At 42.5% G+C, this 72,089-nt stretch overlaps 1 protein-coding gene across 2 annotated transcripts; it reads right to left on the bottom strand.

Annotated features, from left to right (window-relative positions):
• Nucleotides 1-21,104: 21,104 nt before the first annotated feature.
• On the bottom strand, nt 21,105-57,683 carry LOC106604909 (glutamine--fructose-6-phosphate aminotransferase [isomerizing] 2). 2 transcript variants are annotated; one of them, XM_045718248.1, is made up of 19 exons: nt 57,448-57,683; nt 55,374-55,481; nt 51,217-51,330; nt 50,669-50,794; nt 46,551-46,609; nt 43,825-43,959; nt 42,028-42,089; nt 35,134-35,213; nt 33,636-33,647; nt 32,755-32,872; nt 32,472-32,635; nt 31,948-32,043; nt 26,272-26,369; nt 26,053-26,173; nt 25,556-25,828; nt 25,228-25,355; nt 24,823-24,990; nt 22,851-23,012; nt 21,105-22,599 (listed from the first exon to the last, which is right to left on the bottom strand). In XM_045718248.1, the coding sequence occupies exons 1-19, from the start codon at nt 57,452-57,454 to the stop codon at nt 22,555-22,557; spliced, it is 2,076 nt and encodes a 691-aa protein (XP_045574204.1). In that variant the 5' UTR covers nt 57,455-57,683; the 3' UTR covers nt 21,105-22,554. The 2 variants fall into 2 exon arrangements, with proteins under 2 accessions (XP_045574204.1, XP_014055505.1); XM_014200030.2 differs by lacking the exon at nt 33,636-33,647.
• Nucleotides 57,684-72,089: the final 14,406 nt, after the last annotated feature.

Genomic DNA, 72,089 nt, shown 5'->3' with positions numbered 1-72,089 from the left:
CCTCCCATGGTAACAGGTGGAGGCACTCAGAAGAGCGGAGGCAGGAGGACAGAAGAACCAACGGCAGCGGTATGAGGGAACACGGCTGGGTAGGAAGCCCGAGAGGCACCCCCAATAATTTTTTTGGGGGGGGCACACGGGTAGTTTGGCTAGGCCAAGGAGGAGCCGCAAGCCAGCTACCCGTGATTACATGGAGGAGCGTATGAGGTGGAGGGCGCCATGTTTCGCTGAGGTGCGCACTATCTCGTCGATACGCACGCACAGACAAAGAGAACTTACAGTTGTCTGTAGAGGGGCCTGCGCTGAGGTGCGCACTATCTCGTCGATACGCACGCACAGCCCAGTCCGCCCTGTACCAGTGCCCCGCAGGTGCCAGGGTGAAGTGAGCATCGAGCCTGAAGGGGTGATGCCAACCCTGCGCTCAAGACCGCCAGTGCGCCTCTACGGTCCGGTGTTTCCTGCTATACGCACTAGCATTGAGGTGCGTGTCTCCAGGCTGGCACGTCCAGTACCAGCCCCACGCATCAGGCATCTAGTGCGTCAGCCCTGCCTCGCCAGTCAGGAGCTGCCAGAGCTGCCCGCCAGTCAAGAATCGCCAGAGCTGCCCGCCAGTCAAGAGTCGCCAGAGCCGCCCGCCAGTCAAGAGTCGCCAGAGCTGCCCGCCAGTCAAGAGTCGCCAGAGCCGCCCGCCAGTCAGGAGTCGCCAGAGCCGCCCGCCAGTCAGGAGTCGCCAGAGCCGCCCGCCAGTCAGGAGTCGCCAGAGCCACCCGCCAGTCAGGAGTCGCCAGAGCCGCCCGCCAGTCAGGAGTCGCCAGAGCCGCCCGCCAGTCAGGAGTCGCCAGAGCCGCCCGCCAGTCAGGAGTCGCCAAAGCCCGCCAGTCAGGAGCCGCCAGAGCGGCCCGACTGCCCGGAGCCGCCAGAGCGGCCCGACTGCCCGGAGCCGCCAGAGCGGCCCGCCTGTCCTCCGGCCCAGCCCGAGTGGCCCGCCTGTCCTCCGGCCCAGCCCGAGTGGCCCGCCTGTCCTCCGGCCCAGCCCGAGTGGCCCGTCTGCCCGGCGCAGCTATCGGCATCACCGAAGTGGACGACGCCGAAGGTGGAGCGAGGTTCCCGTCCCGCACCTGAGCCACCTCCAGGATAGGTGGGTTGGGGGAGGGAGGGTGTAGCACAGTGCGGTCGTTGACGGCAGCCACCCTCCCTTCCCTCCCTTATTGTTTAGGGGGTATTGTTTATTGGTTTTGTTGGGGTATTGGGGATTTTTGTGTTTTCTTTTTTTAAGGTGCATTCCGGGGTACTGTCACGTCCTGACCAGCAGAGGGCGTAATTGTATTAGTTTTGGTCAGGACGTGGCAGAAGTTTTGTGTTATGTGTTAGTTAATTGGGGTTGGACTCCCAATTGAAGGCAGGTGTGTTGAGTTGCCTTTGATTGGGAGTCCTATATAGTGGTGTGTGTTTTTCCTTGGGGTTGTGGGTAAATGTATTTCTGTTTAGTGTTTTTGCACCTGACAGGACTGCTTGGCTGTCGGTTTTTTCTCAGTTGGTTTTGTATAGTGTTCTCTTTTCATTAAATATCTAATGATGAACACATCCTCCGCTGCACCTTGGTCTTCTTCCAGAGACGGCCCTTACATGTTGTGACAAGGTAGGGTTGGTATACAGAAGATAGCCCTATTTGGCAAATGACCAAGTCCATATTATGGCAATAACAGCTCAAATAAGCAACGAGAAATGACAGTCCATCATTACTTAAAGACATGAAGGTCAGTCAATCCAGAAAATTTCAATTTTGCAGTCGCAAAAACCATCAAGCGCTTTGATGAAACTAGACCCAGAGTTACCTCTGCCGCAGAGGATAAGTTCATTAGAGTTACCAGCCTCAGAAATCGGCAATTAACTGCACCTCAGATTGCAGCCCAAATAAATGCTAAATGCTTCACAGAGTTCAAGTAACAGACACCTCTCAACATCAACTGTTCAGAGGAGATTGTGTGAATCAGGCCTTCATGGTCTAATTGCTGCAAAGAAACCAATACTAAAGTAAACCAATAATAAGAAGAGACTTGCTTGGGCCAAGAAACATGAGCAATGGGCATTAGATTGGTGGAAATCTGTCCTTTGGTCTGATGAGACCAAATTTGAGATTGTTGGTTCCAACCACTGTGTTTTTGTGAGACGCAGGGTAGCTGAACGGATGATCTCCGCATGTGTGGTTCCCACCGTGAAGCATGGAGGAGGAGGTGTGATGGTGTGGGGGTGCTTTGCTAGTGACACTGTCAGTGATTTATTTAGAATTCAAGGCACACTTATCCAGCATGGCTACCACAGCATTTTGCAGCGACACGGCATCCCATTCGGTTTGCGGTTATTGGGACTGTCATTTGTTTTTCAACAGGACAATGAACCAAAACACCTCCAGGCTGTGTAAGGTTTATTTGTGACTCACCACCTGGATTCGGTCTTATGTAGCAAGATGTGAAATGTTGTTTTTTACATTGGATAAAAGTAGAGACTCAGAGCTACAAAATGGTATATCATACACTGTATTTGAGGAACAATGGGAAAGTAATTCTGCTTTGAAAGTTGATCAACTTGTAAACTCACTTTTGAGAAAATCGCCTTCTAGTGAAGTTCTCTTTGTCTATACTCATTCAGCATCGTTCACACCCTCTTAAGCTTTAGCCCCACCCATCTCATTTCGCCCTCAAAGCGAGCACTTGACGCTCTGACCGATGATTTGTTTACCTCTGGATAACATGAAAACAATCTAACCAGCTCTGCTGGCAACAATTTCATTACACTTGTTTGTAGATGTTTACTGACACCGGCCATACTCAACGGGTGTTGTACACACGTCACATAATGTTAGCTAACGAGTCAGCCAGCTAGCGTTAGCTAGTTAAACAACAAGGAAAAAAGTGCCAACAATGCCATAGTGCTGGGAGCTAACCAACCACGTCAAATGTTAGCTAGCTAACATTTGGCTCTAACTAGAAAAGAAAACGTCTCCGAGAAACATTACAATAATAGTCAGCTAGGGAGCAAGTCAATTAACATTAGCTAGCTAACAATACACTTTAGCTTGAAATGAAACCACTTTGTCAAAATTAGAAACGTGTAATATCTGAAAATGTAGCTAGCTAACGCTAGACTATCTTAACTGTATACATCATCATGCATGATGGATGTGTCTCCTTGTCAGGAATGCCATACCACAGTTGCCCTTAGTTTGAAGATGCAATCAGGAGACAGGTGTTTTCTCCATCTCTTTAGCTATCATACTCTAATTCCACTGATTTCAAAACTTGATCTTCTAGAAAGTGAAGAGCAACACTTATGCAGCTCAACTACACAATACTTTAAAAAAGTTTTTCTTTTAAATAAGAAAACCCTTGAATAAGTAGGTGTGTCCATATTTGTGACTGTTATGCAGACAATGATGCAGACAATTACAATGATGGAAGCTAATCTATCTGCAATATTAAAGCTGATCTACCCACTAAAAAAATAAAATAATATTTTTTTATTATAATCAAAATTAAAAAATCTAAAATTGGTCCAGTCCAGCAGTTGGCTGTCCCAGAAGAGGTCAATGAGCTAGTACATACCTTAAGTCACTCCATCCCCTGGGCACGGCACATGGGAAAGCACAAAACCATAGACCGCATGATTTTCCAATGGCCAGGCTTACAGGCTGACATTTGTGTATTCTGTAGGAGTTGTCCTCGGTGCCAACAGACGTCAGCCAGAGGCAAAATCAAAGTACCTTTGCAACCCTTACCTGTCATCAGTCAGATCTGAAACAAGTATTAATGATCAGGACAGTGGAGGATGAGGAGGAATTAGAAGAGCAATACTTAACTGGTCAGACCCCCTCCAGTTCTGTCTTGGATCTCAGCCACCTCTCAGAATACCAGCAGACCCAGGTGAGAGACCTTTGTGATCCAGTCATTTTCCAAGAAGTCCCCAGGCACACAGACCTGGTTGAGCGCGACATAATGCTGAAAGAACATGCTTTTGCCAGATGTATGAGTTACCGTATCCCTGAGCGCCTCCTGGTGGCACTGAAGAAAAAATTGATGGAGTGAGTGCTGCAGTCCTGTGGTGCTGGTGCCAAAGAAGGATGGCACTCTCAGGTTCTGCATTGACTTCCGGTACTTGAACTCACTGTCGAAGTTTGACTCCTATACAAACCCTCGCATTGACGACCTCATCGAATGCTTAGGTAAGGCCAAATTCCTGAATACCATTGACTTGTGTAAAGGCTACTGGCAAGTTTCCTTGAGTTCCAGTTCCAAAGAGCTGACGGTGTTCAGGGCCCCCTGGGGGCTGTTCCAAAAATGCAGTTTGAATGTCACGGAACACCGGCAACCTTCCAGCAGCTCATGGATCAGGTACTATCTGGTCTGTCCGCTTTTTCTTCTGTCTACCTCGATGACGTTATCATCCTTCCCAGCCCCATCTGGGAAGAACATCTGCAGCATCAGAAGGTGGTCTATGGGATTCAGGCAGCCGCCAATCAATTCATGCAAATGTGCCTTCGTCAAGACAGAGACAAAATACCTTGGGTATGTGATCGGGAATGGTGTCATCAGGCCATAGGTGACGAAGGTCATTGAGACGTCCTCTTCCTCAGACCAAGAGCCAGGTCTGATTGTTTTTGGGATGGCAGGTTGGTACCGTAGGTTGGTACTGCCGTCCTTACAGATCTGACCAAGAAGACCTGTCTAAACATGGTCCACTTGACAAAAGTGGCGGAGATCACCTTCGAGGACTTCAAGAAAGCTCTGAGTAAGCAACCTGTGTTGTACAGTCCAGATTTTGACAAGACTTTTACCGTGCAAACTGATGCCTCTGAGTGTTTTAAGAGCTGTTCTTCTGCAGGGTGAGCAAGGGGACTGCCATCCTATTGCCTACATTAGCCAGAAGCTGTTCCAAAGAGAGGCTCGGAATTCGACAGTGGAGAAGGAGTGCCTGGCAGTCAAGTGGGCTCTGGATTCATTCAGGTACTCTCTCCTTGGCAGAGAGTTCTTATTGGAGATGGACCACCGGCTCTGCAGTGGATGTGTAACAGTACTCTTCCAGCGTTGTGTACAATCAATCATCGACACAATCTCCAACTTGTAGCACCAGTCATGGAGATTTATTCTGATAGAAACAGCACAAAATTGCACGTCATGCAATGCTCGGATCACCATCCAACACTGCACTCACGCACGCTGGTTTGGTGCATGTTCACTGGGCAATGTAGTTACCAAAATAATACAACAATTACAATATAATATTTATAACAATGTACCTGATAGAAACTGCACAAAATTGCACGTCATGCAATGCACGGCTCACCATCCAACTCTGCACTCATGCACTGTACAAAATATATGAACACCCCCAGCAGACACAGTAAGTTACTAGCTAGTATTAGATGGAATTCTCTACAACAAATTTTCACCAAAAACGCTACATCTTATGTGTGGTGTTCTAATAACATTTACAAACAAATTTATATAAATTGTACATTTTAAATCATCACTTGGGAGTATAAAAATCCCTTTTGACGTACAGTGCTTAGCCACCATCAACTTACAGCTGTTTTGGTGCTTGTTCACTGGGACGATTCTAACTGAAACATCCTCCCTCGTAAGCAAGCTTCGCAAACCAGCCAATAAGATGCCATGTTGAGTAGGTGAAGGCAAGACAAAAATAAAGCCAAAAACCCATTGGCTTAACAATAAAATGGCACGGGGAATCACCAATATAACCCTGTTACAGATGGACAGGGTGAAAGACTCCATTGCCTGCATCCCCCACTGGTACCTTTCCATGCAGCCCTACAGGTTCACCATCAGCTATGTCCCGGGCAAGGACAATACCACAGCTGACTCCCTTTCCCACTGGCCCTCCAGCTGGAAACCAGAGGAGGGGTGTGTGGGACTGCCGCACCGTGGGCGGCACAGTAAAAACTTCTGCCTAACAAATATCTTTTTCATTTTATGCACGTTAACACTGTCGTGACGTGACTATCATTAATGTGATGACTGCTATTCATAGAATAATTACCTACTATGTTTAATTATTACTCAATTAAATTAATCATGTAACAATTAACTCATTAGGAATTTGGGGCACCACGGGAAAAGTTTATTTAATGAGTTACCGTTTCCCAAATAAACTCAAGAATATATCGATATCATACCAGTCATCAATTAATAATTTCCTCATATCAGTCTCATTCTGAACGTCGTTGACTTTGTAAATCTGCACGAACCCTAACCTAAGTGATGAATCAGCGATACACAAATTGGCTTAATTATTTATTTACTAACTAACTAAATAATCATACATAAATACATAAACACACACACACACATGGTATAGGTTATTGATTACTAACATAATGCAAAGAAAAGTCCCTAGTGGACTAACACGATATGACGGCTTGTTACACAATGGAAAGGGGGTGGGGATAGAGCAGGACAGACAAAGAGAGTGGACTTATCATACATACATTTGGAAACTACACTCACCTTAAATATGAATATTTAGCACCATAATAACCGCTCATTTGGATTAGAAATGAAACATATATTTAAGCGTAGATGTCCTTCTCTGCCATCTCTCTGTTGAAACCACTCGGACCGTCTATGGGAAGTAGTTCGATGCAAGTCTCAGGTTGTCCACCAGAGGTTACAATGTCCTTAGCTGTAGGCTTCTTTTGTTCTGGAATGGATACATCAGATGTACCACACGGTGGTGAGAGAGAACTGTTCTTCCCTCCTGTCTTGGGTCAATTGTCCTAAACTACTTCACATGCAGAGCTGCAGACTGTGCATGTTTTGGTCTAGTCTTCACCTTCTTCACTCGTTGAGAGTTTCAGAGGGTCTTACCATTTTCTGATCTTGTAGTTTTAACCATTTCAACGTGTGGACCACGTCCTCACATTGTCTGGTCTGTATTTAAATTCTCAGCAAGTCCTTTTAAGCACTCTGGCCTCATTAGGAGCATGGCTCAGATAGTATGCAACAGACATGAACAAGCATTATCTCATTAGAAGACTAAACTCACATTTCTATCTTTTCAAATAGTTTCATTGTTCTTCATATTGTATGAACATCCAATAGGGTGGAAACTTTACAGCTAGAATGTGTTCCTTCCTAAGTTACAGTATTTCCGTTATATAGTCTTTCAGATCATTTTAATGACATAACAAAATAGACATACATTTTCTATATTCCATCCCTCATCATCCCCAACATTTGAATGTTGAAATATATTGCCCCAATGTCTGTTTCTCTCTCTTGCCCCAATGTCTGTCTCTCTCTAGACACAGCACATTCCTTTGTTCAATACTGCAGGGCAAGATAGAGAGTTTATGACCGGCGTTACGTCAGAAAACCGGCCCAACTCCCCCCTTCCTCTCTGGTGGGAGAGAGAGGGCTATCTGGCAGCCCTGTGCAGAGCTGATCTGGCGCCTTTGATCCTCACCAAGGAGAGAGAACCATGACAACACTCACTTTGCACTATACACATGGCGAAACACATAATATATACTGAACAAAAATATAAAGGTAAAATGCAACAATTTCTAAGATTTTACTGAGTTACAGTTCAAATAAGGAAATCAGTCAACTGAAATTCATGAACTGGGCCCTAACCAAAGGATTTCGCATGACTGGAAATACAGATATGCATCTGTTGGTCACAGTTACCTTTAAAAAAGGTAGGGGTGTGGATCAGAAAATCAGTCAGTATCTGGCAGTGGTGTAAAGTACTTTAAAGTAAAAATACTTCAAAGTACTACTTAAGTAGTTTTTTGGTGGTATCTGTACTTGTATCTGTACTTGTACTGTACTATTTATATTTTTGATGACTTTTACTTCACTACATTCCTACAGAAAATAATGCACTTTGTACTCCATACATTTTCCCTGACACCCAAAAGTACTCATTACACACTCATTACATTTTGGATGCTTAGCAGGACAGGAAAATTGTCTAATTCACACACTTAAAGAGAAAATCCCTGGTCATCCCTATTGCATCTGATCTGGTGGACTCATTAAACACAAATGCTTTGTTTGTAAATTTTGTCTGTGTTGGAGTGTGCCCCTGGCCATCCGTAAATTTTAAAAACAAGAAAATTGTGCCGTCTGGTTTGCTTAATATAAGGAATTTGAAATGATTTATACTTGTACTTTTACTTTTGATACTTAAGTATATTATAGCAATGACATTTACATTTGATTCTTAAGTATCTTTAAAACCAAATTCCTTTTTACTTTTACTCAAGTAGGATTTTACTGTGTGACTTTCAATTTTATTTGTGTAATTTTCTATTAAAAAACCTCTAGAGGACCCCTTCGAGATATAATCCCGTTAACGGGATTGGTTGGACAACAACCAGTGAGAGAGCACGGAGCGAAATAAAAAATAAAAAAATCTCAAAATTAAAATTCAAGTATTATACGGCATTTTAAAGATACTCTGCTCGTTAATCCAATCACATTGTCCGATTTCAAAAAGGCTTTACGGTGAAAGCAAAACATTAGATTATTTTAGGATAGCACATTAGCAAAAAAATTTAAAATTCTATTTTCCAAGCAGGGATAGCCGTCACAAAACCAGATATACAGCTAAAATTAAGCACTAACCTTTGACAATCTTCATCAGATGACACTCCTAGGACATCATGTTAGACAATACATGCATTTTTTGTTCGATCAAGTTCATATTTATATCCAAAAACCCAATTTTTACATTGGCGCGTGATGTTCAGAAAATGTTTTCTCCCCATAACTCCCAGTGAATAGGCACATACATTTACAGAAGAACTCATAAACGTTGACAAAATGTATAACAATTATTTAAAGAATTAGAGATAATCTACTCCTTTATGCAACCACTTTGTCAGATTTCAAAATAACTTTACGGAAAAAGCACATTGTTCAATATTCTGAGTACAGAACTTAGCCTTCAATGCTAAGCTATACAGTTAGCCTACAACCACGGCATCGAAAAATCTCTAAAAATATGTTTGAAATATTTTCTTACCTTTGCTGATCTTCGGCGGAATGCACTCGGAAGGGTACCCACTTCCACAATAAATTTTCATTTGTTCTGCAAAGTCCATCATTTATGTCCAAATGCCATGTGGCGTGGACGCAAATCCATAGACGAAATGGTCAAAAGTTCCATTACCATTTGTAGAAACACGTCAAACGATGTTTACAATCAATCCTTTAGGGTATTTTTTAACGTAAGACACCTGTCCTCAGACTGGCCAGTGATTGACTGAGCCACAATTTTCTGCCCGGTAACAGGTGACGGATGAAACCAGTTCCTAAAGATTATTGACAGCCAATGGAAGAGTTAGGAGGTGCAACGTAAATCCTATGTCACTGTAGTTTTTCAAGGGATTCAAAAGAAAAACTACATTTCTAATTTCTCCCACTTCCTGATGAAATCTTTCTCAGGTTTTTGCCTGCCATATGAGTTCTGTTATACTCACAGACACCATTCAAACAGTTTTAGAAACTTCAGAGTGTTTTCTATCCAAATCTACTAATAATATGCATATTCTATTTTCTGGGCCAGAGTAGTAACCTGTTTAACCTCTATGGGCTAGGTGGGACGCTTGCGTCCCACCTACTCAACAGCCAGTTGAATCCTGTGGCGCGTTATTCAAATACCTGAGATAGTCATATTTTTGAAAAATGTAAGTAATATCATATTTTACACCATTTTAAAGATAAGACTCTCGTTAATCTAACCACACTGTCCGATTTAAAAAAGGCTTTACAACGAAAGCAAAACATTAGATTATGTCAGCAGAGTACCGAGCCAGAAATAATCAGACACCCATTTTTCAAGCTAGCATATAATGTCACATAAACCCAAACCACAGCTAAATGTAGCACTAACCTTTGATGATCTTCATCAGATGACAACCCTAGGACATTATGTTATACAATACATGCATGTTTTGTTCAATCAAGTTCATATTTATATCAAAAACCAGCTTTTTACATTAGCATGTGACTAGCATGTGACTAGCATTCCCACCGAACACTGCCGGTGAATTTACTAAATTACTCACGATAAACGTTCACAAAAAGCATAACAATTATTTTAAGAATTATAGATACAGAACTCCTCTATGCACTCGATATGTCCGATTTTAAAATAGCTTTTCGGTGAAAGCACATTTTGCAATATTCTCAGTAGATAGCCCGGCATCACAGGGCTAGCTATTTAGACACCCAGCCGGTTTAGCACTCATCAAAGTCAGATTTACTATAAGAAAAATGTTATTACCTTTGTTGTCTTTGTCAGAATGCACTCCCAGGACTTCTACTTCAATAACAAATGTTGGTTTGGTCCAAAATAATCCATCGTTATATCCAAACAGCGGCGTTTTGTTTGTGCGTTCTAGACACTCTCCTAAAGGCTAAATAAGGGTGACGAGCATGGCGCAATTCGTGACAAAAGAATTCTAAATATTCCATTACCGTACTTCGAAGCATGTCAACCGCTGTTTAAAATCAATTTTTATGCCATTTTTCTCATAAAAAAGCGATAATATTCCGACCGGGAATCTGCGTTTAGATAAACAGACAAAGGAAAAGAAACCATTCGGTCGAAGCGGGCAAGCGCCTAAGCCCATAGTACTCTGAGTGGCCACTTGCCAAAAGCGATAAAGTGTTTCAGCCAGAGCCTGCCTCGATATCGTTCAACGTTTTCCCGGGCTCTGAGACCCTATGGAAGACGTAGGAAGTGTCACGTTATTGCACAGATCCTGAGTCTTCAATAAAAAGAGCCAAGATGAAACACTACTTCTCAGACAGGCCACTTCCTGCTTGAAATCTTCTCAGGTTTTGGCCTGCCATAGGAGTTCTGTTATACTCACAGACACCATTCAAACAGTTTTAGAAACTTTAGGGTGTTTTCTATCCAAAGCCAATAATTATATGCATATTCTAGTTACTGGGCAGGAGTAGTAACCAGATTAAATCAGGTACGTTTTTTATCCAGCCGTGTCAATACTGCCCCCTAGCCCTAACAGGTTAAATTGGGTACGTTTTTCATCCGGCCGTGAAAATACTGCCCCCTAGCCCCAAGAGGTTTTAAGGCATCTTTACTTTTCCTCAAGCATGACAATTTGGTACTTTTTCCACTACTTGTATCAGGTGTGACCACCATTTGCCTCATGCAGCGCGACACATCTCTTTCACATAAAGTCACACTGTTGATTGTGGCCTGTGGAATGTTGTCCCACTGTCTTACACGTAGATCCAGAGCATCCCAATGGGTGACATGTCTGGTGAGTATGCAGACCATGGAGGAACTGGGACATTTTCAGCTTCTAGGAATTGTGTATAGATCCTTGCGACATGGGGCTGTGCATTATCATGCTGAAACATGAGGTGATGGTGAGGGATGAATGGCACGGCAATGGGCCTAAGGATCACGTCACGGTATCTCTGTGCATTCAAATTGCCATCGATAAAATGCAATTGTGTTCGTTGTCCGTAGCTTATGCCTGCCCATACCATAACCCCACTATAACCATGCGGCACTCTGTTCACAATGTTGACATCAGCAAACCGCTCGCCCACACGACACCATACACGCTGTCTGCCGTCTGCCCAGTACAGTTGAAACCAGGATTCATCCGTGAAGAGCACAATATTTTTGTGTGCCAGTGGCCATCGAAAGTAAGCATTTGCCCACTGTATGAAAATGGTGCAGAAAGATAGGGCTGCCGTGCTTCTAGCTCTTCGGAAAACCTTGCAGTATTTTGTTTTATTCTGTGTTATTTCTTAGATTATTAGCACAGGATTTTTTTTGTGTTATTACATACAGCCGGGAAGAACTCTTGGATATTAGAGAAGCGGTAACTCACCGCCATTACCAGCATTAAGACCAGGAATACAACTTTCCCGAATCGGATTCTTTGTTCGTACCCCCCAGGGCAATTTAACTGATTCCAGAGGCTGATCCAAAACACCGCCTGCAGAAAAGAGGTACTCGGAGTAGACTTCTTGTCCGACTCAGGAGGCGCACACACCACCCACCGCTTCAGAGTATATTATTTCCAAATGTTCAGTATCTGGATAATAAAGTTGACATCAGGGAATGTAACATACTCTGTTTCACGGAAACATGGCTCCCTCTGGATATACTGTCTGAGTACGTACAGCTAGTTGGGTTCTCAGTTCATCTCGTGGACAGGAATAAATCTCTCCGGGAAGAAGATGGGCAGGGGTGCATGTTTCATGATTAACTACTCATGGTGTGATTGTGATAACATACAGGAACTCAAGTCCTTTTGTTCACCTAGAATACCTCACAATCAAATGCCGACCATATTATCTCCCAAGAGAATTCTCTTCGGTTATAGTCACAGCCGTGTATATTCCCTCTCAAGATACCATGACAGCCTTCAAAGAACTTCACTGCACATTATGCAAACCACATATCCTTAGGGCACATGTATTGTAGCTGGGGATTTTAAGTTCCAAATATCTCTAACGGTCGCCCCAGCGTGAGTTTTTTTATGCACGTGATGTTCGAACGTTCTCTCCATTCCAGGATGTGATTGTTACATAAACAACAACACTGAATGGCTCAGAGTGGGAGTGAGAGGTTACCGTGATTGACTGCCTAAACGCGCAATTTGTATCAATAAATCACTATCAGAAAATGTTTTGTGTGGTATTATTGATATATTTACTATTTTATTTACGTTTTTCAATTACCCGTGATAAATCATGCGTTCCGATTTTTGCATAAATTGTAAAGGGCGCATAGTATGTGTGTAAAATAATGTTTTGAAGGTTGTACTGATTATGATGAGCTAAGCTAATTCCAGCTTTGTGTATGGAGCCATGTTTGTTGACATACAATGCATTCTGGGTTTCACTTGATCGTCTGTCGGACCAAAGATGCTATAACAAAATGAGGTGAGTAAGGGTTCACTAATTTTTTGAGAACTTCAGGAAGTGAATGTGGGATGTGAATGATGGTAGACCACACCCCTTCAACAACTCATCTTGTCTTCTCTTATTATCTTCGGTTTCTGTGAGGTAAAAAGCATGGCTGCGCGCTGAAACTAATCGTCGGATTACTTTCGATTTCTAGAAAGTGTTTTACTCAATTATTTTGATCAACGGTGAGCTCACCCGTGATGTGATTAATTGTACATAGTAATTGCTATTAGCTAATTCATAGTGTAGTTTATGTCAGCCGAGAGTTAGAAAATATGACCGCTTGTGTTGCGTCAATCTTTCCTCAGCGCTAGGACAAATGTAGCCTACATTTTTCCGGTTAGGATGATTGTGTTATGCTATAGATACTTCTGTGAATATCTGAACATTGCATCCAAAAATAAACTGCTCACATTCTGGACATAACTTTGTAAGGACTGTGTTTGTGTAAATAGTTTCTGAAAAAAGTGTGGCCAGCTCAAATGTTGATTGTTGGGTCATTCGAAACTGGCCGTTCTAAATGAGCGTTCTAAATGAGTGTTCTAATCACACGGGGTGTGATCGTACGCTTCAGGGACCACTGTATAACGATCACATCCCGTGTGATGGTACGTGTGAAAGGGTTAACAAAGCAAATTTGAGAAAAATGCTACTGAAGTTCTATCAACACATTGACTGTAGTACTCGTGCTGCTAAAACACTCGACCACTGCTACTCCACATCCGGGATGTCTACAAGGCCCTCCCCTGCCCTCCCTTTGGCAAATCTGATCATGACTATATTTTGCTCTTCCCTTCCTATAGGCAGAAACTGAAACAGGAAGTACCCATGCTAAGGACTATTCAAAGCTGATCTGACCAATCGGAATCCATGCTTCAAGATTGTTTGGATCACGTGGAATGGAATATGTTCCGGTTAGCCTCCGAGAGCAACATAGACGAATACACTGATATGGTGACTGAGTTGATCAGGAAGTGTATAGGAGATGTTGTACTCACTGTGACTAATACAACCTACTCTACCCAGAAACCGTGGATAGATGGCAGCATTCGTGCTAAACTGAAAGCGCGACCCATCGCATTTAACCATGGAAAGGTGACTGGGAATATGGCCGAATACAAACAGTGTAGTTATTCCCTCCGTAAGGCAATCAAACAGGCAAAACGTCAGTATAGAGACAAAGTGGATTCGCATTTCAACAGCTCAGACACAAGACGTATCTGGCAGGGTCTACAGACAATCACGGACTACAAAGGGAAAACCAGCCACGTCGTCTTGCTTCTGGGCAAGCTAAACACCTTCTTCGCGCGCTTTGAGGATAACACAGTGCCATCGACGAGGCCCGCTACCAAGGACTGTGGGCTTTACTTCTCTGTGAACGACATGAGTAAGACATTTAAGCGTTAACCCTCACAAGGCTACCGGCCCAGACAGCATCCCTAGCCGCGTGCTCAGAGCATGCGCAGACCAGCTGGCTGGAGTGTTAACGGACATATTCAATCTCTCCCTATCCCAGTCTGCTGTCCACACATGCTTCAAGATGTCCACCATTGTTCCTGTACCCAAGAAAGCAAAGGTAACTAAACTAAATGACTATCGCCCCAGAGCACTCACCTGTCATCATGAAGTGCTTTGAGAGACGAGTCAAGGATTATATCACCTCTACCTTACCTGACACCCAAGACCCATTTAATTTTGCTTACCGCCCCAATAGATCCACAGATGATGCAATCGCCATTGCACTGCACACTGCCCTATCCCATCTGAACAAGAGGAATACCTATGTAAGAATGCTGTTCATTGACTATAGCTCAGCATTCAACACTATAGTACCCTCCAAGCTCATCATTAAGCTTGAGGCCTTGGGTCTGAACCCCACCCTGTGCAACTGGGTCCTGGACTTCCTGACGGGCCGCCCCCAGGTGGTGAAGGTAGGAAACAACATCTCCACTTTGCTGATCCTCAACACAGGGCCCCACAAAGATGCGTGTTCCGCCCCCTCCTGTACTCCCTGTTCACCCATGACTGCGTGGCCACGCACACCTCCAAACCAATCATCAAGTTTGCAGATGACACAGCAGTAGTAGGCCTGATTACCAACAATGATGAGACAGCCTACAGAGAGGAGGTGAGTGCCCTGGGAGTGTGGTGCCAGGAAAATAACCTCTCACTCAATGTCAACAAAACAAAGGAGATGATCGTGGACTTCAGGAAACAGTAGAGGGAGCACCCCCCATCCACATCGTTGGGGCCGCAGTGGAGAAGGTGGAAAGCTTCAAGTTCCTCGGCGTACACTTCACTGACAAACTGAAATGCTCCACCCACACAGCCAGTGTGGTGAAGAAGTTGCAACAGCACAACTTCAACCTCAGGAGGCTGAAGAAATTTGGCTTGGTACCTAAAACCCTCACAAACCTTTACAGATGCACAATTAAGAGCATCCTGTCGTGCTGTATCACCACCTGGTACGGCAACTGCACCAGCCGCAACCGCAGGGCTCTCCAGAGGGTGGTGTGGTCTGCCCAACGCATCACTGGGGGCAAACGACCTGCCCTCCAGGACACATTACAGCAGCTGATGTCACAGGAAGGCCAAAAAGATCATCAAGGACAACAACCACCCGAGCCACTTCCTGTTCACCCCGTTATCATCCAGAAGGTGAGGTCAGTACAGGTGCATCAAAGCTGGGACCGAGAGACTGAAAAACAGCTATCTCAAGGCCATCAGACTGTTAAATAGCCATCACCAGCACATTAGAGGCTGCTGCCCTATATACATAGACTTGAAATCACTGGCCATTTTAATAATGGAACACTAATTACTTTAATAATGTTTACATATTTTGCATTACTCATATACTGTATGTATTGCGTGTATTGTTGTGAAATTGTTAGATATTACTTGTCAGATATTACTGCACCGTTGGAGCTAGAAACACAAGCATTTCACTACACCCGCAATAACATCTGCTAAACATGTGTATGTGACAAATACAATTTTATTTGGATTTGCTTTGAAGTCAGTCACGACGCCGAACTGCAGTCAGGTCAAGACCCTGGTGAGGATGACTAGCATGCAGATGAGCTTCCCTGAGACTGTTTTTGACAGTTTGTGTGGAAATTATTTGGTTGTGCAAACCCACAGTTTCATCAGCTGTCCGGGTGGCTGGCTGCCTAATGGGCGGGCCGGCCATGCTGTCTGATAACACATTCTGAGTTCATTGAGTGAGTGTTGGAAAAAGATCTTGGTTCCTTTTTAAATATAGCAATGTGAATGCAAAGAGGACTCGGACCACAAAATAGGTTAAGTGAACTGGCAAAAGAGTTGAGTCCTCATTCAATGGCAAGGGCAGTGTGAATACAAAGAGAACCTAGTTATTTTGCTTGTTTTTTACCCCAGAGTTCACTTTTATAAGTACTGAGATCTGTTATTTTAAAGAGGACTATATGTGAAAACACCCAAAGAGAGCTTCATAAGCTGTTTATTTGCCTGTGTGGTTTGAATAGTGTGAGAAGACAACATATTTGGTGAGAATCACGATATAGGGTACAAAATCAATTCTAGCTCTTAAAGGGGCGGTAGCCTACATTCGTGTAAAATTGTTAATTAAAGCATTATTTAATGCAGTTATTCTTCTGCTATTTGTTGTTACCAATAATATTAATGGTATCTTCTGATTTTATTATTATGTCTCACCATTTTGAGGGCACCCAAGTGGTGCTGAGGTCTAAGGCCCTGCATCTCAGTGCTAGAGTCGTCACTACAGACCCTGGTTCGATCCCGGGCTGTATCACAACTGGCTGTGATCGGGAGTCCTATAGGGCGGTGCACAATTGAGACAGCATCGTCCGGGTTAGGGGACAGTTTGGCTGGGGTAGGCCATCATTGTAAAATAAGAATTTGTTCTTAACTGACTTGCCTAGTTAAATAAAGATTAAGTAAAAAATTCAAATAAAATCTTTTAACTAAATGCAATCTATTAGCTTCCAAAATGTAAGTAGGTATATATACTGTAGCTGTCTGATTCACATTCTGCTGGAATGGCTTTTCCTGCACATTTTAAAAACCCAACATAGCAATGTGAATGCAAAGAGGAGTCGGACCACAAAATAGGTGGAGTGAACAGGCAAATAGAGTTGAGTCCTCATTCCTAAAAGTCATCCATTCATAGAAACAATCAGCAGTCTCCTGTCGCCAAGCACTTCACAGAATTCAAACAGGACATTACAACACTCAAGTTCATTGCGATAGAGAAGGTTCACATGCTCCTTAGTGGTGGGGACATTGATAACCTACTAAAACTTAAATGCTTCTGTATCCACTACCTGTACACTGTCTTCCCATGGGGGGGATTAATGAGGAACTCGATCTCAGACATTTTTTTTGTATCATGGACATGTTTTGATCTATTTTTATCCATATTGTATTGCAAGTTATGGGAGCATTGCTTTGAAAAAAAGGTGCCCTATCTATAACATGTTGACCTATGATTCTGTCTAAATGTATTGTCTAATATGAATACTAATGCCTTGCAAAAGTATTCAGCCCCTTTGGCGTTTTTCCTATTTTGTTGCATTACAACCTGTATTTAAATGGATTTTTATTTGGATTTCATGTAATGGACATACTCAAAATAGTCCAAATTGGTGAAGTGAAATGAAAATATTACTTGTTTCAAATATGTATTCACCCCCTTTGCTTTGAAGCCCCTAAATAAGATCTGGTGCAACCAATTACCTTCAGAAGTCACATAATTCGATAAATAAAGTCCACCTGTGTGCAATCTAAGTGTCACATGATCTGTCACATGATCTCAGTATATATACACCTGTTCTGAAAGGCCCCAGAGTCTGCAACACAACTAAGCAGGGGGCACCACCAAGCAAGCGGCACCATGAAACCAAGGAGCGCTCCAAACAGGTCAGGGAAAAAGTTGTGGAGAAGTACAGATCAGGGTTGGATTATGAAAAAAATATCAGAAACTTTGAACATCCCACGGAGCACCATTAAATAAATTATAAAAAATTGGAAAGAATATGGCACCACAACAAACCTGCCAAGAGAGGGCCACCCACCAAAACTCACGGACCAGGCAAAGAGGGCATTAATCAGAGAAGCAACAAAGAGACCAAAGGTAACCCTGAAGGAGCTGCAAAGCTCCACAGCGGAGATTGGAGTATCTGTCCATAGGACCACTTTAAGCCGTACACTCCACAGAGCTGGGCTTTACGGAAGAGTTGCCAGAGCAAAAGCCATTGCTAAAAGAAAAAAATAAGCAAACACGTTTGGTGTTCGCCAAAAGGCATGTGGGAGACTCCCCAAACATATGGAAGAAGGTACTCTGGTCAGATGAGAATTTATTTTTGCTTTTTGGCCATCAAGGAAAACGCTATGTCTTGCGCAAACCCAACACCTCACATTACCCCGAGAACACCATCCCCACAGTGAAGCATGGTGGTGGCAGCATCATGCTGTGGAGATGTTTTTAATCGGCAGGGACTGGGAAACTGGTCAGAATTTAAGGAATGATGGATGGCGCTAAATACATGGAAATTCTTGTGGGAAACCTGTTTCAGTCTTCAGAGATTTGAGACTGGGATGGTGGTTCACCTTCCAGCAGGTCAATGACCCTAAGCATACTGCTAAAGCAACACTTGAGTGGTTTAAGGGGAAATATTTAAATGTCTTGGAATGGCCTAGTCAAAGCCCAGACCTTAATCCAATTGAGAATCTGTGGTATGACTTAAAGATTGCTGTACACCAGCGGAACCCATCCAATTTGAAGGAGCTGGAGCAGTTTTGCCTTGAAGAATGGGCAAAAATCCCAGTGGCTAGATGTGCCAAGCTTAGAGAGACATACCCCAAGAGACTTGCAGCTGTAATTGCTGTAAAAGGAGTCTCTACAAAGTATTGACTTTGGGGGGGGTGAATAGTTAGTTATGCACGCTCAAGTTTTCAGTTTTTTTTTGTCTTATTTCATAATAAAAAATATTTTGCATCTACAAAGTGGTAGGCATACTGTGTAAATCAAATGATACAAACCCCCCAAAAAATCCATTTTAATTCCAGGTTGTAAGGCAACAAAATAGGAAAAATGCCAAGGGGGTGAATTCTTTCGCCAGCCACTGTATCCATAAAAATGATGCCAGCTGATTCATGATTTCAACTGGCTGAGAAATGCTGGCCTTCTAGGCAGTTGCAAAGAAAAAGCCATATCTCAGACTGACCAATAAAAGATTAAGATGGTCAAAAGAGCAGACACTGGACAGAGGAACTCTGCCTCAAAGTCAGCATCCCAGAGTCGCCTCTTCTCTGTTGACGTCGAGACTGGTGTTTTGTGGGTACTATTTAATGAACCTGCCAGTTGAGGACTTGTGAAGCATCTGTTTCTCTAATGTACTTGTCCTCTTGCTCAGTTGTGCACCGGGGCCTCCACTCCTCTTTCTACTCTGGTTATAGAGCCAACTTGCGCTGTTCTGTGAAGGGAGTAGTACACAGCGGTGTACGAGATCTTCAGTTTCTTGGCAATTTCTCGCATGGAATAGCCTTCATTTCTCAGAACAAGAATAGTCTGACAAGCTTCAGAAGAAGAAAGGTCTTTGTTTCTGGCCATTTTGAGCTTGTAATCGAACTCACAAATGCTGATGCTCCAGATACTCAACTAGTCGAAAGGCCAGTTGTATTGCTTTTTTAATCAGGACAACAGTTTTCAGCTGTGCTAACATAATAGCAAAAGGGTTTTCTAATGATCAATTAGCCTTTTAAAATGATTAACTTCGATTAGCTAACACAATGTGCCATTGGAACACAGGAGTGATGGTTGCTGATAATGGGCCTCTGTACGCCTATGTCGATATTCCATTAAACATCTGCCTTTTCCAGCTACATTAGTCATTTACAAAATTAACAATGTCTACACTGTATTTCTGATCAGTTTGATGTTATTTTAATGGACAAAACTGCTTTTCTTATAAAAACAAGGACATTTCTAAGTGACCCCAAACCTTTGACCGGTAGCGCCCTTGCTGTCTCTGCCTGGCCGGTTCCCCTCTCTCCACTGGAATTCTCTTTCTCTAACCCTATTACAGGGGCTGAGTCACTGGCTTACTGGTGCTCTTCCATGCCGTCCCTAGGAGGGGTGCGTCACTTGAGTGGGTCGAGTCACTTTCGTGGTCTTCCTGTCTGGGTTGGCGCCCCCCCTTGGGTTGTGCCGTGGCAGAGATCTTTGTGGGCTATACTCGGCCTTGTCTCAGGATGGTAAGTTGGTGGTTGAAGATATCCCTCTAGTGGTGTGGGGGCTGTGCTTTGGCAAAGTGGGTGGGGTTATATCCTGCCTGTTTGGCCCTGTCCGGGGGTATCATCGGATGGGGCCACAGTGTCTCCTGACCCCTCCTGTCTCAGCCTCCAGTATTTATGCTGCAGTAGTTTGTGTCGGGGGGCTAGGGTCAGTCTGTTATATCTGGAGTATTTCCCCTGTCTTATCCGGTGTCCTGTGTGAATTTAAGTATGCTCTCTAATTCTCTCTTTCTTTCTCTCTCTCGCAGGTCCTGAGCCCTAGGACCATGCCTCAGGACTACCTGGCATGATGACTCCTTGTTGTCCCCAGTCCACCAGGCCGTGCTGCTGCTCCAGTTTCAACTGTTCTGCCTGCGGCTATGGAACCCTGACCTGTTCACTGTCATTACTATTATTTGACCATGCTGGTCATTTATGAACATTTGAACATCTTGGCCATGTTCTGTTATAATCTCCACCCGGGACAGCCAGAAGAGGACTGGCCAACCCTCATAGCCTGGTTCCTCTCTAGGTTTCTTCCTAGGTTTTGGCCTTTCTAGGGAGTTTTTCCTAGCCACCGTGCTTCTACACCTGCATTGCTTGCTGTTTGGGGTTTTAAGCTGGGTTTCTGTACAGCACTTTGATATATCAGCTGATGTAAGAAGGGCTATATATATATATATACACATTTGATTTGATTAGTGTATATTATAAAATACAATCATAGTTTGTGATAAACCAGCCAACTTTCTTTAACCCCCATAAAAAAACAGATAAATACATTAACTAAAGTACATCTCAATATAACATGTTTTACCCTATACAGTACAAAACTACAATTCATACCACTTTATGCATATCAGTCTTATATTGAGATGTCAAGGGAAGTGCCTCACATTTTCGACAACAAGAGTTAGGGCATGTCAATATTGCCGTTGTGGATTACACTCTGGGAGATTAAATCCACTATAAAAGTAAGTGCAACCAATTGGTTTCATACATAAATAAGCCAATGGACCCCAAACAGTCTTCATAGAATAGGACAGAGATGTCTCTCACAACGCTGCATGACAGACAACATAATATGATTGCAATGATGAACGCCATACAATGACTAAACTGAGAATAATGATTAATGAAAGGGTAGTGAATGAAAGGAAGTATAATTCTTATAGTATCTTACAAGCCTGTAGCAGTATCATCCGGCCCTTTTCAACAGATTGGAGTGTAGATGAACAGTAATCCCCTCATGAGTAAAATCATATTAGATTCACTCTGACAAAGGAGTGATAAAAAAAAAGTGCCCCTTGATTATGGGACTACAAGGAATGAATTTTTTGTGTACAGTACACCAAAGCAATGTGTGTAGGCCCTACATCACAAGTGATATATCCAAATAGCCTACATAGAGCTTTTCAGAATAGTTCCCTACAATATGCTAGCTATTGGCTCTGCTGGATAACAGAATGCTATGGAATAGCCTACACTCCCCAAGATGCAAAGCTAATAAACTCCCACGGGACAGAGAACCCATTTAACAACGATAATATTATCAAACATTCACAATGCCTCCCATATTGCACAATTGTAAGCACTTCAATACACCAACTAAATGCATTACTCCTACACTATGTATTTTTGGCTCAACTGTTTGTGGACAAGGCACAAATTTGGTACAAGGCACAGTGTGCACAGTACTGTATAGTGAAAGGATCTTGCTTTGGAGGCATTATTGGAGATAATGCTGATTTGACAGATGGTCAAAGTTTTGTGAGATATAGATAGAGAGAGCAAAAGGCCCAAAAGGTCAATGGCATCGCCTCAACAGTGTGTCAATAGGACTTCACATTTCTGTGCTTTAAAAATGTCACTTCCCTCTATTCACACACGCACACATACACACACACACACACACGTTTGTTTTAATATCCTTGTGGGTACCATAAAATTGATTTCCATTCAAAATTATATTTTCCCTAACCCTTAACCCCTAAACCTAACTCTTAACCCTAACCCCTAACCTTAATTCTAACCCTAACCCTAATTGTAACTCTAACCCTAAACCTAACCCCTAAGCCTAAAATAGCCTTTTTCCTTGTGTTGATCAGCAAAATGTCCCCCCTTATCCCAATTTGCCTTGTTTTACTATCCTTGTTTTACTTCTAGTCCCCACAAGGATGGTCAAACCAAAAACACACAAACACCTTCTACACACATAATTGCACTTTGATGGCTTCGCCTCCTCTGTCTCTCTCCTCAGCAGAGCAGTGATGTTGCCTCTACTGCCTTCTGCCTGGTTCTACTCCACTGTGACAGACTTGGCCAGGTTCCTGGGACAGTCCACCTACAACCAGAGGAAAGAGAGACACAGCCATTAAACCAGCTCAAAACTGAGGAGTAAAGGAAACAACACAAGACTAGATAAACATACAGCATAGTTGATTTTGTGAGTAACTGTCGATTTTAATGCTTGTTGCAATGAAATCGAAATAAAATCAGAGTAAATACTGGGAGTGAAAAAGGTACGGTAATGGATGTCTGTGAGCAAAGGAAAAGATTGCAGTAAGACAAGGTAGGTTGTAGTGGTAGACTCACGTCGTATCCTCGCAGCACAGCCAGGTGAAAGGACAAGAGTTGCAGAGGGATGACACTGAGCATGCCCTGGAGACAGTCCACTGTCTGAGGCAGCTCAATGGTCTTATACGCATTCTTAGACACCTCTGGGTCATCCTGGCAACACAGGATAATCGGCCGCCCCTGAGGGTGAAAGAGATTATTCAAGGCTTTTGATAGTCAGGCTGTGTGTGTGTGCCTGTGGTTGTATGCATGTTTGTCTTGGTGCAATTCCATGGTAACAGAATGATGCTGAGACTCAGATGTTTCACTTTAAAAGTATGATAAACAAAAAAAACATTGATTGCAAAGTTAAACAAACCATACAACTCTATGCACAATGACTACTTTTAACAATTACCACAGAAAATTTGACGAAAACACATTTACTCTAAAAACAGTGCAGATGTAACGTTTGGTAACAGAATGAAGGTCAAACCTCCCTCAGTTCTTTATGTGACCACATTTTCCAAAAACCTTGTGTTGTGAAAAAATATATTTTGGTGTTTGAACTACAGTAAGTGAAGAAGATTAACACCCGGTAACAGAATGATGGTAACAGAATGACATCATGGGTCCCTGATCTGTTCTATACAGAAATGCATAATAATGAATGTCCCAATGTTTTTCTAGAAAGGTAGAACATTTCCTATCCTCCTTTGCATGTTTGGGTATTTTTCTGCACACTGGCTATTATTCAAATGAGCTCCATCCTCAAACAGGACCACATTTGGTTAGTCCAGACCAGAACAAATCTGTACCAATCATAGACGTCCATGTTCCACAAGTTTGGACATCACAGTACAGCAAAGCACAACAAAGTAGAGTACAGTACTGTACAGTATAGTTCAATACAGTAGAGTACAGTAGAGTTTAGTACAGTACAGTAGAGTTTAGTACAGTACAGTAAAGTACAGTGCAATATAGTCAATTATATTGTCGTCTACGCTAGTGTGCTGTACTGTACTTTACTGTACTAAACTTTACTACAAACTACAGTAGAGTACTGTATTGTACTGACCTACAATCAAATCTACTTTTCTTTACCGATTTGGTAACAGAATGAAGCGTTTTAATCACTTAATAAATCATAAACAAATTGTTATCAGTAAAAACACTATAACTAATTGGCAGGTTAACCTTCACTTGTTACTTCTGTGAACTTTGATTATCCTCCCTCATGAGAGAAATTGGAAAATATCTTCAAGATATGTGGGTTTTTGTAAAAGAATGATAAGACACTAGGCAATATTTCTTAAACTTACAGAAGGCAAATCATTTCAACAAAACTAAATGTAAATGTTGATATTAGTTGGCTGGGGTCTTTACTTCAGCATTATTGTGTTTTGATGTATTTCTAATACCTTTTTAAGACGTTTTCTAAGGCCCCCTTTCCATCTGTTTGACCAGAAATTAAAGCCTTTGCCTTTCCCACATTTTTATGGGAAAGGCAAGACAGTTGGGCCAGTAACTGAACGGTTGCTAGATCAAATCCCCGAGCTGACAAGGGTAAAAATCTGTCGTTCTGCCCCTGAACAAGGCAGTTAACCCACTGTTCCTAGGCCGTCATTGAAAATAAGAATTTGTTCTTAACTGACTTGCCTAGTTAAATAAAGGTTAAATAAAAAAATCATGATTAAAAAAAATGGACTTTTAGCTTTAATTTGACACCAAATGTGATATGCTCCTATGAACTTTACATGTTAGTGCTCATGGGACTTTTTACATCGAAATGCCCCTACTGAGCAAGTTTTAGTTGTAGGTGTGTGTATTTAGTTGTGTATCTGAATATGTGAATAAGGTTGCGTTGATAGACAGGCAGCCAAATTCGGATAATTGGTCTCCAGCGCTGAAAAAAATCTGATGTAAAAAGATCTGATGTGATTGGTCAAAAGACCAATTAATTTGGCTGCCTTTCTAAATGCAGCCTATGTGAGTGAGTAATGTGACGTACCGATCTGGCTGTGACTTGCTGCAGTGCGTTCTGACACTTGGTGTAGCAGGCGTCTCTCATGATGATCATGATGACCGGCATGTGCTTGTCAATCAGAGCCAGAGGACCGTGCTTCAGCTCCCCAGCCAGGATGCCCTCTGAATGCATGTAGGGGATTTCCTTGATTTTCTGTATGGGAAGAATCAATCAGTTAAATGACATAATAATCAGTATTATCATGTCAGAGTGTGCATATATTGTGTGTATATATAGAGGTTTAATGGTATATAAAGAAGCGGAAAAGAGGAGAAAATGCCAAACATTGCCCCTAAATGGACGCTGACCTAAGGTCAGTTTTTCATGTTTCCTATAACGGTTGAGGGTTAGTATTTGGGGTGGGTAAGCTAATGCTAGATCTGTTCTCACCAGTGCCCCCTCTAGACAGGTAGCGTAGTTGAAGCCTCGGCCCATGACCAGCAAAGACCTCTGCTCATATAGCTCATCTGCTATGGACTTGATGTTCTTATCCAGAGTCAACACTTTCTTGATCAACTCTGAGAGAGGGAGGGGAGGAGAGCGATAGAAGGTGAAAAAGAGAGGTTTAGTAAAAACAACAAAGTGGTGTTTTTGCTGGTGAGATCAGGCAGTATATTGGTTAAAGTGGGTTAGTCATAGTGATATCATGTTGGTTACAGTGAGAAGGTTATAATGGGTTAAACATTATCACAGTGGGTGTTGTGGTTTATAGACTCACCTGGGAGTATCCTGAGTCCATTGATGATCTCCAGCCTCCTTGTCTGCAGGGAGATCCTGTCCTCACTCATCATCAGACCAAACATGATGAGAGCCACAAACTGGCTGGTGTAGGCCTTGGTGCTGGCAACCCCTATCTCTGGCCCAGCATTGATGTGCACCCCGCAGTCTGTGTCTCTGGAGATGGAGGAGCCCACTGTGTTGGTGACCCCCACCGTCAGAGCACCTCTATCCTTACAGTACCTCAGAGCCATCAGGGTGTCTGCTGTCTCACCTGAGGGGAGGAAGGAGCAGAGGACAGAGGCAACTTAGCATTCATACAAACACTAGAATTCTCCCCTATCCAACAGATTTTAGTCTCTGTACTAGCATTCTCTTTTATCAGAGTATCCACAGTCTCCACCATAGAGAGTAAAATAACAAAAACACTAGCGTTTTATGAAACACTAGCAATAAAATATAAATAGCAGTCTACCCACCAACGCAGTATGGCATTACCTGATTGGCTGATGTAGAAGCAGACGTCGTCTCTGAAGACGGGCGTGTTGCGGTCTAGGAAGTCGCTAGCCAGCTCCACCATGACAGGGAGCTCTGTCAGCTCCTCCAGAACTTGTCTGGTCTGAGAGGTGAAGGGGAGAGGGGAAGAGAAGAAGTCATCACCATCATCATCATCTTTCCTTTCTCCTTCGCAATCGCACTTCTGGTTGGTTCACTTACAGCCACGGCAGCATGGAAGCTGGTTCCACAGCCAATCATGATGAGGCGTCTGCAACGTTTGATCTCCTTCAGGTGGTCCTTCAATCCCCCCAGGATCACTGAGGACAAGACAGGACAGAAGAGAGGAGACCATCAGCATATAGAGCCAAGAGGTGAGAGGGATATTGTTCAGATATTTAGGGGTTTTATGTGAATATGTTGGAATTGCTTTGACAATGTTTTTACTTTGTCCAAAGCTGTTTATTCTACCTTTTTGCTTTAACATATAATAATAATTTTAAAAAGATGATGCATTTTTATTTTTTTTTTGGGGGTTTTAATATCTGATGCTCGGGAATAGGGGGTCACATAGTAAGTGAGTGTTTGTATTGGTTTATAAATAAATGTTTTGCAGTTGTGGCACATCTCCAGTCTTACAGCACAGTAGGCCTATACTTCCACATAGTAACTGTTAATTATTGTCACGTAGGCTTTGGTTGAAGCTCAATGTTATATTCAAATGTCCCTATCATCATATCTAATCCAATATGATACCAATGTCGATGAAAATGGTGAAGGGGAGAGTGCAAATCACCTTGAATGTGCAAATCACATTCAAGGTGATTGGAGGCACACAACACATTCCCTGCCTCTCGTCATGAACCGTCAGACCGTTACCGAGAACCGCATACCGGATTTTGAACAGGGTCGATAGCATTAGGAAAAAATATGATTTGTTGCCCCGACCTAGCTCAATGTCTAGGTGTCGGATAAGAACAAGACTACAGGTCCATAACGTGACCATTACACTTGCTACCTTTCTGACTGAATAAGTTTGTAAGGACAACAGTTTTGATTACATTTATAAGTTATCGCTCTCACGTGCCAAAAGAGAACCAACAAGGTGCTACCTTTTTGGCTGAGCTAAGACCTTCAAAAGTCAATCGGAGTTGCTTTGAATGGGAAGTCATTTTACAATGTAAGACTGTCCCAATCTAGTTAGTTCAAAACTGATTTTAGAGGGCAACATTCAGCAGACCAGGGTTTAAACCAGCAACCCTTGCAGTTATGCAAGCACACCACCTATGCCACTAAGATCCAGACATTGTGTTACAGGTTAGAACAGCATTTCCAATGACAGCCTTTTGGTTGCTAAAAAGATCTGCCTTTGTGTGTGGAAATGTTGTATAATTCACCATTAACATAAAATCACCTTCCAGTGTAAAAAACAATGTTTTAAATGAGAAGTTGGCATTGGTCTGAAGCCTGAAAATAGAGGAAATTTCTGAGCACCACAATGCCTACTTCAACCATGCTCTACTAAGGTTTTCCAGCACACAGCTTTGACCTACTAGAGTAACTATTTTGGTTAATTGTACTTAAAAAATGTGTAGGCATGTTGCTTGGGATTCAAACCTTCTCAAACAGCCTAATTTGTACTCTTCAGTGGGATTATGGACTTTACAGTAAAATAGTGTGTGTGTATATATATACTGCTCAAAAAAATAAAGGGAACACTTAAACAACACATCCTAGATCTGAATGAAAGAAATAATCTTATTAAATACTTTTTTCTTTACATAGTTGAATGTGCTGACAACAAAATCACACAAAAATAATCAATGGAAATCCAATTTATCAACCCATGGAGGTCTGGATTTGGAGTCACACTCAAAATTAAAGTGGAAAACCACACTACAGGCTGATCCAACTTTGATGTAATGTCCTTAAAACAAGTCAAAATGAGGCTCAGTAGTGTGTGTGGCCTCCACGTGCCTGTATGACCTCCCTACAACGCCTGGGCATGCTCCTGATGAGGTGGCGGATGGTCTCCTGAGGGATCTCCTCCCAGACCTGGACTAAAGCATCCGCCAACTCCTGGACAGTCTGTGGTGCAACGTGGCGTTGGTGGATGGAGCGAGACATGATGTCCCAGATGTGCTCAATTGGATTCAGGTCTGGGGAATGGCGGGCCAGTCCATAGCATCAATGCCTTCCTCTTGCAGGAACTACTGACACACTCCAGCCACATGAGGTCTAGCATTGTCTTGCATTAGGAGGAACCCAGGGCCAACCGCACCAGCATATGGTCTCACAAGGGGTCTGAGGATCTCATCTCGGTACCTAATGGCAGTCAGGCTACCTCTGGCAAGCACATGGAGGTCTGTGCGGCCCCCCAAAGAAATGCCACCCCACACCATGACTGACCCACCGCCAAACCGGTCATGCTGGAGGATGTTGCAGGCAGCAGAACATTCTCCACGGCGTCTCCAGACTCTGTCACGTCTATCACATGCTCAGTGTGAACCTGCTTTGATCTGTGAAGAGCACAGGGCGCCAGTGGCGAATATGCCAATCTTGGTGTTCTCTGGCAAATGCCAAACGTCTTGCCCGGTGTTGGGCTGTAAGCACAACCCCCACCTGTGGACGTCGGGCCCTCATACCACCCTCATGGAGTCTGTTTCTGACCGTTTGAGCAGACACATGCACATTTGTGGCCTGCTGGAGGTCATTTTGCAGGGCTCTGGCAGTGCTTCTCCTGCTCCTCCTTGCACAAAGGTGGAGGTAGCGGTCCTGCTGCTGGGTTGTTGCCCTCCTACGGCCTCCTCCACGTCTCCTGATGTACTGGCCTGTCTCCTGGTAGCGCCTCCATGCTCTGGACACTACGCTGACAGACACAGCAAACCTTCTTGCCACAGCTCACATTGATGTGCCATCCTGGATGAGCTGCACTACCTGAGCCACTTGTGTGGGTTGTAGACTCCGTCTCATGCTACCACTAGAGTGAAAGCACCGCCAGCATTCAAAAGTGACCAAAACATCAGCCAGGAAGCATAGGAACTGAGAAGTGGTCTGTGGTCCCCACCTGCAGAACCACTCCTTTATTGGGGGTGTCTTGCGAATTGCCTATAATTTCCACCTGTTGTCTATTCCATTTGCACAACAGCATGTGAAATGTATTGTCAATCAGTGTTGCTTCCTAAGTGGACAGTTTAATTTCACAGAAGTGCGATTGACTTTGAGTTACATTGTGTTGTTTAAGTGTTCCCTTTATTTTTTTGAGCAGTGTGTATATATATATATATATATATATATATGTATTTATGTACGTACGTACGCACACACACACAGTGCCTTCAGAAAGTACTCAAGACTCCTGGACTTTTTCCACATTTTGTTAAGTTACACCCTTATTCTAAAATTGATTAAAATAAAAAAAATCCTCAGCAATCTACACACAATACCCCATAATGATAAAGCGAAAACTGTTTTTATTTTTATTTTAGCAAATGTATTAAATATAAAAAACTGAAATTCAGACCCATTGCTATGAGACTTGAAATTGAGCTCAGGTGCATCCTGTTTCCATTCATCATCCTTGAGATGTTTCTATAACTTGATTGGAGTCCAACTGTGGTAAATTCAACTGATTGGACATGATTTGGAAAGGCACACAACTGTCTATATAAAGGTCCCACAGTTGACAGTGAATGTCAGAGCAAAAACCATGCCATGAGGTCGATGGAATTGTCAGTAGACCTCCGAGACAAGATTGTGTCGCGGCACTGATGTGGGGAATATCTGCATCATTGAAGGTCCCCAAGAAAACAGTAGCCTCCATCATTCTTAAATGGAAGAAGTTTGGAACCACCCAGACTCTTCGTAGAGCTGGCCGACCAAACTGAGCAATCGGTGGAGAAGGGCCTTGGTCAGGGAGGTGACCAAGAACCCGATGGTCACTCTGACAGAGCAAAAGAGTTCCTCTGTGGAGATGGGAGAACCTTCCAAAAGGACAACCATCTCTGCAGCACTCCACCAATCAGGCCTTTATGGAAGAGTGGCCAGACGGAAGCCACTCCTCAGTAAATGGCACATGGCAGCCCGCTTGTAGTTTGCCAAAAGGAACCTAAAGACTCTCAGAACATGAGAAACAAGATTCTCTGATCTGATGAAAACAAGATTGACCTCTTTGGCCTGAATGCCAGGCGTCACGTCTGGAGGAAACCTGGCACCATCCCTACAGTGAAGCACGGTGGTGGCAGCATCATGCTGTCGGATGTTTTTCAGCGGCAGGGACTGGAAGACTAGTCAGGATCGAGGCAAAGATGAACGGAGAGATCCTTGATGAAAACCTGCTCCAGAGCGCTCAGGATCTCAGATTGGGGCGAAGGTTCACCTTCCAACAGGACAACGACCCTAAGCACACAGCCAAGACAACGCAGAAGTGGCTTCATGCCAAGTCTCTGAATGTACTTAAGTGGCCCAGACTTGAACCCGATCGAACATCTCTGGAGACCTGAAAATATCTGTGCAACAACCCTCCCCATCCAACCTGCCAGAGCTTGAGAGGATCTGCAGAGAAGAATGGGAAAAATTCTCCAAATACAGGTGTGCCAAGCTTGTAGCGTCATACCCAAGAAGACTCAATGCTGTAATCGCTGCCAAAGGTGCTTCAACAAAGTACTGAGTAAAGGGTCTGAATACTTTTGTAAATGTCATATTTCCGATTATTATTTGTAATAAATTTCGAAACATTTCTAAAAACCTGTTTTTGCTTTGTCATATTGTGTGCAGATGTGGGAAAAAAACTATAAATCAATTTTAGAATTAGGCTGTAAAGTAACAAAATGTGGAAATGTCAAGGGGTCTGAGTACTTTCCGAAGACACTGTATACAGTACCAGTCAAAAATTTGGACACCTACTCATTCAAGGGTTTTTCTTAATTCTACAATGTAGAAAATAGAAAAAATTAAGAAAAACCCTGGAATGAGTAGCTGTGTCCAAACTATATATATCGTTAGGCTGAATGTATTTTTTGATATAGGCCTATTGTAAATGTCTATTATTGTAGCGTCACCATCTTTATTGCAAAAATAAATACAAATACAAACATAACTTTGGACTACATATTCACTGCCCATTGATCAGTACAGCAATTGGTAAAACAGGCCCATGTATGCAAAACAAGTAGTTGTGAGCACATGACAATATTACACAGGTAAACGGTTACAGAAATCAAGAATGCAGACAGGCTCTATAGACCTCTATATCTACAGTATATGAGTGACATGTTGTTATGTAGGCCACCTACTGACCAAAAAAATATGAAATATTTTGCTAAGAAAAATATTTAATGAAATCCCAGGAGGCACCACATTACTACAAGACAAAACAGCTCACTCTATCAAGCCTGATGATCTTGTAAGTATAAAAGCTTGCTGTCATATAAACAAATAAACCTTGAAAAGGTAGTGGAATGGGATAATGTCTTAGTGTGGTGTGTAAAGAATCCAATAATTTACCTGGTATGCAGTACAAGTCACATTATTGTGGGTGCACCTCATCTTAAGACTGTGAATTAGGCTGTTTGAGAAAGTTTGAATCCTAAGCAACCTGCCTACACATTGTTTGAAGTACAATAGACCAACATGGCTCCAGTAGTAGGTCAAAGCTGTGTGCTGGAAAACCTTGGTAGACGTTGACGTAGGCATTGTGGTGCTAATGTGAATTTCCTTTCTTTTTTGGCTTCAGACCAATGCCTACTTCTCACATAAAACATAGTTATTGTTTTTAATAACGTATGCCTCTATGAATTGCTGTGCTAATATTGATTGAGCCTAGGGCACTGTGCCATCAGCATCCTGGAACAATAGGGAGGGACCGGATCAGGATATGACATCGTCATGGTAAGCTACCTTTGTTGGTGTCGAAGCAGATCCGCCCCCTCATGGTGTTGAACACAGACTCTGGCTGTTCAAAGATCTCCTTTTGCATGAACGCCTCAAAGTTACCTGCACAGAAAAGATAAGGACACAATAGGGACAGTGGTTAGGTCACAGGTGTAGTTACTCACTAACGTCAGCAGAGGGAGATCTTATTCTAGTGTTCTTAGAGCTATAGCAGCTTCAGTACAGTATGTGTGGCCAAATGGGTATGTGTTCTCTGTGTAAAATCAGACATTTCACTAGTATGACATTAGACCTTATCTTTGACATGTGTTTGTGAATGGGAAGGTATCGATACTGACCGGCTCTAGGTTTAAGGTCCCCTTAGGTACATACTGAGAATCAGCTTTCCCTCCTCAAATCCAAAATATTGCACCTTAACCTTGCACAGAACTGACCCTAGGTCAGTGTGTAGGGCCTGGGACCCTCTAACCTACTCCTAATTAACCCTTAGGTTTCCAAGGCGACGAGCCCTATGACCTCTAACCTCTGACCTTTCATGATCTCCTGCAATTCCATCTGGAGGGTCTGGATGGCCCGGACAGGAACCTCCCCTGCCAGGCGGTTCAGCCTATGGAGGGACAGCTTCCCCCCTACAACCGCTGCTATATCATCATCCTCCAGGTAGATCACCTTGTTGGTGTGCTCTATGATGGCACTGGGCAGGGAGAGCGAGAGGAGGAAGAAAAAAGGATCACGAGACAAGCACAAATGCATGCGCCACACACACACCGTGCACGTATTCACACACACACACACCTAGGGCTTTCAGCTCACCTAGCGTCAGAAGCAAAGTAGTACTCCACAGCCTTGCCGTCTTCAGCGGAATTCACAGCATTGGCGATATCTGGCCGGTTATGGCTGTTCTTTTCCTGGACCCCCTCTTTGAACATAGCTACTCGACAGAGGGCAGGGAGTATAGGGCAGGGGTTAGGGTTCATGGTTCAAACTGAGCACTGGAACAACCAGAGATGGATCACTGAAATCAACACTTCTGCTATACTTGAACTTTCCACCTAAAATATTTTGTCATTTTTCATAAACTGGTAACAGCTGTTTTAACCCAATAATTGCAAACCAAAACAAGTTCATGATTGTGATTGACAAACAACAGTGGAGAGGAGCCATCTGAGCCAAGGCTCCTTTGACCATAAATGAACATGCCAATCATCTGGTTACATTTACATTGCTTCAGAAGATTCTGGAATTAATAATCAGATGGAGGTTCAAACTGCCATCCGTATTGATTTGTCACATATTATTTATAAGGTGACTGAACGCAGTTGAGGGACGTTTGCCCTTTAGTACAGTTACAGTAGAGCACTGCAGTCATGATGGGGCCAGGAGTATTAGTCCCCAATAGCGATAAATGACCTTGTTCTCTCCTCGTCTCTTTTCCTTCATCTGTACTCCACAGGAGAATTTACAGTAGGCATCCACTATATTGCTTTCACCTATCCTGTGTTTTAAAAGAGATGAGGGAAAGGAGCAGAGAGAAGGAAGCCACTTTATAGTATTGAGAGAAGCAACCCATTATCTACTTCTCTTCCTCATTCCTTTCTCATTGGACTTTAGACCTGACCCCAGTCTCCATCTAGAAACTGCAATAATAAATCTGAGCGTAGTTAAGTAAACAGGTGAAGACACAGTCAACATACCTACAGGGTGTTCTGTCTCCAGATTGTTGATACACACAAAGAGAACATAACACACCAAACCCATGACTGTTATTAACTGAATGAGTAGGTAAGGGGCAGATTTATTGTGACACACATGTCAAGAAACATATTTTAAATGTATAATTTGGAGAGGGCTATGATATCCCATAGAGGTTGAACACAGCATTGGCATTTCCACAAGAAGCAAGGGTGATTTCTCAAACACATACAGTACCAGTCAAAGGTTTGGACACACCTACTCATTCCAGGGTTTTTTGTTTATTTTTACTATTTTATACATTGTAGAATAATAGTGAAGACATCAAAACTATGAAATAACACATATGGAATCATGTAGTAACCAAAAACGTGTTAAACAAAGCAAAATATATTTTATATCATCAAGGCAAAGGGTGGCTACTTTGAAGAATCTAAAATATATGTTTAACACTTATTTGGTTACTACATGATTCCATATGTGTTATGTAATAGTTTTGATGTCTTTACAATTATTCTACAATGTAGAAAATAGTAAAAACCCCGAATGAGTAGCTGTGTCCAAACCTTTGACTGGTACTGTATATATTTTTTAAATATGAATCTTGTCATTTTTGCACTTGACTCTTTGAAGAGTAGTCTCATGCAATCATGCAGCAGTTGATTCATTGGAGACATTAGTCTGATTTAAGGGTATCTGATTGTTGTGAGTCATGCAATTCTTAATCGGTGGTTCAATCAAATGTTATTAGTAAAGTACACATATTTTGCAGATGTTATCAGGTGCAGCGAAATGTTTATGTTTTTAGCTCCAACAGTGCAGTAATCTGAACACCAAGTCAGAGATCAAGCCACAACACCCAAGTGTTTATTCGGTAGTTGGCGCACATATGGGCTCAGTGGCCCTCTGTCCCTCTGGGACCACTGGATTAACTGCACAGTCCCTCAGGACAGAGTAGTACGGAGCTACGGACAAAACGGGATTAGCCTTAGATTATGACATGTTATCACACACAGGAGAACAGGCTTTCATAACCATTAGTCTGGATCAGATGGTAAGTACTGCAACTGTTAAGTGTTAGGACACAGATACAGATACTGCTCACAAACACAGATAGCTCTGACGGGCGTCAGCTTGACTGGTTGGTTGGTTAGCTTATGAGTTGGTTAGTTAATTAGTTAATTTATGGGTGTTTCATATTGACCTGAATCGGGACTTGAACTACAGACATATAACTGAACTTTTCATGCAAATCTCATGTGCAATATTTATGCGTCAGTTCGAGTTACGCCCTCGTATCTCAAATTAAGAGATCGGTGCGTGAAGATAATGTAACCGAATGTGTTGCGATGTGGTTTGATTGAAATACGATGTGTTTAAGGTTGATAACACAGTCAAGTTTCTGTGGGAACAGTGACTGAGAGGTTTAAGATCACTGTAACTGAGAGGTTTAAGAACACTGTAAAGTGATCATGTCTGATAGAGGGGAACAGAGCTCACCAGTGTTGTACTGGATTGGAATGTGCTCTGCAGACAGCTCATACTTGCTCCGCACACCAATGAGCAGAGGACTTCCTCTCCTGAAGGATATAGACAGAGAAAGGGGGATGGATAGAGGGGTAGGGGGAAAGGGGGAAAGAGGGGGCAAGCATGAGAAAGACAGAGGGGTTAGGAGATAAATTGTTAGATTTGTGAGAGAGAACAAACACAAATGCACGTGCACACACACTGTGGAAGCCGTTTAGGTCTTTATGTGTCAAAAAAGATACATGTTAAATACATGCTCCCGAGTGGCGCAGTGGTCTAAGGCACTGCATCTCAGTGCAAGAGACGTCACTACAGTACCTGATTCGAATCCAGGCTGTATCACATCCGGCTATGATGGAGTAGGCCATCATTGTAAATAAAAATGTGTTCTTAACTGACTTGCCTAGTTAAATGTTTAAAAAAAAAACACACTATTTGACTCGTGAAATAAGCTTGTTGACCAAGCAGGACCTGACTATGACTGCACGTCACATAATAATTTAACACGTTCATAAAAAATGTTACGTCGTTATTACACATTGTTTACACTATCACTCGTATTTCATTTGACACAACGATTCACCGATTGGTATGCTATGATGCTGGTAAAGTTTTGTCTCGCGCACTTGCCGCTGCCGTACGAGCGCAGACACTTCCCCAAGCTCTGTACAGTGCTGGTCATAAAAAAAGCTAGCTAGCTGATGGATGCAAACAATGTTCTTCCCCAAAAATATAGCAAAACGACATAATCTGTTTCAGTAGCTACAGTTAGCTAGCTAACTATATAGCTAGGTGTCATCATCTAAAATACCCCTAATTTATATGACAGATCTTATTTGATTAATGGTCGGACCCACCTATGTGAAGCTGGCCACAATAAGAATTAGCCACAATAGTGGAACGTGCGGTTCGCCATCAAAATAAACGTCTGTCAAAATAAAAGTCTGTCATTGACAGTGATACAAATTAATACGTATAGTGGAATTATGCCATAATTGAATAGATCATGCCAAACTAGGTTGGAATGTTAAAGAAAATCAACAAAATACAATAATTTGACAAATCTGTTGTAATAACAATGGCTGTATTAGACTTTAGAATTGCATATGGATTGTGGATCAATGACATGGGTTATCAGTCTACTCAGTGACACCCAGAGAACATTAGCGTCATAGCTCTTATTGCGGGACTCTGAAACCACTGAATTGAGCCACATTTATAGTACCAGTCAACCTACTATGTGTATTGAACACTACTCCAGAGGAAAAACAATACAACGTGGACGTTTTGGAGTCTGAGAACTCTGAGGAGGACGTTGGGGAAAAAAGCACTAGGGTACTGAGTAGACTGATACACCATTTAATTCATCCACAATCCTTAAGTAAGGCTGTACAGTGTAATATGACTGTCAGTACCACAATAGGCTGACTTTTGAAGTGATTTCCCTCAAAGTCCCTGATAAGAGCTATGATGCTAATATTTGCATAAACTCTTTACAGTTGTGTTCTGTGGGTGTCATTGAGTATACTGATACCCCATTTCATTGCTCCAAATTACAACACTCCAACCTTGTTTTAATATTATCTAGTCTAAATATTGCGTCGCTTTCAAAGAGGGACTTTTATTTTGAAGGCCACCTGCAATTTCCACTATTGTGGCTAGCTTCACAACACATAACCCGGTCCGGTCAAGCTTCACTGCTTATTTTATTTTATTTAACTAGGCAAGTAAGTCAAGAACAAATTCTTATTTACAATGACGGCCTACCCCGGCCAAACCATAACTCGGACGACGCTGGGCCAATTGTGCACCGCCCTATAGGACTCCCAATTACGGCCGTTTGTGATACAGCCTGGAATCGAACCAGAGTCTGTAGTGACACCTCTAACACTGAGATGCAGTGCCTTAGACCGATGCGCCACTCGGGAGCCTTTGGGCAACAAATGCTAGCTATCTTTTGATTATTCATATTGTAATGACCTGACTTGATCATAAAGGAACTATTGTCCAGACAGAGAGTTAAGTTTACAAATTGACGGTTTATTAATCCAACTTTGCACAGGCTACTGTTTGGCCGTAGCCCACGCCAAATAAATGAACGATACCCCACAAACCAACCGTGACCTTCTCTTGTGAAGGCCAGACGTAAGAAAAAGAACAATTGCTACACCTGGTCTTAACTTCCAATGCTCCATCCCCCTGCCCAACCCTCCTCTGCCAACCACCAGCATGCCCGGCATCAGAACATTCCAGGCATTCCCGTGATTGGCTGATAGCAGGTTGATTGGCATGTCGGACCCCGCGAACACTGGTAAGTATAACACAACCCACTAATAGCCTAACACACTGTCTGTGCCGGACCCATCACTACTGGACGCTCTGGAGTAGAGGTGATCCGAGCGTTCAACGGCAGTCAAGCACCCAAGCTAACTGGCTAACGTTGGCTAGCTACTTCCAGACACAAATGAGAGAACACCTCACTCTGGCCATTTCTCTCGCCCAGCTGGTTAGGCTGTTTTAATGTAATCCAGAGCATTGGTGAATGTAACTGTGCTGCTGGCATCAATTTAATTACGCTTTTTGTGCCGACGTTTACCGACACTGGCCATATTCAACTGGTGTTGAGCGTTAGTAAATTAATCAGTTATTCGGCGCTCTGGCACTCAGATGAGAGTGCTATTAACTCAATTGAAACGCACACGACTATACCACTTAGCTAAGCATGATATGAATAATCAGGTCAATAAACGTTGGGTAGTTAGTTAGATAGCAGATAGTTAATATACTGCCTGGAAAGTTCGATGTATTAGTAGCCAACTACGTTAGGTAACTAGCTAAAATACCGGTACATACTGCTGTAATGCTGTGGTTCGTAAGGATAGCGTAGCTAACAAATTGTCAGCCAACATAACGTGTAACTTATTTGAAAAGTCATTACTTTATTACATTGCTCAACATTTTAACATTTGTCATAATTAGTTTAAGAAATTAATTTGTATCCGCTTTCGTTGGACTTCGGTCGCATATTTCCGCCATTTTCTTAAACTCAAAACGTTGTGAAGCCGCGCACACTTTCTGAAGAATTGCATTATGGGCCTTGAAAGTTGGGAAATAGTGTCCACTGCATGTATTTTGGCAAATTAAAACCTGTTGGGGCTACAGGTTAGCAATGAACCCCGAGTCGGGATTGCTAACAAGGCTGGAAATTCAAAACATCAAAAATCTAATAATTTCAATTTCTCAAACAAACAACTATTTTACACAATTTAAAAGATAAACATCTCCTTAATCTAACCACATTGTTCGATTTTCAAAGAGGCTTTACGGCAAAAGCATAAAGTTAGATTATGTTAGGACAGTACATAGCCACAAAAGTACAAACATCCATTTTCAATTCAAGGTCAGGCGTCACCAAAAGCAGAAACCAGCTAGAATTATGCACTAACCTTTGTCAATCTCCATCAGATGACACTCCTAGGACATTATGTTATACAATACATGCATTTTTTGTTCCATCAAGTTCATATTTATATCCAAAAACAGCATTTTACAGTAGCGTGAAATTCAGATTTTTTTCTTCTCTGAAATGCTTCCGGTGAACATAACAAAATTACTATTCGAAAACATTGGTAAATTATAATATTGTCATTCAAAGAATAATATATTATCATCTCGTAATTGCTACCGAATGGCCAGATCTCAAAATAACTTTACTGGGAAATCACATTTAGCAATAAACGGGGTGCTATGCTAAGAACAATAAGCTATGCTATACAGTTAGCATCATCTAATATCGATAATAACATTGTAAATATCCCCTTACCTTTGATTATCTCCATCAGAAGGCAGGCATCCCAGGTCCGGAACAAATGTGGTTTCTTTTGACAAAGTTCATAATTTATGTCCAAATAACACCAAGTACTTAGCGTTCATTATGCTCCCACAAAACGTGGTGGGGGGAATGTAAAATCACGCCGAAAAGCAAAAAAAAACCTAGTAAATAATCTATTTACGTTCGTTCAAACATGTCAAATGTTGTTTAGCATTAATCTTTTGGTCAATTTTTAACGTTAAACATCAGTAATATTTTCACACAACCTATCCTATGTCTAGATAAACAATGATGACAAACTCACGCTTCTCAGATTTATGCGCAGGCGCAAAAAAATGAAGTGATGACTTGTCAACTTCCTTGGATTCTAATTTGCTCTCTGTTTATCATAGACGCTTCAAACAACTTTATAAAGATCGTTGACATCTAGTGGAAGCCGTAGGTGTTGCGAAATGAATCCTTTCTCACTATGGTATCTATAAAACAATGACACTAAATAGTACAGTCACAAAATTCACATTTTTTTTGATCTATTTTTCACAGGTTTTTGCCTGCAATATGAGTTTTGTTATACTTACAGACACCATTCAAACTGTTTTAGAAAATTCAGAGTGTTTTCTATCCGAATGTGTTAATAATATGCATATCCTAGCTTCTGAGTTGGTGTAGGAGGCAGTTAAAAATGGGCACATATTTTTTTCAAAATGTCTCAATACTGCCCCCGAGCCCCAACAGGTTTTAAGTAGTGATGGCTCGTTCGCGAACGAGTCGTCTTGTCACGCCTGCTCCCGCTCTTCCCGGGACTGCCCTGCATTACGCCACCATCATTTACGCACCTGCCTTCCATCGTCACGCGCCTCAGCGATATTGGACTCACTCAATCACCTGTTTATTACCTCCCCTATATTTATCAGTTCCCCAGCTCTGTTCCCCGCTGCTGCATTGTTTGTCGCCTGTCTTTGTGTTTCCCAGTTCTGACGCTGTTGCATGTCCGTTCCTAATTAAATGTCAACTCCCCGTACCTGCTTCTATTCTCCAGCGTCATACCTTACAGAGTCGGCTCTAAGACCCGGCTCGCATATCAGAAGAGCCGAATCTATTTATATATATATATTTTTTTAAAATAAGATATGAATAATCAAAAGATTTAAATTAATAGAATTAACTAATTCAGAGCACTTTGTTTGTATACATTAAAAAGTTATACTTTAAATGCAAATGTTTAATAGCATTATTTTTCATACAAACCAATGCATTTTTAAATACATTGTGGTTAAGGTAGAGTATGATTTCATTTAATAATTTAATTAGATTTGTTTTAACACCAATCATAGTCAAACTATCGCAAACTGTTTGACTTGAAAAAATACAATACATTTTTTTAACGAGCCGTTTGGGAGCCAAAAGAGTCGGCTCTTTTTGGTGAGCTGAGCCAGCTCACTGAAAAGAGCCAGAATGCCCATCACTAGCGTCCAGTGTGCGCGCTGAGAGCAAAACGCTCTGAATTTATGAACTGACAACGATCTGGGTTTACCAACGCCCAGAGCGCACTCTGACCCTCCAGATTAAATTTAATAACACACTTGTCATAAAATGTCTAGCTAGTAATTTGTTATGCTAACAAGCTAGCAAGAGCATCAATTTCCAGTGGACAAGCTTTGCTCTAGTATGCTCAACTGAAATTATACTGTTCGTTTACAGTATACTAAAATGACCTAATAGTATGTTAGTATGGGTATTCGAACAAAGCTTTGCTGTCTCTCTTCTTTTCTTTTCTTGCACTTTCTTGCTCCTTTTCCACCCTCTCCCCTACAGTTGGATGAGTTCAGTTCCTGCTCATCTTTCTAGCCTTCTCATCCCCATTACTCTATGTGTGCTTCTCTGATTGGCTGATACAGGTGCAGATGGGTGTGACAGCAACAGGTAAGGGGAGAGGGTGTGGCAAAAATAACCTGAATATAGCTCAAGCCTTTATTCCTACAGTGTCAAATAGGACCTATGACAGTGTGTACACAAAGCACCCGATAAAAGTACTCAAACATAACATAACACTCCCATAAAAAAAACGACAATCATAAATCTCTAAGTCATTGTTGTGCTTGACAGCTTAATTCCCACCTGAGGCTTAAAGAAAACAGGCACGTTTCTCAATTACGCTATTTTTTTCCCTTCTGTTTACTGTATCCTTCTCTTCTCTGACAGTTCTTTATGTTGGGCAGGGAGCTGTAGCTAGGGAAGAGTGATGTCATCATACATGACGCATTAATTAGATGGAATAGAAGCTTGGCAGAGACACAGTCTGAAGATCAATGTAGGGCTATATAGAGTCAAGCTGTTATTGCTTTATTGTGGCAATAGCTGAGACGACGAGTCAATGCCAATGGGTGTTGATCCTTTCAAATCAAATTTTGCACACAAATTTCGTGGATGTTATCGCGGGTGTAGCAAATGCTTCCCAACAGTGCATTAATACCTAACAATACAAAACGATAAATGCAAAACCAATAAATACAAATAAATGAATTAAGAAATATAGAAATATTAGAATGAGCAATATAAATATATACTGTATGTATACCATGGTGTGTATAGATTATGGAAAGTATAGGAATAGAAAAAGTGTGTACAGAAGTAGTTATATAAGCCTTGACTAGAATACAGTATATACATATGAAGTGGGTAAAACACTATGTAAACATTAAAGTGACCAGTGTTCAATGACTAGGGCAGCAGTCTCTATGGTGTAGAGTTGAGTACCTGGTGGTAGCCGACTCGTAACAGTGACTAAAGTTCAGGGCAGGGTACTGGCCGCAGGCAGGCTAGTGATGACTATTTAGCAGCCTAATGTCCTGGGATGATTATGTTGTTTTAGTTGGAATGATTATGTTGTTTTAGTAATGTTTCCTACTTTAGTGTGTGAAGGCCAGACAGACAGACGTATGTGAGGTCATGGCATAGGCCAGACAGACAGACGTATGTGAGGTCATGGCATAGGCCAGACAAACAGAGACATGTGAGTGGACATGGATACTGACCTGGTGGCTACCGCCTCTCCGGGGAAATAACGGCTTTTAAACATCAGAGCGAAGGCCCCCTCCTAAGACAGGATGACAAAGAGGAGAGAATACAAACATGTATGTTAGGGTCCATGATGATGATGATGAAGAGGAGAAGGTTGAAGATGAGAAGGAATTGTAAAAAGAAGAAATACAGCGAAGGAAAATGTAGATGACAGTTTCAGTCGAACAGACCGACAGTGACCTTACAAAACAACATTCAAATGTCCTATTTCTTTTTGGAGACAGTCTTTCCATCTGTTTCCCCTCGTGGGGGGGGGGGGGATGTGTGGAAGGGATGGGGGGGTCGATGTTCAGGGAAGTTAGGAGGAATAAGACCTCTATTGTATAAAACCAGCTCTGTTTCCAACACACTGCCAGCACTCTTACCAAGGGTGGGAGAGAGATGGAGGAGAGGGGGAGGAGCAGTGGTCATTAGGATGTAAGGGGTCTGCTCTGGTTCCTATTAGCCAAAACCCACTGAAGCTGTACATTTTATCCTCTGTGTTCTTTTCAGAGCTTTTACAGTGAGCCAGGGAGAGGGGAGATGGGGCTGAGATAGGACTGGCTCCAATAAGACCAAACTCAACAACAAGAGTGTGTGAAGAACTGAGCGAGACAGAGAGAAAGAGAAAATGAATGAGCAATCTAGTTGTTGCAAAACGGATTGAAAAAGTGTCTCGCTCCTGTTCACCAGATATACAGATTTCGATGTCACTAAAGATGTTGTTGGGGTGGTTGCCATGGTGACTGTTTTGGCGATGACGTAACACTATTAATGGGACGGCCAAATTTGAGGCCAGACTGGACAGTGCAAGGATGACATCATCAAGGGGAACTGGGGGAGATTGTTGCTCTGTTGAAAACACCCTTCCAATGCTGTTTCAGAGATGAAATTCATCATAAGGCCAGATGGGATCTGAGGGGATGTTTTGTCATTTTTGTTAAGCAATTCATTTTTGTTTCGTAGTAGTAGCAGAAGCAGCAGCCGCAGTCGTCGTCATCGTAGTAGTTTTTGAAGAGTACTTTAAATAAATCTCACGGTGCCTCTGACACCCCTCCCCCAAACAGAAAATAAAAACGTAAACACTTATTTTCCCACTAGTACTGACTTTGCTGATAAATAATTTGTTGAGGGAAAATGTACTTGATACGATTGTGATGTGTTGTCTCACCTAGCTTAAGATGAATGCACTAATTGTAAGTCGCTCTGGATAAGAGAGTCTGCTAAATGACTAAAATCAAAAAATGTAGTAGTAGTAGTAGCAGCAGCAGTAGTACTATAGTAATAACATAGTAGTACAGTAGGTGTTGGCAAAGTGGGTGGGGTTATATCCTGCCTGGTTGGCCCTGTCCCCCCCCCCGTCTCAGCTTCCAGTATCTATGCTGCAATAGTCTATGTTCCAGGTGGCTAGGGTCAGACTGTCCTATCTGGTATATTTCTCCTGTCTTATCTGGTGTCCTGTGTGAACTTAAGTATGCTCCCTCTAATTCTCGCATCGCTCTCTCTCTACTCCTGGAGAACCTGAGCCCTAGGACAATGCCTCAGGACTACCTGGCCTGATGACTCCTGGCTCTCCCCGTCCCTAGTCCACCTGGTCGTGCTGCTGATCCAGTTTCTGCTGTTTTGCCTGTGGCAATGGAACCCTGACCTGCATTGCTTGCTCTTTGGGGTTTTAGGCTTGGTTTCTGAATAAGCACTTTGTGACATCTGCTGATGTAAAAGGGGCTTTATAAATAAATTGTATTGACTGATTGAGGTGTCCCAGTACTCACCAGCTGTTGAATGACCCTCTCCACCAGGGTAGAGAAGGACAGGTCTTCTCTCTCTCGGTTGTCGTAAACGTATTTGATCAGTTTAGGGATGACCTCTGTGTCCGTCTTTGACTCAAACTCATAGCCCTTGGAGTTCTGAAAGAGGGTGGGGATCAGAATGAATATTACAAGCTTACTGAAGCAGCACTCCCGGAGATGCCTCTAACTTTTATTGTGTAATTGCTGGGCTTTTCATGCAAGGCTCTCTTGGTCTCAAATGGACTCCCTGCCTAAATAAAGGTTAAATGTGCATTAGCTAGCATAATAACTCCGCTAGCATAACACCAATAGTCAGAGGAGTTGGCTACAGCACAAACAGATCTAAGAGGAGGTAAGTACAGTCAGCATGGTTCACAAAACATGATTTATTGTAACTTATTTTACTGTCTGCTAGGATATAATTGCATTGGGATGGGTATCTGCTAGGATAGGTAAGAACAACATTCTATACCCTAAGAATTATGAGTGATAACTAGCAAAACCAGTAGAGGTAGCTATCAGTTACTATTCAGTATCTCCTGCTTGCATCAATTTATACCCATTATAGCTGAGGAGAAGGTACCCAGCTAGCACATTTGGTTCCTTGGAAGTTGTGGGAACTAATGTTTTTGGTTTCACATTGGTTGTGGGTGTCACGTCCTGACCAGTAAAGGGGTTATTTGTTATTATAGTTTGGTCAGGACGTGGCGGGGGGTATTTGTTTTATATGGTTTTGAGTATGTGTTTATGTAGAGGGGTGTTTGATTTATGTATTCCGGGGTTTTGGTCATTGTTCTATATTGTATCTTTCTATGTCTGTTCTAGGGTGTTTAATTCTATGGTTAGGTATTTGGGATTGGAGCCTTCAATTGGAGGCAGCTGTGTATCGTTGCCTCTGATTGAAGGTCCTATAATTAGGAGTGCTTGTTTTGGGGATTGTGGGAGGTTGTTCTTAGCACTGCGGTATTTAGCCTGCAAGACTGTTAGTTTGTTTTGTTTATTTAAGTGTTCACTAATAAAGTTAAGATGAGCACTCGACCCGCTGCGCCTTGGTCCATTTACTACGACGAACGTGACAGTGGAATCGAAGCCATACGTTTCCTGACCAGTAAAACAGAACGTTTTTTAAACGTTCTAAGAACAGAAGTGAACATTTTGCCGGTTCTGGGAAAGTTTATTTTTAAGTTGCAGGGAGGTTCTGAGAACATTTTACTCTGGTTCCTTTCAAAGTTTTCCTGAGAGGATATATTAATGCTTTGAGAATGGAAATTATAGGTTATTTGGAAGGTTTTGAAAAACTTAAGACTTTTACTAACACTGCAAGCTTATTTGGGGTAAACCTTTTGTAACAAGCACAGATGGGATACATTCACTTCCTTAGACATTCATCATGTGAATACATTTATTTTTTTATTGTGATACGGCATCAGTAAAATTCAAACTTATGATCTTCTGTTCTTAAACCATGGAAGTCCACTGCACCACCAGGATGGAGATAGCATGCCATGTTCTTTTACGCATACGAAGCTGTTTATTTTTGTCTACTCAAACAGACCCCTTTTGAAAGGAAACAAGAACTCATTAAGATCAGGTGTGACCAATTAGTTGGTGCGCTGACACACCTAAACACACTTAAAATGATTGAGGATAGAGAGATTTTGTTTGATACTGAGAACCAAATGTATGCTTTTAAATAACATTCTTAGAATGTTCTCTGAATGTTACAACATTTTTCTTGTGTTTTTTATGGAAAGTCTTCTTAATGTTCTGAGAAAATAATGTAGAGTTTATTGATGTTAATGTGTACAATTTCCTTATTTTTTTTTTACATTCCCAGAATATTGCCAAAAGAGAACCATACGTTATCTGAACGTTCTAAGAACATCGCTAAAGTCACACCATTTTTATAACTTCACCAGAATATAATAAAATATGACATGAAATAGAACCACACGGGAACTTGTGTGAAATGTTCTGTGGAAGTACTGAAATTCCCACAGAAGAATGTTGTTTCTTAACATTCTCTGAAATATTTGAGAACATTCCTAATGTCAAACCAGTTAGAGAACATTCCTAAAACATTACCAAAATTGAAATTAACTGTAACTATGTTTAAACTTTTAGAAAATCTTCTATTAAAGCAATGAAATACCAAGAAAATAGAATGTTCAAAGCCAAGCAACTATCATGCACCATTCCCAGAAAGTTGTGGGAAGGTTGTATGCAAAATAACCATAGGACAACCATGCTCTCACCAAGCTCTAAGAAACATATGGTTCTCCGAATATTATTCGTTATGTGCTAGCTGGGCAGAACCAGCAAAACTCGACTGACAAAACAAGACAGACAAAAGGCAAGCTGACTCAGAGGATAAAAGATATACTGTATGAATTCCACTTTGGCCTAAGCAAACATTGCCCATTGCTACTTTGTCAATGCCATTTCAATTCACTTGCATTTGTGTAGAACAGTGCAAGAGTCATCGGTCAAAAAACCCAAAACAAAGGACCCAGGACTAAGATCGTCAAAGGCAATGGATGACAGAGGACTTGAAACCCTATAACCCTTCTGATCATATCTCGGTCCATTACCAAGGGTGTGACCCAAAACTAGCTGAACTTTACGGTGGAGTAATTTATACTGAAATAGAGTAGAACTATAGAAATACAGACAGCAGAGTGGAGGGGTAGAGTAGGACTTGTACTTACCAGGTACTTCTTTAACTCTTTGTAGTTGGTGATGATGCCATTGTGGATGACAACAAACTCTGAGGGAAAATAGAGACAGCAAGAAATCAGTCAGGAAATAGAGACAGTGAGAAATCAGTTAGGAAATTTTCTTAACATACACTATATGGGCAAAAGCATGTGGACACCCCTTCAAATTAGTGGATTCAGCGATTTCAGCCACACCCATTGCTGATAGGTATATAAAATCGAGCACACAGACATGCAATCTCCATAGTAAACATTGGCAGTAGAATGGCCTTAGTGAAGAGCTCAGTGACTTTCAACGTGGCACCATCATAGGATGCCACCTTTACAACAAGTCATTTAGTCAAATTTCTGCCCTGCTAGAGCTGCCCCAGTCAACTGTATGTGCTGCTATTGTGAAGTGGAAATGTTTAAAAGCAAAATGTTTAAGAGCAACAACGGCTCAGCTGAAGCACTTAGCGTGTAAAAATCGTCTGTCCTCGGTTGCAACACTCACTACCGAGTTCAAAACTCCCTCTGGAAGCAACGTCAGCGCAAGAACTGTTAGTCGGGAGCTTCGTGAAATGGGTTTACATGGCCAAGCAGCCGCACACAAGCCTAAGATCACCATACACAATGCCAAGCGTCGGCTGGAGTGGTGTAAAGCTCGCCACCATTGGACTCTGGAGCAGTGGAAATGCGTTCTCTGGAGTGATGAATCATGCTTCACCATCTGGCAGTCTAACAGATGAATCCGGGTTCGGCGGATGCCAGGAGTACCCTACCTGCCCAAATGCATAGTGCCAACTGTAAAGTTTGTTGAAGGAGGAATAATGGTCTGAGGATGTTTTTCATGGTTCGGGCTAGGCCCCTTAGTTCCAGTAAAGGGAAATCATAACGCTACAGCATACAATGACATTTTAGACGATTCTGTGGTTCCAACTTTGTGGCAACAGTTTGGGGAAGGCCCTTTCCTGTTTCAGCATGACAATGCTCCTGTGCACAAAGAGAGGTCCGTGTACACATTTTTTTGTTGAGTTCAGTGAGGAAGAACTTGACTGGCCTGCACAGAGCCCTGACCTCAACCCCATCGGACACCTTTGGGATGAATTGGAACGCCGACTGCGAGCCAGGCCTGACATCACTAATGCTCTTGTGGCTGAATGGGAAGCAAGTCCCCGCAGCAATGTTCCAACATCTAGTGGAAAGCCTTCCCAGAAGAGTGGAGGCTGTTATAGAAGCAAAGGGGGGACCAACTCCATATTAATGCCCATAATTTTGGAATAAGATGTTAGACGAGCAGGTGTCCACATACCTTTGGTCATGTAGAGTATCTTAACAGCAATTCCTGTAATTCCTGCCTGATTGCATAGTTAAGGAGTGTATCCTGAGTGCTGACACACGCACACACACCTTTGCATGTGGCAGTCAGAACTAGGAATTTATGCATGTGAAAATGACTCTGAACATAGTTATCTTTAGCACAAAGAACTGTCATGATGTTGGCCTGTGGGTAAGGTTTATGACCCCCCCATAAATACCTTTCTCCCTTCCCCTCTCTTTCTGACCCTACTGAAGGACTGCTGTCCTGAAGGACTGCTGTCCTGTTAAATATAGAGAGTCTGGGAACATCAAACAAATGGGGAAAGGAACCATATTTTGGTAATAAAACCAGTTGGAAATATGCTTTGGAACGTAATGAGTATGGATGTCAGTTCGGTTGTCATCTGAGACATTATGACTGATGACAGGACGACACAAACTGTACCTGGGAAAGTATACACCCTCTAGTTATCAGAGTCACATGGAATTGTTATGCAATTGAAATGTTTGATATTGAAATTGTTTGTTAGGAGATTAAATGTAATTTTAGCTTCCAAATGAGAGAATTGGGTTTTCATAAGGAAAGTGCCCTGCTTGATCAGTGGCCCACCCCTGTGAAGAGACAGGGGTTATAAACGATGAAATACATCCTTCCCCCTCTCCACTATATAAGCCTTTGACGAAAAGATAACCACATGTTCCAGTACGTGAGGTCTGCAGCCTCTACGTTAGAAGGACACACGTCAAGTACAGAACTAAGCCAACCTCGGCGTGAGCTTTGGTGGCGAATGGTATGAACTTTGAGCTTATTCACTACAGAAGTGATACTTCCTAGCCGTTGAGTTACATTTACATTTAAGTCATTTAGCAGACGCTCTTATCCAGAGCGACTTACAAATTGGTGCATTCACCTTATGATATCAAGTGGAACAACCACTTTACAATAGTGCATCTAAATCTTTTAAGGGGGGGGATGGTTAGAAGGATTACTTTATCCTATCCCAGGTATTCCTTAAAGAGGTGGGGTTTCAGGTGTCTCCGGAAGGTGGTGATTGACTCCGCTGTCCTGGCGTCGTGAGGGAGCTTGTTCCACCATTGGGGTGCCAGAGCAGCGAACAGTTTGGACTGGGCTGAGCGGGAACCGTGCTTCCTCAGAGGTAGGGGGGCCAGCAGGCCAGAGGTGGATGAACGCAGTGCCCTTGTTTGGGTGTAGGGCCTGATCAGAGCCTGAAGGTATGGAGGTGCCGTTCCCCTCACAGCTCCGTAGGCAAGCACCATGGTCTTGTAGCGGATGCGAGCTTGAACTGGAAGCCAGTGGAGAGAGCGGAGGAGCGGGGTGACGTGAGAGAACTTGGGAAGGTTGAACACCAGACGGGCTGCGGCGTTCTGGATGAGTTGTAGGGGTTTAATGGCACAGGCAGGGAGCCCAGCCAACAGCGAGTTGCAGTAATCCAGACGGGAGATGACAAGTGCCTGGATTAGGACCTGCGCCGCTTCCTGTGTGAGGCAGGGTCGTACTCTGCGAATGTTGTAGAGCATGAACCTACAGGATCGGGTCACCGCCTTGATGTTAGTGGAGAACGACAGGGTGTTGTCCAGGATCACGCCAAGGTTAGCAGTTAGCAGCGGCCGCTGTAGACGTGGGCTAGGAAAGGACGGACGACGGATCCAGTCTAACAAACAGACGAAGATACCACCACGTATCCAATTTACCGCCAGAGACATTCTTCCGAGGACAGGAAGATCTGTTGGCCAACCCTGCCAGCATCTACAACCAATCTACCGAAGCGCAGCTCAGAGTAAATATTTATTGCATTTTCCTTTTCCAGATGGGCGGTAATTTAGAATGCATAAGATACTGTATTTACGATAGCATAGCTGCTGTTTCTTTGTTCCTAAGTCTTCCCGCTCTTTCATTCAAGCCCAACCCCCTTTCCTTTGTGTAACCAGCCATCATACAGGTTCCGTCTACCAGGGATGTTTTCTGTATGACATCATTTGTATTCTGTGTATTTGTAATTCTGTGTGATTAGTTTAGGTATTTAGTAAATAAATAATTAAACCCAATTTTGTATTGCTGATTCAACTTGTTAGCCAGGGTTCGTGAAGATAGCCAAGAATTTACAACTTTCATTATGAGACTGAAAATAAGATAAGGGTTAATATTGACTGCTATCGATATAAAATATTACTAAGTATTTTAAGAGTTTATTCGGAAGATAACGGCTCTATAAACGTTCTTCTGTGGTGCCCCGACTTTCTAGTTAATTACATTTACATGATTAGCTTAATCAGGTAATATCAATTACAGAGAAAGAATTTTATAGGTTAGCATGTCATATCACTTAATCCGGCATAGCCAAAGACACGACAGAACACATGAAAAGGTGTGCCTGAGGAAGGACATGGCTATGTTTAAAGTCAACTGAACAAGACCCTGTCTGTCTGGCTGGCCTCTGTGAAAGGCTGATTCTCTCTGTCCATCTCATGTCCTACGTTTGGATGTGTGTAAATAAATACTCCTTTCACTGAGGCCTCCCACACTCCCCTAGAACTCTCCCTATAAGAGAGAGCTTTGGGGAGGCAAGGGCTGGTCACAGTATGTTAGGTGTGTTTTACACATTCATATCTCTGGCCAATCAGTAACCAGAACAAAACTAGCTCACTTGTCAAAGCCATGACAGAGCAGTGGGTTGGTGTGTATGTCTGCGCTGTATGTTGTGTGTAGGTAGGAACTGTGTGTGTGTGTGTGTGTGTATACACAGGTGAGTGTGTGCGTGTGAGTGTGTACACAGGTGAGTGTGTGTTACCATTGTTCTTGTCGGAGCGGTGGGGATGGCTGTTGAGGGCGCTGGGTTCTCCGTGTGTGGCCCAGCGTGTGTGAGCCATGCCAAAGTGTGTGTCCAACTCTACCTCCAGATCCATGCAGTCTTTCTCTGATCACAAAGCACATCAAGCACTGATCAACAATACGAACAAAGGTATTCTATCAATGATTGAACAGTAACATGATACGACTTAACATCAGTCAATAATGGGTACAGTGATAGGGTAAAGCTGACAGAAGACTGACTACAATAGTCTGGTAATTCAGCCGTGCTCAATGTCTTACCATAACCCTTACACCCGTACCATAACCCTACACTGTACCCTCTTTCATTAAAGAGGTATTTGGTTAGGACAGAGCAGAAGGGAAAGCTTGAGGAGAGATAGAAGAGGGAGAGAAGTGCACTAGAAGGGTCTTGAGGCAGAAAAGGAGTTACCAAGAAGAGAGGTACAGGCATTGGAATCATATATCTGACGCTGGAGGAGAGGAGTGTGATGTAGGGAATGAGAGAAATGTATCCATAAGACCTACTGTAGAGCTCTTCATCCAGGGCCTTGACTTTGCCTTTCTTCTTAATGAGAACGATGTTGTTGTTGTTGTTGATGCCATCTGTCGTTGTGTTTTTGTCACCATCCACAGCGATGCCTGAGACCAGGGAGAAAAACTACTGAGGCAAATGTATAGCAATACCAACCATAAACCAATCATGGTCAATGAAGGCTAAACTTGCTGGCTAGCAGGCTGCAAGGCTATTCAATGAATCAGTTCAACTTCAACTGAGGCAGTGTTCATGTCCAATTTGAAAACTTGTTTGAAAGACTCCAAATCCATCCTACTCCATAAGAAACACTCAATTAAAGAGATTGAACAAGATCTGAAGAACAACAAATTCATAACATATTGTACAAATTGGATTTGTAACAATATCATACGAATTGCTAAATATATATTTACATTTTTTGCAGGACGTCACATATCATACAAAATGGATGTCATAGTACACCATTTCCGGGGACCTGTTGTGGCTCATTAGCACTACTTTTAAAACTACTGCCTGAAATAATACAAAACCTTTGTAACGGACCTTTCTGAGGAAAGAGCTGATTACTGTGGAATCTCTTGTGAATATCAACCAGCTTACGTCACAAGGGGTGTGTGTGTGTGTGTGTGTGTGTGTGTGTGTGTGTGTGTGTGTGTGTGTGTGTGTGTGTGTGTGTGTGTGTGTGTGTGTGTGTGTGTGTGTGTGTGTGTGTGTGTGTGTGTGTGTGTGTGTATGTATGTGTGTGTGTGTGTGTGTGTAAGGTGCCTTCAGAAAGTATTCACACCCCTTAACTTTTTCCACATTTTGTTGTGTTTCAAATGCATTGCATATTTTGTCAACGATCTACACAAAATTACTTAAAAAAATAAATCTTTTTTTTTTTTATTAATGTAAAATAAAACACTAATGTATCTTGATTAGATAAGTATTCAATCCCCTGAGTCAACACATGTTAGAATCACCTTTGGCAGCGATTACAGCTGTGAGTCTTTCTCGGTAAGTCTCTAAGAGCTTTGCACACCTGGACTATACAATATTTGCCCATTCTTTAAAAAAATGTCAAGCTCTGTCAAGTTGGTTGTTGATCATTGCTAGACAGCCTGTAACTGTAACGAGGAACATTCAATGTTGTCTTGGTAAGCAACTCCAGTGTATATTTGGCCTTGTGTTTTAGGTTATTGTCCTGCTGAAAGGAGAATTTGTCTCCCAGTGTTGGAAAGCAGACAGAACCAGGTTTTCCTCTAGGATTTTGCCTGTGCTTAGCTCTATTCCGTTTCTTTTTATCCTAAAAAAAAAGTCCCTAGTCCTTGCAGATGACAAACTATGAAGATATGAAGACTGGTACTCAGTGATGTGTTGTGTTGAATTTGCCCCAAACATAACGCTTTGTATTCAGGACAAAAAGTTACTTTCTTTGCCAAATATTACTTTAGTACCTTATTTTTATTATGTTGATTATGTCTTTCTTCTTTTCATTCTGTAATTTATGTTAGTATTGTGGAGTAACTACAATGTTGTTGATCCATCCTCAGTTATCTCGTATCACAGCCTTTAAACTCTGTAACTGTTTAAAAATCCCCATTGGCCTCATGCTGAAATCCCTGTGCGGTTTCCTCCCTCTCCGGCAACTGATTCAGGAAGGGCACCTGTACCTTTGTAGTGACTGGGTGTATTGATACACCATCCACAGTGTAAAATGTATAACTGCACAATGCTCAAAGGATATTAAATGTCAGCTTTTTTTTGTTACCCTTCTACCAATAGGTGTCATTAATGCGAACCATAGGAAAACCTCCCTGATCTTTGTGGTTGGATCTGTGCTTGAAATTCACTGCTCGACTTAGGGACCTTACAGATAATTGTTTGTGTGGGGTACAGAGATGCGGTAGTCATTTAATAATCATGTTAAACATGTGCCAAAGCAATAGTAAATATCAGTGAGGCAGATATCACTGGTGTATGGTCAGGCTCAGAACAGGAATAGGGGCAACAGATTCTCTCCTCACATGTTCAGGACTCTCTACCACTGCATTCTTTGCTTTTTGGGTTCACCTCATCTCATTTAACTGAACACTGTTGACCGATGCCCTGTCCCAAAATCAACCCCTACAGTGGTTCCTCCTTTAAAAGTTGTGTCATACTGCGGCACACCTTGCGGGCTGCTGCAGCATTCTGTGGCACGTTATCTAAACTCAGCAACAACAAAAAACTTCGCTTTTTCAGGACCCTGTCTTTCAAAGATAATTCGTAAAAATCTAAATAACTTCACAGATCTTCATTGTAAAAGGTTTAAACACTGTTTCCCATGCTTGTTCAATGAACCATAAATAATTAATGAACATGCACCTGTGGAACAGTCGTTAAGACACTAACAGCTTATAGACGGTAGGAAATTAAGGTCACAGTTCTGAAAATGCGTTCTGTCTCCTAGAGATGAACGTATTTCGGTGCGAAAAGTGCAAATCAATCCCAGAACAACAGCAAAGGACCTTGTGAAGATGCTGGAGGATACAAAATATCTATATCCACAGTAAAACGAGTCCTACATCGACATAACCTGAAAGGCCGCTCAGCAAGGAAATAAGCCACTCTTCCAAAACCGCTATAAAAAAGCCACACTACGGTTTGCAACTGCACATGGGGAAAAATATCGTACTTTTTGGAGAAATGTCCTCTGGTCTGATGAAACAAAAATAGAACTGCTTGGCCATAATGACCATCGTTATGTTTGGAGGAAAAAGGGGGAGGCTTGCAAGCCGAGGAACACCATCCCAACCGTGAAGCACGGGGGTGGCAGCATCATGTTGTGGGGAGTGTGCGAGCAAGGAGGCTTACAAACCTGATTCGGTTACACCAGCTCTGTCAGAAGGAATGGGCCAAAATCACCCAACTTATTGTGGGAAGCTTGTGGAAGGCTACCCAAAACGTTTGACCCAAGTTAAACAATTTAAAGGCAATGCTACCAAATACTAATTGAATGTATGTAAACTTCTGACGCACTGGAAATGTGATGAAAGAAATAAAAGCTGAAATAAATCATTCTCTCTACCATTGTTCTGACATTTCACATTCTTAAAATAAAGTGGTGATCCTAACTGACCACTAGTTTACCACTCCTAACAGCAGGAGTGGTAAACACTGTTGAAGTGTTTAATTGTAATACACACATGCAGACACAGCATCATTCAAAGAATGGAGTTAGATACATCTGGTATTGGATATGACTGAAAAAAAACTTGCTAAATAGCGATTTTCGTAAATTAACTTTATGACAATAGAATATGCACAATCGTTTGTCTCTACATTAACCAACATATTCCTCTCAATTGTAAAAAAATTTCTTGATTCGTTATGATGTTATAATTACTTAAATTAGCTTCCACTGGAATGTTTTGTCAGCCATCTTTGCTGAAGAAAGTCACCAGAGACAGGTGGCTCGTGTCAAATTCGTCATTGGAACCACGCAATATGATTGGCCATATAAAAAGCTTGGGACCCAAATGCATAATGAGTGCTCTAACTCCCCCTTGTGGTGGTCTGGAGCAATGAAGCCGTGACGCTGGGTACCTCTGAGACCCGCGGTGTAAGCTCGCAACTTTTAAAGGAGGAACCACTGTAGCCGAGATCCTACTACCCAATGGATCATCAGATGGGTGGAAGTAATAATGTATTAGAGCTACCTTTTGCCCAATGTTACACCAGCTAGATGGCGTGTCCACACCCAGTTTCAAATGGACCATGTGATCACATGTGTACACCTGCTTCAACAGTACCTGCATGTCAACATAGCAGGACAATGTACTCATCGGCATAATAACCGACAGTAACCGGCAGCCCTCAACTGTAAGTGATTAGATACCATACTTTTAGTACCACCACACAGAGTCTCTGTATCAATATTCTCACTGCTTAACCGCCCTGAAGCACAGAGTAAAGGAATAACTAGTCTTTGGGGTTTTACAGTGTAATGACAGTGGTTTTACTAATGTTTGTCATAACTGTGCTTGAAGCCGTATACTGCCTGTGCAGTTCCAAAGTAAGACTGGAATAAACATAGTGAGATGCAGGTGCGAGAGTGGTACTCTGTGGGCTTTAGTGTGAAGGATCTGTTGTGTGTGCGTGTTCAGGGTGATACCCAGGGCCTTACCTGCTGAATCGTAGCCTCTGTACTCCAGCCTCTGCAGTCCCTTCACCAGTGTCTCGAATATTTCCTTTCTGGTGCGAGGCACACAGTAATTCAGGTAGGCAAAGATCCCTGCAATGAGTTTGAAAAAGAGGGGATAAAGGGGTGAAGGAGGGGGAGGGAGGGGAGAGAGAACAAGAGAAAGACTATTTACTTATTTCACCCTCTCTTTCGGTCTATCTTTACAGTCAACTCAAGCTGTTTTATGAGTACTTTCACTGAAAGACTTGAGCAGTGTGTAGGTGTAATGTAGACTATCCATTCAGTACTAGACTATGGTCTAGAAAACAGTTGAGGAGGCAAGTACTGTACAGCAGTCAGTATCCCAACAGTTTTTTGTTGTTCATAATACTCTATTCCTGTGTTTGGGAATATGATTCTCTATAATGTGTTGTGAACATGGAGACAGTGGCCTACGCATATAAATTACCGACATGGCCAACTGGGACAGCTTAGACATGAATGGAAATCAAAATATATCATTAAAAGTGTATATCAACAAACTAATCCCTGTCCAACTGGAGAAATAATGGAATCATATAATCAAAGCTTTGGAAATAAAAAAAGCCACTTCATGGGAGATTCATAGTGGTGCAAATGAATCATCAGTGTTGACGATGAATGAGTGTAATGCTGAAAATAGATTTAGTGTTTTCCACAATGTTTACTATATTTAAGTTTTTGTGGCACTCAAGGTGTGGGTTGATGGTCAATAAACTTGTAATGAATTATTCTCATATCAATTGATAATGATTGATGCCAGACAAAGGACACACGGATTATTCACTGTTGTATTCTATGAAGGACATTCTGTGAACACTGACTCTGTAGCCGCTGTCAGTCACTGACTTTTTGATTTCCTACCAGCATCTCCCGCTGTTGTTTACAGAACATTTGAGGCTGTCTGATTGGGATATAAAGGGCCTGTCTCAATGAGCAACCTTACCGATGATTTAATTAAATATCCATTACAGTTACATAGGTTTCTGATCAAAAGCGAATGACACATAATGCTCTGGAGAGCGCCTCAAATGGTCGTGACGTCTGCAATTTAAGGTCCCAGTATGTGCACCACGCTGGAGGGAGTTTGGAATCAGAGCAACACAGGTGGCCATTGAAAGGAGCACATTGCGTGCAGTGTTCGCCTCGACTAGGTAGTCTAACTTTAGGCCGGGGCCCGGGGGAGATCCCGGGAGGAAACTAACAGACCTAGATTTACAGTCGAGAGATGCCAGGAAGAAACTAGCCGACTTACATTTACAGTTGGCTGTAAAGCTTTGCTTGGATTGCTTCACTTCGAGGCAAATAGTTACTATTAAAACCCTAAAGCATTTAAATAGCATACAATCATATATTTTTTGATAATGCAAAATCATATTTAAGCAACATAAATGTGCATAGGCCTAGAGTCCAACGACTCGGATGAGAGTACATCTCTTTAAGCATAGCCTAAATTTTGTTAAATTGAATATTTGGGAATGATGCTCCTGGGCTGATGGTATCCTATTGATGTAGACTATCATCATAATCTGATCATAATACAATGTTGCCCGGCCTGTCATAGCCTACAATGTTGCCAGACCTGTCATTAATACCCCAAGGAGCTACATTGACACGTAGCAGCTCAGAACATGCCATGAGACTGACATGTTAATTGTCTAAAGCGGAAGGATTGTCGTCCAACCAAGATATGGACCGCTGCAGAACACTGATAACCTATTTTGTTATTACTAGAAGTAATACAAGTTATATTTATATATAATCTAGGTTTATATTTAAGTAATTGGCCTACGCTGACATTTAAATTGCCTACAAGGATGGCACCTCATTGACAGTGTCAGAGACACACACAAAAACTGTTTGCCTTGGTACGGCTCCCAACGGACTGGTTTTAAATTACAATAACAACATAGCTAATACTATTGTACTATTCCAATAGTCTCTACTAGACGAGCCTACTGTAGGCTATTGCTTGTTATGCGTAATGCGTAATTTGTCTCCCGATTATCTAGATTAGATGTAGGCTATCCGTTCTTACCACACATGGTTCTGATTGTCTTGTGTTCAGGGCGACGGTCGGTACCTGGTTGTTTTCCCTGGTACTATACTATGTAGCCTAGTTCAGTGTAAAATCCAAATGAGACTGTGTAAAACCTCTCACTCCAACGACATATTTAAAGGCAGTTTCCGCGAGCGGCGGCCCCACCCCCGTCTCCAAGGCAACTAAAGAACTTCACTGTCTTTAACCTACACCAACTTTGTAGCCTATTGTTGATGTGAAACTACTTCCTTGAACTCTAGTTTTACTGTTAACCTGTCCTTACATATTCCAGAGACTTCCATCACCATAATTAGGACATTAATGTGCATTGTATGGAACTAGTAATAATTATCAAAAAGAGCCAAAGGCATGTTTCCTGGAAGCATATTTTCCATCATCAGTGATGGTTATGAAGAATCAGGAAATGTAACTTGTGATGAACTGTGAAATGAATTTTATATGGAAAGTCTTTAAACATCCTTATCACCCTCATCATCATCAGCAGCATCATCATTATTCAATGTCCTTGCATATAGACTGGTTTAGCTCAATTGCCTGTTTTACTTGGCAACCCTAGCAGTCTGGATGACCACCTGGGAGTCAAACCTGGGTTGTCAATACACCTCAAGACCATGTTAGTCCATGGAGCTAAAGGCTCGGGTCTTCAGGTCTCAGGTCAGATCACTCACCATGCAAGCACAGTTTACTGAACCACCTCCGTTCCACATGTACACAGAGATACAGATAGCAAGAGCAACTAGCCCAAGCATGCCAATCTGCCTAGCCAATGGAGTCTATATGTAAGGATATAAACCCGAGTCTCCCACGGGAGAAACCAACATCTTAGACCATTAGACCAAGAGGAAATGTTATGTTGGGTGAGGGCAGACACAAATCTTGAAGTTTGCAGACTAGGCTACCTCGTCACATGATCATTAGCGACTCGTGTTTGTAGTCCAGTTCAGTTCGTATCAATGGGGCACTGAAATCGTCCAATTACTGTAAATCACTGTCAATGGGGCACTGATGTCGTCCATTTCCTGTAAGTTTACAATCTTGACATGGCCAGCATATAACTTTGTAGAGTTTGCCTAGGCAGGACCCACCTTAATTCGATGATAGTGGATTCACAAACAGTTGATGCTCACAAAACCATCGATGGTCACCAAATGGTCGATTGTGATTGACTGGTTGATCTCCAAGTTTGTGTCTAAACTTGACACCTACCTGCGACTTCTGCTATCAGAATATGAAGATTGCATTGAAACGCACAAAAGTTGCTTTGTGGTCTAATTGTGTTCAGATCTGGCTGACCACTTCAGGCTGTGGTCAGGGATGCATTGTGTGCGGATTTCTCCTTAGTCTGGACGCAATCAGGCTACCGAAAGTGCATACAGTGGGCGACGTCATCAGCACTCCTCCCACAAGTCTCCAGAAAAAGTGTGTTTTGGGACTGAAAGGCACCTTTTCATTGGAGGAAGTGTTTACTGGCCTCATAAAATGCTAGCCCGCTAGCGAATATTTAGGAGAAGAATAAGTTGTTTGGCTGGAGTTCTGCTAACCCGTTTGCAATCCATCTAGCGTTGCTTGCTAGCTTGCTGGCTAACTACAGAGGTTAGCTGGCTAGTTAGCTACAGTAGTTAGCTACTGCCATCAGTTGTTGTGTTATTATCATATTTAGCCTATTCCACCGTTTGTGGAATGCATACTGGCATTTGAATATAGTGTGGGAAATGGGAATCCGGAAACACTGTGGACATGGTAGACACATTTAAATGTAGGTGTAGATGCATGGTGCGCTCTGAATTCCATGATTACAACTCTATAATCAGAATACTAAAGCTGCATGAACTCTCAAGAATAGACACAGCCTCAGATCACCATGTCTGACTGCAGCTTCCTTGAGCGCACAGCAAAGTAAGACGATACTGTAATTTCAAAACATCTAAAACCATGACTAAAGAGAGACTGTCAATGAATACAGCAAAGAGCTGCTGTTTTTACGAGTGAGTTCATATTAAAGTTTTATTCATCACTGTCAACACCTTTTTATTCAACATTTTTATAAGCCATGAAATGCACTTCTCCACTCACACTGCAACCAGCACTGGTCATAGGAGTAACAACATGAATTTGTGCATGGGGCAGAAATAATGCAGTCTGACTTGAGTTTTGCTATCAGCTTGAAGACGGAGTCCTTTTCTTTGGCAGTGGCATGTATTTATGGATTCCCCAAAAAATTTACCAAGAAAAAAAAGATACTAAATAATTTATCTTTTGTCTCTATGTGTTTCATAAATTTCTAAGAGGCTGAATGTATCTCACCGGAAAAAGCATCTGAGCGAACGAACAGCGCCCCTCTGTCTCAGCATGTGTAGCGTATCTATCTGATGCTGTCTGGTCAGAAAGAGTATGACATTGTTGTCGCCTGTAGCAGTGAATGCAAGGGAAGCCAGCGAGTATTTGGCCTCCCTTGATCATAAAAAAAAAAAAAAAAATAGCCAATCAGCGTTGTGCTCAACTGAGTGAGCTCAGCTCTGAATGGTCCTGACGCACCCAAAAAAAGTGTTAAGGGAAGACAGTTTGGATTTGGCTTCCGAACAATCACATCACAAACGTTATTATTGACAACAAAAAAACTTGAATTGTTGCATCTCGTTGTTGTTGTCCTCCGGTGGCTAGATAGCTAGCTAAAATCAGCCCTGTCCTAAATTAGCCATGGATGGAGATAGGGATTTGGACTTGTAGTTTTACTTAATTCTCAGTACTGGCCAATGATTATAACGGATCTAACCATAAATTCATACATTGTTCCCCTGGCATGAAATGATGGAAGTTAAACATGTAGCTAGAAGTAGTATGCTAATGTTAACTAGCTGGCCTGGCACATCGTTGCCCATGAAAGGTAGTTAGGCTAGCGAGAAAGCATTTTACCAGCTAGCATAGGACAACAAAAACTTAAAGTGTGTACTGTATGACAGCCATAGACCATTTAGGCAACAGGAAAGAGGAGGATAGCATTGGCGTGTCTCTACAAGTAGGGTGACTCAACATGTTTTTTCTACTTGCACGCACACACACACACACACACACACACACACACACACACACACACACACACACACACACACACACACACACACACACACACACACACACACACACACACACACACACACACACACACAAATCAGTACAATGGACAGCCACATCATATTTAGTTTACATTGATTGTACTAAATCGTTTTTGGTATCTTTTAGTTGTCACTGTACTAGACTAAGCATAGGTGATTACATGATGTTGAAGTTGAAATGTTGCTGGATTAGTGGAGGCAGCTTCTGTTTTCTTTGCGACTCTCCATGGTTCTTAATCAATAGCTGTTTAGTAGTCCGAAAATGTCGGAAACATTACCTTGCTTGACCATGCTGTAGGTCATGTAACTGTTTGTTACATGCAATATGTTTTGTTGACTTCACCGGACAGATGTTGCTCTCCAGTTTTGTGATGATACAAAGGTGTGGTTAAATGTATTTTGCTACTCTGTCTTCTTATTGTCTCTGTATCACAGTTTCAAGGGATATGAACTAAAAGGTTATAGAGCAAACAACGCAATTATCACAACACATAGGTTGTAATATATATTTTGGTCAGTCTTGGCGGAGGGGGGATAGCTGAGAGATGGTACTATGGTGAGAGGCAGACCCTCTGATGCTCTCCCTCCACTGAGACTGATCATCAGATTGAAAGCATAATCAGTCCAGTAAAATAAAGAAAGCACATTATTTGAATTTATGCTCACTCAGCTGTGCCTCACAATACGACAAATTATGATATATTACCAGTGTGATCGTATGCCTTAAGTTTTGAAATATCATTTTGAAATGCTCTGAGAAGAATAACCTTGGCAGGGCAATTCAAGCATAGCCAATATGCAGTGATAATGTATTGGGCATATAGCCTACTACAAACATCATTGTTTTTAATAGGTTAATAATGTTGCATAGGCTTACGTCTTTTAAGTCATGTTTCAAAAAAATTCTGAGGGGTAGATCTCTGCCTTCATTTTGACTCAGAAAGTGATCTCGACTTTTTTGAGGACCACTGATTTAGGACCACTGATTTAGAGAGACAAAGAGAGACAGAGAGAGTGGGCAGAGAGTGTAAGAATGAGAGAGACTGTAACAAAAGATCCTTCCTGTCAGCCAATAAGTGTGCCCAAATGGACATTTGGACTCTGGTCCCTGCCACTCCAGTTTAGAGGGGTTATCGTTGTCAGAAGATGAAGACGCAAGTTGGCAGACGGCCTGGTGTAGGATTGTTTAGGGACAAAGTTGTGGGATAGGGTGGTGGATTTTGGGGATAGTGTATAATGTGCAGGGTTAGATGGTTGTGCAATCTAAAAAATGACCTTCTCATTTTCCCTTTTTTTGTGACAAATTTGCAATTGACCTTGTGAAAAGCAGCAATACGCACCACAGCGTCTAGTCTGCCAGAAATTCACACAAACATTTTATGCATATCAATGTGCAGGTCCATTGTTCCTATGTTATGATTCCACTTCCAAATTAGGTTCTAGTTCTTGTTGTACCTCCAGCAGAGGCCTCAGCCCGTCCTTTACTGCTGGGGATCTCCCCTCACCATCTGCTTCGTGTTAGGCCTGGAGGCTGGGGTCTGGAGGACCTGGCCTGGTGGATTCTGCTTCTCAGCGGGAGAGCCTCTCAACTGCAACCCTCCTCTAAAGACAGACCACATAATCAGAGGTCCATGGCAGGGCTCTAAAGTAATCCTATGACTCTGGAGGTTGTGTGTTGAATTCCATTTGTGGACACTGTTTTTTTATTTTTGGTTTTAACACTATCCCAAACTTTAACCATTTGGAATGAGTGCCTAAACGTAAACCTTAACCCTTACCTTAACTATTCGGAATGAGTGCCTAAACCTAACCCTTAACTTAGAAATGTGATGTTTGGAGAAATGGGACGATACAGAGCAGCAGGAGCAACGAAAACACTTAGAAATGTGACATTTGGAGCAACTTTGAAATGTTAAGTTTGGAGAACGTGGATGAATGTCTAATTCTGCATTGAGACAGTGAGAGCTTGTTGCCTCATCATCCTATCACATCCACCCCAAAGATCAAAGGTTTCCTAATCGCTATGGTGATATGAAATGATGGGTGTCCGTTGTGCACTCACCCATATCAATGAGACTGGGAGGGTTCACTTAAACATTCTTCTTCATCTTAATTTTTAAGCCTTTCGTCGAGAACATATTTAGCTTTTATATTTGGGATGGTGTGTGTCTGTGTGTATGGATGAGCCATTAACTTGAACTCTGAACCTATTTTGTAGTTCCTCAAACATTGATTACTCTATGTTAGCATTGTAAATATGGATTAACAAATTATTAATCAGGATGAAATTGTCAGTTATAATCAAAACTCAACTCGCCTCAACAAAGTAGGTTTGTCTTTCTGACCATAATTTGTTCCTCACTCTTCCATCTTTTATTTTCCTCTTATCCTCAGCCCGTCCTTTACTGCTGGGAATCTCCCCTCACCATCTGCTTTGTGTTAGGCCTGGAGGCTGGGGGCTGGAGGACCAGACCTGATGAACTCTGCTTCTCAGTGGGAGAGCTTCTCAACTGCACTCTTCCCCTAAAGACAGACCACGGAATCAGAGGTCCAGGCAGGGCAGTCTGACCAGGCCTGGAGGTTGGAGGCTGGAGGACCAGACCTGATGGACTCTGCTTCTCAGTGGGAGAGCTACTCAACTGCACTCCTCCCCTAAAGACAGACCACATAATCAGAGGTCCAGGCAGGTCAGTCTGACCAAGGCTCTAAAGTGTGACAATTTTGGTCACATATGCTCCTAGATATTTTGCTGTGGGACCTGATATTTTATTTTGGGAGCACCAGTGCGACCAGGAAAAAAAATCACCCAAATAATAATTGTATTGATAGGCTTCACTGTGCAGTTGTTTCCGAATGCCCTAGTGAAAAAAGAGAGTGCAGATTCGTTCAATCCAAAGCCTACATGTAAAGAATATTAGAGAATGCATCAGCAATTTGTATTTCTTTCAACTTTCTGAAGACGTAACTGCATGGTAATTCATGAGTCTACCACTTTGTAGCCAGTTAGCGATGCGAAACAGTCATTTTTAAAGGCTTTCCATAAAACCAGGGCCTGAGAAACTGGTCAGAATTGAAGGAATGATGGATGGCGCTAAATACAGGGAAATTCTTGAGGGAAACCTGTTTCAGTCTTCCAGAGATTTGAGACTGGGATGGAGGTTCACCTTCCAGCAGGACAATGACCCTATGTATACTGCTAAAGCAACACTTGAGTGGTTTAAGGGGAAACATTTAAATGTATTGGAATGGCCTAGTCACAGCCCAGACCTCAATCCAATTGAGAATCTGTGGTATAACTTAAAGATTGCTGTACACCAGCGGAACCCATCCAACTTGAAGGAGCTGGAGAAGTTTTGCCTTGAAGAATGGGCAAAAATTCCAGTGGCTAGATGTGCCAAGCTTATAGAGACATACTCCAAGAGACTTGCAGCTGTAATTGCTGCAAAAGGTGTCTCTACAAAGTATTGACTTGGGGGGGTTGAATAGTTATGCACTCTCAAGTTTTCAGTTTTTTTGTCTTATTTCTTGTTTGTTTCACAATAAAAAGTGGTAGGCATGTTGTGTAAATCAAATGATACAAACCCCCCAAAAATCAATTTTAATTCCAGGTTGCAAGGCAACAAAATAGGAATAATGTCAAGGGGGTGAATACTTTCGCAAGCCACTGTACAGGAGTAATTTTCTAAAGATTGACAACGTTTTTATCCGTTCGACAGTGGTGGATTTTTCTTTTGTCGAACTTTATTGTGACAAATGATAATGGAAACAATGATGATTGCTGAATAATTTACGCGGAGCACGAGATGTCATCACATAACTATAAAGCACCACTCTACATTTAATTATAAATGCCTTCTGCTTACTAAATATATTTTTAAACTATAAAAATAATGTTTCATAGAGATCCTGGTTCGAGTCCAGGCTCTGTCGCAGCCGGCCGCGACCGAGAGACCCATGGGGCAGCGCTCAATTGGCCCAGCGTCATCCGGGTTAGGGGAGGGTTTGGCCGGCAGGGATGTTCTTGTCCAATCGCGCACTAGTGACTCCTGTGGCGGGCCGGGCACAATGCATGCTGAGACCTTCGCCAGGTGTACGGTGTTTCCTCCTACACATTGGTGCGGCTGGCTTCCAGGTTAAGCGATCAGTGTGCCAAGAAGCAGTGCGGCTTGGCTGGGTTGTGTTTCGGAGGACGCACGGCTCTCAACCTTCGCCTCTCCCGAGTCCATACGGGAGTTGCAGCGATGGGACAAGACTGTAACTACCAATTGGATACCACGAATTGGGGAGAAAAAAGGGTAAAAAAATTATAAAAAATTAAAATAATGTTTAATTGCAGTACAAGGATTGCCTTGAATTTCAAGAATGCCTGAATTGCTTTGCCTGGCTTTTCTGGTTGGCTGGATGCAAATTTCACCATCCAATTATTTCAGATCTACAGGAGTGCAAGTCTCACCATGGCATGGACCATGGCCATACGTTGGCACATGAGAATGATTAGAATGTGGCAAAATTAGTCAATTCTTGCATTCTATCCATGCTGGCTTTTGCGGGCTACCTGAAACATGAAACAGATAGGTGGAAGGGTATAATTAGCCTGGATGACGCGCAACCCACATGACTACACAGCAAGCTGTGACTCACTGGTCTGGAAACTCTGGCTTGTAAATTCTAAGCGACTATTTGATTTGTTGTTATATGCACGCTATTTGCCTAGCTAGCCTAGCTAACTAAAGCTGTGGGGAGAAAAACTCAGTGATGGAGCTTTCTGAAATGGAGATAGAGCGACAACACTGCCACATAGTAATGACCAACTTAGGGATAAAATTAAAATAGTAGCAACTTGAAGCTTTTCAAGCCTTTGTGTGAGGGAAGGATGTATTGGCGGTCTTGCCAATGGGCTTTGGAGAAAAACCTAATATAGCTGTTAGCTAGCTAGTTCTAAGAAGCTAGGAAAACAGCCTCAAATTCTGACAGTCATGTCCCCACTAAAGGCTGTGGTGGACGGACGACCAAATCCACAAGGCAACAGCCCTGGGTCTCAGAGCGATGGTTGTAGAGGAAGACAAGAACACTATATGGGCGGGTGCATGCAACCTTGTCTTCGGAACCCCCCACATAACATTTTCTTGCGTAAAAACTATTAGCGATGAGGAGAAACTGAAATGTTTTTTTGTCCATTGTGTATTTCCGTTTATGGAATATTTAGATGAAGGCTGGAATAAAATAAAATATACCTATAATTAAATAATACAAATATTTAGCTTCTATATAGCAAATGGCACATATGTATATAGTTTGTATGTAGGCCTGTCTCCTTCTTGAATCTTCTCTTTGTGCCAGACTGGGTTCAAATGCCTTCTGTTTCATATTTCTCTATTTATTTGTCTGTACATGTATGTAAAGTCGTGTCCAAAAGTTTTGAGAATGACACTAATATTAATTTTCACAAAGTCTGCTGCCTCAGTTTGTATGATGGCAATTTGCATATACTCCAGAATGTTATGAAGAGTGATCAGATGAATTGCAATTCATTGCAAAGTCCCTCTTTGCCGTGCAAATTAACTGAATCCCCCAAAAAGCATTTCCACTGCATTTCAGCCCTGCCACAAAAGGACCAGCTGACATCATGTCAGTGATTCTCTCTGTTGTGTCATTCTCACAGGTGTGAGTGTTGACGAGGACAAGGCTGAAGATCACTCTGTCATGCTGATTGAGTTCGAATAACAGACTGGAAGCTTCAAAAGGAGGGTGGTGCTTGGAATCATTGTTCTTCCTCTGTCAAACATGGTTACCTGCAGGGAAACACGTGCCTTCATCATTGCTTTGCACCAAAGGGCTTCACAGGTAAATATATTGCTGCCAGTAAGATTGCACCTAAATCAACCATTTATCAGATCATGAAGAACTTCAAGGAGAGCGGTTCAATTGTTGTGAAGAAGGCTTCAGGGTGCCAAAGAAAGTCCAGCAAGCGCCAGGACTGTCTCCTAAAGTTGATTCAGCTGTGTGATCGGGGCACCACCAGTACAGAGCTTGCTCAGGAATGGCAGCAGGCAGGTGTGAGTGCATCTGCACGCACAGTGAGGCGAAGACTTTTGGAGGATGGCCTGGTGTCAAGAAGGGCAGCAAAGAAGCCACTTCTCTTCAGGAAAAACATCAGGGACAGACTGTTATTCTGCAAAAGGTACAGGGATTGGACTGCTGAGAACTGGGGTAAAGTCATTTTCTCTGCTGAATGCCCTTTCCGATTGTTTGGGGCATCCAGAAAAAAGCTTGTCCGGAGAAGACAAGGTGAGCGCTACCATCAGTCCTGTGTCATGCCAACAGTAAAGCATCCTGAGACCATTCATGTGTGGGGTTGCTTCTCAGCCAAGGGAGTGGGCTCACTCACATTTTTGCCTAAGAACCCAGCCATGAATAAAGAATGGTACCAACACATCCTCCAAGAGCAACTTCTCCCAATCATCCAGGAACAGTTTGATGACGAACAATGCCCTTTCCAGCATGATGGAGCACCTTGCCATAAGGCAAAAGTGATAACTAAGTGGCTCGGGGAACAAAACGTCAATATTTTTGGTCCATGGCCAGGAAACTCCCCAGACCTTAACCCCATTGAGAACTTGTGGTCAATCCTCAAGAGGCGGGTGGACAAACAAAAACCCACAAGTTCCAAGCATTGATCATGCAAGAATGGGCTGCCATCAGTCAGGATGTGGCCCAGAAGTTAATAGACAGCATTCCAGGGTGGATTGCAGAGATCTTGAAAAAGGGGGGGGGGGCAATGCAAATAGTCTGGATAGCCATTTGATTAGATGTTCAGGAGTCTTATGGCTTGGGGGTAGAAGCTGTTTAGAAGCCTCTTGGACCTAGACTTGGCGCTCCAGTACCGCTTGCCGTGCGGTAGCAGAGCGAAAAGTCTATGACTAGGGTGGCTGGAGTCTTTGACAATTTTTAGGGCCTTCCTCTGACACCGACTGGTATAGAGGTCCTGGATGGCTTGCGGTCGGAAGTTGAGCAGTTGCCATACCAGGCAGTGATGCAACCAGTCAGGATGCTCTCGATGGTGCAGCTGTAGAACCTTTTGAGGATCTGAGGACCCATGCGAAATCTTTTCAGTCTCCTGCAGGGGAATAGGTTTTGTCGTGCCCTCTACATGACTGTCTTGGTGTGTTTGGACCATGTTAGTGTGTTGATGATGTGGACACAAAGGAACTTGAAACTCTCAACCTGCTCAACTACAGCCCCATCTATGAGAATGGGGGCGTGCTCGGTCCTCCTTTTCCTGTAGTCCACAATCATCTCCTTTGTCTTGATCACGTTGAGGGAGAGGTTGTTGTCCTGGCACCACATGGCTAGGTCTCTGATCCCCTCCCTATAGGCTGTCTCGTCGTTTTCGGTGATCAGGCCTACCACTGTTGTGTCATCGGTAAACTTAATGATGGTGTTGGAGTCGTGCCTGGCCATGCAGTGATGAGTGAACAGAGAGTACATGAGGGGACTGAGCATGCACCCCTGAGGGTCCCCCGTGTTGAGGATCAGCCTGGCGGTTGTGTTGTAAACTACCCTTACCACCTGGAGGCGGGCCCGTCAGGTAGTCCAGGATCCAGTTGCAGAGGGAGGTGTAATCAATGAATAGCATTCTCACATAGGTGTTCCTTTTGTCCAGGTGTGAAAGGGCAGTGTGGAGTGCATTGGAGATTGCATCATCAATGGATCTGTTGGGGAGGAATGCAAATTGGAGTGGGTCTAGGATTTCTGGGATAATGGTGGTGATGTGAGCCATGACAGCCTTTCAATGCACTTCATGGCTACAGAGGTGAGTGCTATGGGTCGGTAGTCATTTAGGCAGGTTACCTTAGTGTCCTTGGGCACAGGGACTATGGTGGTCTGTTTGAAACATGTTGGTATTACAAACTCAGACAGGGAGAGGTTGAACATGTCAGTGAAGACACTTGCCAGTTGGTCAGCGCATGCTCGGAGTACACGTCCTGGTAATCTGTCTGGCCCTGCGGCCTTGTGAATGTTGACCTGTTTAAAGGTCTTACTCACATCGTCTACGAAGAGCATGATCACACAGTCATCCAGAACAGCTGATGCTCTCATGCATGTTTCAGTGTTACTTGCCTCGAAGCGAGCATAGAAGTAATTTAGCTCGTCTGGTAGGCTCGTGTCACTGGGCAGCTCGCGGCTGTGCCTCCCTTTGTAGTCTATAATAGTTTGCAAGCCCTGCCACATCCGACGAGCGTTGGAGCCGGTGTAGTACGACTCGATCTTTGTCCTGTATTGACACTTTGCCTGTTTGATGGTTTGTCAGAGGGCATAGCAGGATTTCTTTTTAGCTTCCGGGTTAGAGTGCCGTCCTTGAAAGAAGCAGCTCTACCCTTTATCTCAGTGTGGATGTTGCCTGTAATCCATGGCTTCTGGTTGGGGTATGTATGTACAGTCACTCTGGGGACGACATCATCGATGCACTTATTGATGAAGCCAGTGACTGATGTGGTGTACTCCTCAATGCCATCGGAAGAATCCCTGAACATATTCCAGTCTGTGCTAGAAAAACAGTCCTGTAGTTTAGCATCTGCTTCATCTGACCACTTTTTTATTGAGTTGTTGTCTCTGTGTCTGTGCGTTTTAGTCTCAAACAAGTACATGGTTGCTGTAGTTCGACAGATCAGTCATCCTCCCTAGGGTCTCAAGTTGGAAAAACACATAGGCCGCTGTGAATAAATATATTTTATATTTGAGATTGTTCTCTCAACCACCTTCACCTGGAATGCTTTTCCAACAGTCTTGAAGCAGTTCTTATTCTGCAGTAAGTCAGCATCCCATTTGGTTTGCGCTTAGTGGGACTGTGTGTAAGGACTATTTGACCAAGAAGGAGAGTGATGGAGCGCTGCATCAGATGACCTTGCCTCCACAATCACCCGATCTCAACCCAATTGAGATGGTTTGAGATGAGTTGGACCGCAGAGTAAAGGAAAATCAGCCGAAAAGTGCTCAGCATATGTGAGAACTCCTTCAAGACTGTTGGAAAAGCATTCCAGTTGAAGGTGGTTGAGAGAATGCCAAGAGTGTGCAAAGCTGTCATCAAGGCAAAGGGTGGCTACTTTGAACAATCTCAAATATAAAATATATTTTCATTTGTTTAACACTTGTTTGGTTAATACATGATTCCATGTGTGTTATTTCATAGTTTTGATCTCTTCACTATTATTCTACAATGTAGGAAATAGTAAAAATAAAGAAAAACCCTTGAATGAGTAGGTGTGTCCAAACTTTTGACTGGTACTGTACATCTTCTGGTGCTCCTAGATTTTAGGTTGTGCTCCTAACTTTTTAAAATTGGGAGAACCAGTGCTACCAATGAAAAACAGTAATTTAGAGCCCTGAGCCAGACACTTATGGATAGGTAAGATGTGTGAACCCACAATCACAAACATGCACGCTTGACAGATTTAACAGATTTAAAGACTGGAGGATCTGGTGTCAAAAAGGTTTTAATTTCACAGTTAAAGAGGACAACTTACTCAGCGCTCCCCTCAATATAGCATAACCTTTTCAAGTTCATAACTGTATACTCTAGTATGGTATTTTTTCACTGTAATATCTACTGTAAATTGGACAGTGCAGTTAGATTAACAAGAATTTAACTTTCTGCCCATATCAGATATGTCTATGTCCTGGGAAATGTTCTTGTTACTTACAACCTCATGCTAATCACATTACCATATGTTAGTAAGAAAATATTATTGTATATTTTTTTATAGTAATAATTAACCTTGTTTTGTTTAAGTAACACAGTAAAATAACAATAACGAGGCATTATACAGGGGGTACCAGTACCGAGTCAATGTGTGGGGGTACAGGTTAGTCAAGGTAATTGAGGTAATATGTACATGTAGGTAAGGGTAAAGTGACTATTCATACAGTGCACATGAGGTTGGTGGCACCTTAATTGTGGAGGACAGGCTAGTGGTAATGGCTGGAGCAGAATAGAGGAATGGCATCAAATACATCAAACACATGGAAAGGCACACACCTGTCTATATCAGGTCCCACAAATGACAATGAATGTCAGAGCAAAAACCAAGCCACGAGGTTGAAGGAATTGTAGAGCTCTGAGACAGGATTGTGTCGAGGCACAGATCTGGGGAAGGTTACCAAAAAATGTCTGCAGCATTGAAGGTCCCCAAGAACACAGTGGCCTCCATTATTTTTAAATGGAAGATGTTTGGAACCACCAAGACTCTTCCTAGAGCTGGCCGCCCGGCCAAACTGAGAAATCGGGGGAGAAGGGCCTTGGTCAGGGAGGTGCCCAAGAACCCAATGGTCACTCTGACAGAGATCCAGAGTTCCTCTGTGGAGATGGGAGAACATTCCAGAAAGACAACCATCTCTGCAGTACTCCACCAATCAGGCCTTTATGGAAGGCACCTAAAGGAGTCTCTGACCGTGAGATGCCACAAGATGCTTTGGTCTGGTGAAACCAAGATTGAACTCTTTGGCCTTAATTCCAAGCATCACGCCAGGAGGAAACCTGGCACCATCCCTACAGTGAAGCATGGCGGGGGCAGCATCATGCTGTGGGGATGTTTTTCAGTGGCAAGGACTGGAAGACTAGTTAGGATGTAGGGAAAGATTAACAGAGGAAAGTACAGAGAGAACCTTGATGAAAACCTGCTCCAGAGCGCTCAGAACCTCAGACTGGGGCAAAGGTTCACCTTCCAACAGGACAATGACCCTAAGCAACCAGCCAAGACAACGCAGGGGTAGCTTCGGGACAAGTCTCTGAATGTCCTTGAGTGGGCCAGCCTGAGCCTGGACTTGAACCCGATCGTACATCTCTGGAGAGAACTGAAAATAGCTGTGCAGCGACGCTCCCCATCTAACCTGACAGAGCTTGAGAGGATCTGCAGACAAGAATGGGAGAAACTCCCCAAATACAGGTGTGCCAAGCTTGTAGCGTTATACCCAGGAAGACTCAAAGGTGCATCAACAAAGTACTGAGTAAAAGGTCTGAATGCTCATATAAATGTGATATTTACTTTTTTTTATACATTTGCTAAAATTAGTAAAAACATTTTTTATGCTTTGTCATTATGGGGTATTGTGTATAGATTGATGAGCAAAAAAACGATTTAATCAATTTTAGAACAAGGCTGTAAGGTATCAAAATGTGAAAAAAGTTAAAGGTGTTTGAATATATTCAGAATGCACTCTAGATAATAAACAATGAGTAGAAGCTGTGTAAAAAAGGGAGTAAATGCAAATAGTCTGGGTAGCCATTTGAGTGACTTTTTAGCAGACTTATGGCTTGGAGGTAGAAGCTTTTAATAAGTAACCTTTTGGACCCAGACTTGGCACTCTGGTACCGCTTGCCATAAGGTAGCAGTTAGAACAGTCTATGACTTGGATGGCTGGAGTCTTTGACAATTTTAAGCCATTCCTCTGGGCCTTTCTCTGACACCGCCTCGTATAGCTATTTCAATCATATTGAAATAAATGTAA

The sequence above is a fragment of the Salmo salar genome, chromosome ssa05 (genome assembly GCF_905237065.1).
Source record: "Salmo salar chromosome ssa05, Ssal_v3.1, whole genome shotgun sequence".
Classification (NCBI taxonomy): domain Eukaryota; kingdom Metazoa; phylum Chordata; class Actinopteri; order Salmoniformes; family Salmonidae; genus Salmo; species Salmo salar.
The sequence above is the reverse complement of the archived record's forward strand: the minus strand, read 5'-3'. Positions and strand labels throughout refer to the sequence as shown.

Excerpts from the sequence above, each read along its gene's own strand:
- LOC106604909 (XM_045718248.1), bottom strand. Across the intron at positions 46,610-50,668 it reads CCGCTCCGACAAGAACAATG|AGTTTGTTGTCATCCACAAT; the intron begins GTAACACACACT and ends ATTTTCCCTCAG. Across the intron at positions 23,013-24,822 it reads AGCAAGTCACAGCCAGATCG|GGGCGGCCGATTATCCTGTG; the intron begins GTACGTCACATT and ends TTTCACCCTCAG.